General features: G+C 40.6%; 1 protein-coding gene across 1 annotated transcript; it reads left to right on the forward strand.

Moving 5' to 3' along the window:
- Positions 1-24,701: 24,701 nt before the first annotated feature.
- On the forward strand, positions 24,702-49,929 carry LOC106598988 (uncharacterized). Its single transcript, XM_082966647.1, has 9 exons — positions 24,702-24,781; positions 28,352-28,429; positions 28,687-29,034; positions 44,293-44,511; positions 47,663-47,750; positions 48,067-48,106; positions 48,212-48,292; positions 48,775-48,855; positions 48,937-49,929. Exons 2-9 carry the CDS (start codon positions 28,375-28,377, stop codon positions 49,000-49,002), a joined length of 978 nt encoding a protein of 325 aa, XP_082822773.1. The 5' UTR covers positions 24,702-24,781; positions 28,352-28,374; the 3' UTR covers positions 49,003-49,929.
- Positions 49,930-72,089: the final 22,160 nt, after the last annotated feature.

Consider the following 72,089-nt stretch of genomic DNA (forward strand, 5'->3'; position numbering starts at 1 on the left):
TATACTCCACCATCCAGCTGCCTCAGCCCCAGATTCAGGAGGAGGATGTCCAGTACGCTGCTGTGAAATTCAGCTGCCCCAGTGCTGCCACCCAGTGAGCGTATTCTGCCATTACAACAACAGTGTCAATACTAGAACATTGAACACACAGACAGCATCAGGGTCATTCATATGCTGCTGCTTATTGGAAGAGTAGACAATGTCATCAATAAGCAAAACGGTTGACCCCCTAGTGACAACTCATTGTTCCCTGAAAAGTCCCTCCATCAATAGGTGAAGCACAGGAGGATGGTGCTTCATTGGGGAGGATGGGCTTGTGGTAATGGCTGGAGCGGAATAGTATAAAATACAAACATATGTTTTCATTCCATTTGCGCCGTTCCGGCCATTATTATGACCCGTTCTCACCTCAGCAACCTCCTGTGATCTAAAGAGTTGTAGGACCATCCTTCAGGCCAAAGTGCATTTCCTTGAACTCATAATATGGCGTAACAAGGGACATTTTGAAATGTTGCACTCAGGGTTGGGGTCAATTCCATTTCAATTTAGGACATTTCCAGTTGTTCCTCATTGAAAAGCATTGAGAAAAGATGGAATTTCAGTTTAGTTCCTGAATTGAAATGGTATTGACCCCTAGCCTGGTTGCAGTTTCAAGAAGACCTTGTATACCTGGACCTGTATTTTAAAAATAAGTGATATAATGATATATTACAATACAATAATGTATGCCATTTAGCAGATTTGTTTCCCTAATGGTTGGTTTGGGCCAATTTCTAGTCGTGTCTTTAGACTAAAGTGTAGCAAAAACAATTCTGCACAAGACTATAGAGCTACACTGTTACTGGAGGAATGACATTAACTTGGCGTTGATATTGAAACTGTAAAGCATGATATTATAATACTTTTTTCATCACTTATCTAAATGCGTTTCTTACTTCTTGTCAAATGTGATGTGATGAGTGGCATGTGTTTATTAACATTTGCTCATGGATAAACAAACGCTTTCATCTTCTTCCATTGGTTCTCACGTTCTTCCATTTTTTCAAACAGTGAATGTGGCCTCCAATAAGGCACTGATATTTTAACAAAGTAAAACGATGACAGAGGTAATGCTTTTAGGGTTTAACTTCTTGGGGCTATGTGGGACGCTAGCGTGCCACCCGTGGTGCACCCTATCAACAGCAGGTGCATTTCAAGAGCGGCAAATTTGAAACCAAATAAATGTCAAAATTCACATTTTTCAAACATACAACTATCTTACACCCTTTGAAAGATAAACATCTCCTTAATCTAACCACGTTGTCCGATTTCAAAAAGGTTTTACGGCGAAAGCATAAAGTTAGATTATGTTAGGAGAGTACATTGACAATAGCTGTGTGTAATGTTTTGTCAATTCAAAGACGGGCGTCACCAAACCATAAAACCAGCTAAAATGATGCACTAACCTTTTACAATCTCCATCAGATGACACTCCTAGGACATTATGTTAGACAATGCATGCATTTTTAGTTCTATCAAGTTCATATTTATATCCAAAAACAGCGTTTTACTATGGCATTGATGTTGAGGAAATCGTTTCCCTCCAATAACCGGCAGTCAAGTCAGCACCACAAATTAAATAATTGAAATTAGAAAACATTGGTAAAATATTATATTGTCATTTAAAGAATTATAGATTTACATCTCTTGAACGCAATTAACTTGCCAGATTTAAAAATAACCTTACTGGGAAATCACACTTTGCAATAATCTGAGCACTGCGCCCAGAAAAATATGCTTTGCTATACAGACAAACGGCCATGTTGGAGAGATCTAAAATCGAAAATACTATGTAAATAATCCATTACCTTTGATTCTCTTCATCAGATGTCACTTCCAGGAATCCCAGGTCCATAACGAATGTAGTTTTGTTCAAAAAAGCTCATCATTTATATCCAAAAAGCTCCGTGTTGTTAGCACATGATCTAAGCCAGCCGGACTTCTCGTCATGAATGAGGGGAAAAAATATATTTACGTTCGTTCAAACATGTCAAACGTTGTATAGCATAAATCATTAGTGCCTTTTTTAACCAGAACATGAATAATATTCAAGGTGGACGAATGCATTCTCTTTTATAACGTATTGGAACGAGGGTACCCAACATGAACTCGCGCGCCAGGTGTCTAATGGGCCATCATCGTTCCATGGCTCTTGTTCGGTCAGATCTCCCTCCAGAAGACTCAAAACACTTTGTAAAGGCTCGTGACATCTAGTGGAAGCAATAGGAAGTGCCAAAACAATCAACCCCTGTGTGTTTCAATGGCATAGGCTTAAAGGTAATTCAACACATCAGGTATCCACTTCCTGTCAGAAAATGTCTCAGGGTTTTGCCTGCCAAATGAGTTCTGTTATACTCACAGACACCATTCAAACAGTTTTAGAAACTTTAGGGTGTTTTCTATCCATATATAATAAGTATATGCATATTCTAGTTACTGGGTAGGATTAGTAACCAGATTAAATCGGGTACATTTTTTTTATCCAGACGTGCAAATGCTGCCCCCTAGCCCTAACAGGTTAAGTTAAAGAAGAAGAAATAGCAGTTTGTTGATTTGAGAGTGCATATGATGATAGAACATAGATATAATTTATTTCATGCAAATGAGCAAGCATTTAAATTCTAACATGATGTCACTGGTCCTCTTCAATACACATGTGAAATAATATTATGTACGGTGTACATTTTAGGACATCCCTACTCATCATGAGAAAAGTCTACTATGGGTCTCCTTCCAATGTTTTCACTTTGAGATCAGTGTTCTTATGTTTCCTGCATTACAAGCACAACTACACAAAAATGACATGGGAATTTCTTTTATTACATCATTTGAAACTACTTTCTGGAATTCGATAACAACAATACAGTCACTTCACCAACCTGTTTGAATAAACAGCTGAGAAATGTGGCTGGAGAAATGTAACCACTCTGGAATTCTATCCATGAGATCTAAATGATTGGTTTAAAGGTTTCTGATGGGGTAGTTCAGTTGAACTAAGATTGAAAGGCATTTAAGTTATATTCTTCAAGAATGAATGGATATACAGTGACGGAAAAAAGTATTTGATCCCCTGCTGATTTTGTACGTTTGCCCACTGACAAAGAAATGATCAGTCCATAACTTTAATGGTAGGTTTATTTGAACAGTGAGAGAGAATAACAACAAAAGAATCCAGAAAAACGCATGTCAAAAATGTTATAAATTGATTTGCAATTTAACCTGTTATGGCTAAGGGGCAGTATTTTCACGGCTGGATAAAAAACGTAACCGATTTAATCTGGTTACTACTCCTGCCCAGTAACTAGAATATGCATATAATTATTGGCTTTGGATAGAAAACACTCCAAAGTTTCTAAAACTGTTTGAATGGTGTCTGTGAGTATAACAGAACTCAAATGGCAGGTCAAAACCTGAGAGATTCCTTTACAGGAAGTGGCCTGTCTGACCATTTCTTGAACTTCTTTGCCATCTCTATCTTTTACAAAGGATCTCTGCTCTAACGTGACACTTCCTACGTCTTCCATGGGCGCTCAGAGCCCGGGAAAAACCTGAATGTCGTCATCCCAGCCCCAGGCTGAAACACATTATCGCCTTTCTCAAGTGGCCGCTCAAGTGACTGTGGGCTTAGGCGCGTGCCCTGGCCGCCCCCGTCTTTGTGATTTTTCCTCTGTTTGCCGAAAAGGAGATTCCCGGTCGGAATACTATCGCTTTTTTATGAGATAAATTGCATAAAAATTGATTTTAAACAGCGGTTGACATGCTTCGAAGTACGGTAATGGAATATTTAGACATTTTTTGTCACGAATTGCGCCATGCGCACGACCCTGATTTACCATTTCGGATAGTGTCTGGGACGCACGAACAAAACGCCGCTATTCGGACATAACGATGGATTATTTTGGACCAAACCAACATTTGTTATTGAAGTAGCAGTCCTGGGAGTGCATTCTGACGAAGACAACAAAAGGTAATCAAACTTTTATAATAGTAAATCTGATTTTGGTGAAGGCTAAACTTGCCGGGTGTCTAAATAGCTAGCCCGTGATGGCTGGGCAATGTACTTAGAATATTGCAAAATGTGCTTTCACCAAAAAGCTATTTTAAAATCGGACATATCGAGTGCATAGAGGAGTTCTGTATCTATAATTCTTAAAATAATTGTTATGCTTTTTGTGAACGTTTATCGTGAGTAATTTAGTAAATTGTTAGTAAATTCCCCGGAAGTTTGCGGGGGGTATGCTAGTTCTGAACGTCACATGCTAATGTAAAAAGCTGTTTTTTGATATAAATATGAACTTGATTGAACAAAACATGCATGTATTGTATAACATAATGTCCTAGGTGTGTCATCTGATGAAGATCATCAAAGGTTAGTGCTGCATTTAGCTGTCTTCTGGGTTTTTGTGACATTATATGCTAGCTTCAAAAATGGGTGTCTAATTATTTCTGGCTGGGTACTCTGCTGACATAATCTAATGTTTTACTTTCGCTGTAAAGCCTTTTTGAAAATCGGACAGTGTGGTTAGATAAAGGAGAGTCTTGTCTTTAAAATGCTGTGAAATAGTCATATGTTTGAAAAATTGACGTTTTTGTATTTGAGGAATTTGTAATTTGCGCCACGCCTATCATTGGATATTGGAGCAGGTGTTCCGCTAGCGGAACGTCTAGATGTAAGAGGTTAATGAGGGAAATAAGTATTTGACCCCTCTTCAAAACATGACTTATTACTTGGTGACAAAACCCTTGTTGTCAATCACAGAGGTCAGATGTTTCTTGTAGTTGGCCACCAGGTTTGCACACATCTCAGGAGGGATTTTGTCCCACTCCTCTTTGCAGATCTTCTCCAAGTCATTAAGGTTTCGAGGCTGACGTTTGGCAACTCGATCCTTCAGCTCCCTCCACAGATTTCTATGGGATTAAGGTCTGGAGACTGGCTACGCCATTCCAGGAACTTAATGTGCTTCTTCTTGAGCCACTCCTTTGTTGCCTTTGCCGTGTGTTTTGGGTCATTGTCATGCTGGAATACCCATCCACGACCCATTTTCAATGCCCTGGCTGAGGGAAGGAGGTTCTCACCCAAGATTTGACGGTACATGGCCCCGTCCATCGTCCCTTTGATGCGGTGAAGTTGTCCTGTCCCCACCCCCAAAGCATAATGTTTCCACCTCCATGTTTGATGGTGGGGATGGTGTTCTTGGGGTCATAGGCAGCATTCCTCCTCCTCCAAACACGGCGAGTTGAGTTGATGCCAAAGAGCTCCATTTTTGTCTCATCTGACCACAACACTTTCACCCAGTTGTCCTCTGAATCATTCAGATGTTCATTGGCAAACTTCAGACGGCATGTATATGTGCTTTCTTGAGCAGGGGGACCTTGCGGGCGCTGCAGGATTTCAGTCCTTCACGGCGTAGTGTGTTAACAATTTATTTCTTGGTGACTATGGTCCCAGCTGCCTTGAGATCATTGACCAGATCCTCCCGTGTAGTTCTGGGCTGATTCCTCACCGTTCTCATGATCATTGCAACTCCACGAGGTGAGATCTTGCATGGAGCCCCAGGCCGAGGGAGATTGACAGTTCTTTTGTGATTCTTCCATTTGCGAATAATCGCGCCAACTGTTCTCACCTTCTCACCAAGCTGCTTGGCGATGGTCTTGTAGCCCATTCCAGCCTTGTGTAGGTCTACAATCTTGTCCCTGACATCCTTGGAGAGCTCTTTGGTCTTGGCCATGGTGGAGCGTTCGGAATCTGATTGATTGATTGCTTCTGTGGACAGGTGTCTTTTATACAGGTAACAAACTGAGATTAGGAGCACTCCCTTTAAGAGTGTGCTCCTAATCTCAGCTCGTTACCTGTATAAAAGACACCTAGGAAAAATAAATCTTTCTGATTGAGAGGGGGTCAAATACTTATTTCCCTCTTTAAAATGCAAATCAATTTATAACATTTTTGACATGCGTTTTTCTGGATTTTTTGTTGTTCTGTCTCTCACTGTTCAAATAAACCTATCATTAAAATTATAGACTGATAATTTCTTTATCAGTGGGCAACCGGAACAAAATCAGCAGGGGATCAAATACTTTTTTCCCCTCACTGTGTGTGATATATATATACTGCTCAAAAAAATTAAGGGAACACTAAAGTAACACATCCTAGTTCTGAATGAATGAAATAATCTTATTAAATACTTTTTTCTTTACATAGTTGAATGTGCTGACAACAAAATCACACAAAAACAATCAATGGAAATCCAATTTATCAACCCATGGATGTCTGGAATTGGAGTCACACTCAAAATTAAAGTGGAAAACCACACTACAGGCTGATCCAACTTTGATGTATTGTCCTTAAAACAAGTCAAAATGAGGCTCAGTAGTGTGTGTGGCCTCCACGTGCCTGTATGACCTCCCTACAATGCCTGGGCATGCTCCTGATGAGGTGGCGGATGGTCTCCTGAGGGATCTCCTCCCAGACCTGGACTAAAGCATCCGCCAACTCCTGGACAGTCTGTGGTGCAATGTGGCGTTGGTGGATGGAGCGAGACATGATGTCCCAGATGTGCTGAATTGGATTCAGGTCTGGGGAACGGGTGGGCCAGTCCATAGCATCAATGCCTTCCTCTTGCAGGAACTGCTGACACACTCCAGCCACGAGGTCTAGCATTGTCTTGCATTAGGAGGAACCCAGGGCCAACCGCACCAGCATATGGTCTCACAAGGGGTCTGAGGATCTCATCTCGGTACCTAATGGTACCTAATGTGCGGCCCCCAAAGAAATGCCACCCCACACCATGACTGACCCACCGCCAAACCGGTCATGCTGGAGGATGTTGCAGGCAGCAGAACGTTCTCCACGGCGTCTCCAGACTCTGTCACATCTGTCACATGTGCTCAGTGTGAACCTGCTTCCATCTGTGAAGAGCACAGGGCGCCAGTGGCGAATTTGCCAATCTTGGTGTTCTCTGGCAAATGCCAAACATCGTGCACGGTGTTGGGCTGTAAGCACAACCCCAACCTGTGGACGTCGGGCCCTCATACCACCCTCATGGAGTCTGTTTCTGACCGTTTGAGCAAACACATACACATTTGTGGCCTGCTGGAGGTCATTTTGCAGGGCTCTGGCAGTGCTCCTCCTGCTCCTCCTTGCACAAAGGCGGAGGTAGTGGTCCTGCTGCTGGGTTGTTGCCCTCCTATGGCCTCCTCCACGTCTTCTGATTTTTTTTAAAGTCATTTAGCTGACGCTCTTATCCAGAGCGACTTACAGTAGTGAATGCATACATTTCATTTCATGCATTTTTTTCTTTCTTTTTTAGGTAGGCCTGTCTCCTGGTAGCGCCTCCATGCTCTGGACACTACGCTGACAGACACAGCAAACCTTCTTGCCACAGCTCGCATTGATGTGCCATCCTGGATGAGCTGCACTACCTGAGCCACTTATGTGGGTTGTAGACTCCATCTCATGCTACCACTAGAGTGAAAGCACCGCCAGCATTCAAAAGTGACCAAAACATCAGCCAGGAAGCATAGGAACTGAGAAGTGGTCTGTGGTCACCACCTGCAGAACCAGTCCTTTATTGGGGGTGTCTTGCTAGTTACCTATAATTTCCACCTGTTGTCTATTCCATATCAGTGTTGCTTCCTAAGTGGACAGTTTGATTTCACAGAAGTGTGATTGACTTGGAGTTACATTGTGTTGTTTAAGTGTTCCCTTTATTTTTTTGAGCAGTGTATATATATATACACAATGTCTTAAAATGGATGTACCAATCGCAGACTGTAGGTTTAAGCTGACTTAAATACATGTTGTATAGAATTCACTGTTCCTTTACACCTTGGTAGCACACAGGACATAAGAAAAAAATAGCAGTTTGTTGATTTGAGAGTACATGATGTAACATCAACATAAATCAGCATTATGAAAATGCTTTCCAATTCTGACATGTCACTGATCCTCTTCAATAGACATGAAATTATCTTAATGTATGGTGTACATTTTAGGACATCCCTACGACAAAGTCTACCATGTAATTTCATGGGTCTACTTCCAATGTTTCACTATAAAATCAGGGGTTTTGTGTTTGCGTGACACACACGGTAATGTTAAGTTATTCAGTCCCTCCAGGATTCCGCGATTGCATAATTCAATGCAAAAATCAACCAATCAGCGCATATTATGCGAGAGCTTGCAATGTTTTCCAATCCCCGCACTTTTAGCGTATAAAAGGGTCCAATTGAAAGCGGGTTCGTAATTTTGACCAATTACTGCACTGTTACCGTGGATAATGGCCCAATCCAACCACACATCAACAAAGTTTTCCCCCCTGGCCTGTCAGAGTATTCACGTGCGAAGATGGGTGATTGTTGATGGCTGACAGGCAGTACAATGAATAGAAATCAATCTCAATTGCCAACAAAAATAACGTGTGAAACAATTTCCAAATGTTTTTGGAAACAAGAGAAAGTCAACAATAAACAGTACCTTCGAATCACCAAAGCATACGAGTATGTCAGAACAGTTCCCACCAGCGGCAGATCACCATGTCTGAAGTGGTAGCAGGGAAGACTGTGGTAAGCGCTGAAAGAATCAAGGTGAGTGGCGTTTTACTCAATTTTTACTCCGCTAACCTTGGGTTTAGTAGGGTGTTCGGCACTCTGCTCTCCCCAGTCTGTCTATGGAGAACGCTGCTCAAAGCACTGAGTTCAAATGGTCAGCTTTGCCATTTTAAACTCTGTAAAACTTAATATGGATCACGAAAGCACAATCTTTCTGGATTAAAAAAAAATGGTAGTACTGTTTTAAAAGTACATATCAACCACAATACACTACTTTTACGTTCTGTTTTTTTTCTCCCTTACGACCCTTTAAGAAAAAAAATCACAATCAAGTATTTTTGAAGACAAGTTATGCGAAAGAAATATCGATCCTCAAATGGAAAGCGATTGAACAGCTTTGAATATTCGTTTTTTTTAGAGAGAGAGTGGGAATGGGAGGTGCATCTCGTGTTGATAGCAAGCCCCAAGGCTGATGGAGAGGTGTGTGTGAGTGAATGTGTGTGTGGATTATGACAGATCTGTTTGTTCAGGAAAATAAACAAAATAGAGCACTTTAGATGTTAACTGTTTTTGTATTATGTATTCTGCCTAAAATCGTCCTGAAACTGGGCACATATGACTATGAAATTAACGTGAAAAATACATTGCAAAATGTATCGCAGAATTTCAGAAACTGTCGCAAAATCAAGCAATTTTGGCCGCAGAAATCACAAATTGGTGCGCAATCTTGGAGGGACTGGTTATTGTGGTATTGTGGATTTTGTATTGTAAATGTATAATATTAGATTAACGATGTATTGTATGGCGTATTGTTTTATTTATGATGAAGGGTGTTGTGATGAAACTGCTTTGGACCCCAGGAAGAATAGCAGCTAATGGGGATCCTAATAAACACTAAATATGAGGAAAAGCACAACTACAGAAAAATTACATGAAAAAAACTAGAGGTGTTATAGTGTATGTGAAATATTTAGTCAATCGGGTGGATTGTATTGGAAATTATATGATTAAAGGTTTGACTAAATGATTTCACTCAGAAACCTTATAACCTGTTGAAATGTATTTGAAATAAGGCTATAATAATGGGTTAAAAACTATATTGCCATACTGTGTGTGAGTAAGACACTGGTACCACTTCAAAACGAGGGAGGCAGAGTTGATAAGACGACCTTGGGAAAGGAACAGGAGAAGAGGCCTCCTTAAGTTAGGGAGAGAAACAACGGCCTGGGAACAGTTAGGCTGGCAAAAGAAAAGGAGACAGGTGGTCTGGGTACTGTGGAAAAATACAGCCGCCTAAAGCTCGGTGGAGTTCTCTACTGATGTAAGTTAGTGTGTGTGTTAATATAAAAGGCTTTGTACATTGTAAGGATTTTCAGAGCTCTCATAAATAAACGTTTTGACCCTTTTAGGCTGGCTAAACGTCTGCTTCAATCAACCAGAATCGTACACCCTCTGGGGGGGCAGACTGAGTAGTTTAATTGAAGTTCGGTTTAAGAACATTGATAACTTCATTCACGTAACAATAATATTAGATTAGTGAAGTATTGTATGGCGTATTGTTTTATTTATGATGAAGGGTGTTGTGATGTAACTGCTTTTACACTGTTTGGACCCCAGGAAGAGTAGCAGCTAATGGGGATCCTAATAAACACTAAATATGAGGAAAAGCACAATTACAGAAAATTTACATAAAAAAAACGACTTCCATCATCCATTAAGCTGACTAAGAATGTAGAAGTCACCAGTCCTGTCTCCCTTCTCGTAAATGTATGCAATGTTACACATCAGGCCATATTGAGTTAGAAACAGGTTCCCATGATTTCGCTCAGAGTCACTAGAGGACAGAAAAACACGCACGACTTGTAAAAAAACTCACCTGCACACATGCATCAGTACACCTGGAAAACGGTTTGAATATCCAATCTGCACAGATTCACTGATTGATCCTTTCCAGACCCATTCCACTCCTCTATTGCCACCACAGTGGTCCACAAGAACCTGCAGAGACAGACACCTGCTCATGAAATAAGTTTGGTACTCAGGGGCTAGCATGGAACTCAATTTGAAGTTACTGTAGCTAAAATTAATGTTCGGGAGGAAAGATTTCACTTCAACTTTTCCCCTCTACCCGAAAATTGTAGAAAATATATTGGAAAATTCTTTACATAATTTGGGAATTGCTTGATAGAAGACTTGCATTGCAACTGGGTAATGTTCAATGTGTTACCTGCTAGTATTTAATAAAGTGCACTGTCCAATCGTATTCACACATATATTAATGTCGACAATGTCTCCTCTCTGATAGCTGGGGTTCTAGCCATACAAACAGCTGCTCCTTCTGGGGATGTGACAGCATTATTTAGTTGCCATGTTTTAAAACTATTTTATAAATGGGTTAAGCTTTTCAAATGAGTGGAAACCTAAGGCTTACCACTTGAGGGGGTTTGTGCCTATATGGCTGGTCCTAGATGAAAGTCATTTTAGAAAGGAGCCATGAAGAATCCCATGTGATCCTGTGTGGATCAGTTGGTAGAGAACGTTGTTTGCAACACCAGGGTTGTGGGTTCAATTTGGTGTGAACATGTATCCACTCAGTACTGTAAGTCGCTCTGGATAAGAGCATCTGATAAGTTAATAGATTTGTAAAATCTTATATCCACAGAAAGCTAAGAGAGAGATTGCGATGGACTGTTCCGTATTTATGTGAGACTGATGAGATGAGCAGGCAGGCCCCAGGAACAGAAAATAAACATTAGATTGAAAACAAAGCTGACACCTCAGCCTCTTGGTGTCTTCATGTTGTCAACCTGGTCCTATTATTATTACTATTAGAATGGACAATGTAGTTTTTATTCTAGGAGATTGCCTGTGATTTCTTTAAATATTAACTTATTTTCTAACTCATGTAGAATAAGACTTGTTCACATACTGTTCACATATTGTCCTCCTCTAGAGGTCTCCCAACGTAGAGGTTGGTCGCGGCAGTCCCAGTTCGGATCCCGATCCAAGGACTCACACACTCAGATTTGGCAGCGTGACTGGTGGTGATGCATTCCGTGTTGATTATCCCACAGTAACGGAGACTGCATCCATCCTTACGTTTACCTTTGCTACAGACTTCGTTATCCCTACAATAGCTGTCTGTAATGAATACTCAGGGAGGAAAATGTGTAGATTCACACACAGAGCGCGGCAGATGTTTATTAAGCCTTCTATTAGACAGGCAATGATCAAACACAGGTAGGCAGTCAAAAAAAATATCTCACAACCATACAAACAGAAAGAACTGAACTAAATAGGGAGCTGATGAGACCAGGTGAGAAACGAACACAGGTGAAATTTAATGAACAAAAATGAAAGACAGGGCTACGTTCCAGAACAGAAAGAAACAGGGCTACGTTCCAGAACACAAAGAAACAGGGCTACGTTCCAGAACACAAAGAAACAGGGCTACGTTCCAGAACACACAGAAACAGGGCTACGTTCCAGAACACAAAGAAACAGGGCTACGTTCCAGAACACACAGAAACAGGGCTACGTTCCAGAACACAAAGAAACAGGGCTACGTTCCAGAACACAAAGAAACAGGGCTACGTTCCAGAACACACAGAAACAGGGCTACGTTCCAGAACACAAAGAAACAGGGCTACGTTCCAGAATACAAAGAAACAGCGCTACGTTCCAGAACACACAGAAACAGGGCTACGTTCCAGAACACACAGAAACAGGGCTACGTTCCAGAACACAAAGAAACAGCGCTACGTTCCAGAACACAAAGAAACAGGGCTACGTTCCAGAACACAAAGAAACAGGGCTACGTTCCAGAACACAAAGAAACAGGGCTACGTTCCAGAACACACAGAAACAGGGCTACGTTCCAGAACACACAGAAACAGGGCTACGTTCCAGAACACAAACAGCGCTACGTTCCAGAACACAAAGAAACAGGGCTACGTTCCAGAACACAAAGAAACAGGGCTACTTCCAGAACACAAAGAAACAGGGCTACGTTCCAGAACAAAGAAACAGGGCTACGTTCAAGAATACAAAGAAACAGGGCTATGTTCCAGAACACAAAGAAACAGGGCTATGTTCCAGAACACAAAGAAAAAGAACACAAGGTTGTCTAAGAAAAGAAAAGCAGAACCTTACACTGGCAGTCATGCCCATGTCTGTCATAGCGGCTGGGTAGAGTGGAAACACTACAAGGCTGCTCGGTCCTGCCATCTTGGAAGGTCCGTCCATTTGGACATGATGCTATGCAGATTGTTGCTGTTCCTTCAGTCTTGCATTTTATTGTTCCAGCCCCAATACTCAGGTCAGTGTGACACACAGGAAAGTGTCTCCACTTTCATTCAGAGCAGGTGATGTTGTTTGGGGGAAGGTTTGTAGCCATCTGGACATTTATTTTAACCTGCTGCTGGTCAGTACTGTGGTAAGGCTTCTGCCAGTAATTAGACAGTTTCTTAGTCTGGAGTGGGCCACAACCATTTTTGTTGTACAACATCCACTGTTCAGTGACGTAGTTTTTGAATGTTTCACTGACGACGTCTATGTTCTTTGTATCACCAGTGATTGGCAATTTCTTCAACCATGGTGAGATGGCTTCCTTCTCAAGGGTGAACATGTAGCATACAAAATAATCTAATCCATCAATGTATGCTCTATATTTCCTCAATTGTTCCTTTAGAGCATTCAGTCGGTCCATCTTCTTGTTCCTGCAATAGCAGTGTCTTCCAAACAATGTCCAGGATGTTAGCTTTATCACAGAACCTTTCATCATGAGATCGAATTTGTAGAGGTTGGAATAGAAGGTTTTGCCCTGTTCAAACTCGGATCCAACCTCGGCTAAATAATGGCTTTGGGTTTTTGTTCCATTTTCAACTTTAAAGTGCAAGTCTGTTAAGTAGCTGAATTTCACTATGACATCAATGTACTTGACATATTATACAGTCTTGCCAATATCATTCCAGAGGCTGTCAAATTGTGCACTTGTGTAGTCATGTAGGTCCTTGATACTGTAATAGATAGTACTCACATTTGGTACAGGCATAGTTGTGACTCTACTAGATAACAGGCCTGAAAGTTATTTAACAATCTTCAATATCCTATATTCTATTATCAGCGTGTCAACAAAATTCTTCTGTCTTGATTACTTCCTCTATCCACAAAGGCAAAGAAGAGACATTCAATTTTTATAGAATAAATTAAAAGCTTTGGATACATTGTGTTGTATAACTGTAATTTACAAATAATTCCGTAATGAGTTCGAAAATCTGTTTGACAACTTCTGTTCTGAAGGGAGAACTTTACGCAACAATTGGCGAACATGCTATAAATGTTTTTAAAAACATTCAAATAACCTATTCATTCTTTTGTCAGTTTGCAAAATAATACCGGTCATGGAGCTGATGCCAAAAACCAGATGGACTCAGAACATCCGGGGACCTAATTTGTTAGCTGGGAACCTGTCTTTGAACAAGGAGAGACAATAATCCATGCTTTGGTTTTGTTTACCTGGTTGCTGTCACCAAATGCTAACTTTTGCATTTTTGTTCCAAACATAGGCAAGTCAATATCCCCGATATTAACATGTTTTAAATGTCATGCCTTAACCATCCCAAAGTGTCTGAAATTGATTGTGTAGCTCTATTAGCTATTGGAACGCAGTGGCTCTACAGTAACATGCTGTAAGTGACGTCAGAGCACAGGGTCTCCATTCTACAGTGATATACTGTATTCGATTCAACTGACAGACGTTTTACGTGGGATTAGCACCCGCAACAAGAAGATGCCATCCTTCCTGCAAATTGGCTTACCACATGTTGGTGTTGACTGAGTGAGGGGGATGCTGTAAACAAAGAGCACTCAAAATGTTCTGAAAGGTGAGAAGTTGAGGATAATAATAAATACTGCTTTGACGTCATACAAGCAAACTAAATGTTCATGTATCCTTATAACAAAACTCATGCCCACCTGACCCAGATTGCAATTTGTAATGCACTGTTTTTGGATTGCGTAAACAACAGTAATTGTGTGATGGTGGGGATAAGGGCTGTGTTCCAAACCAAAAACTACAAGTGAGCTTGTTTCAGTTCCCCCATGGAGCAGCTAGGAGGAAAAACACCTTATAGTTCAAGGCTCTTTCCTTAAGTCATAAAAGTGCATTGACATTACATAGGAACTGTGAACACTTTTGAGAAGTGTGTAACCATAACCTTTGTTCTGATAATTTCCCCTTTATCTCCAAAGTTCTCCTTTTCAATTGCTACCATGGTTATCCATATGCTTTTCATATTTCTTCTGTTAGAAACATTTCAATTTCCCCTGTCCATAAAGGACAATTCCCCCAAGTGTAAAGGGGGAAAGGACAGAGAGGGGTACAGACAGGAAAGGCTGAGATGGAGATCAAACCACCGCCAACAAAAGGTTTGGAGTTTTATTTACATTTTACATTTAAGTCATTTAGCAGACGCTCTTATCCAGAGCGACTTACAAATTGGTGCATTCACCTTATGATATCTGCTATAGCAGACTCTAGCACACTCCAAAATGATTTATGCAGACATTTTTTTCATGTAGATGAAAAATGCTTCAATTAGTGGTCGTCGATGACTAGGTAACCAAATCCAAAGCACTTCCTAGTCTATACATTTTTTACAGGGTAAGGAAACCAATACGTAATTTTGTCAGCTATCTAAGGGCTTGATTCAATCCGTACCACAGAAGATACGACATTTAAAGGCAATGTTAACATGTACGTTCGTACTGTATTCATGGTAAACGCTGCGTATGTCGGCTCAATCGGAAATTACCTTTAAATATTCAACTTCTGTGTTTGGAGACATTGGATCAGCATTCTTGTCGGGTCTCCTGTTAGTACATTTTATGTAGGGAAGCTAATGATCCGTAATGTTTGACATTCCTGGGAGTGTGCAAACTTGTATTTTTTATTAGCATTTTGTATGTTTTCTATAGTTATGTTCTTGAAAATGTATGAATTTACCAATTCGGCCACTTGGGTATATTTGGGCAAATCGTGAAGGACACCTGGGTGACTTCATACTAAGTATCATGTAGGTTGCTCATTCTTGAAGTTATCAGTCTGAAACTTTGCACATACCACTGCCCTTTTGTGGACACCATCTAAATTACCTCCAGCTTCCTAGCTCAATGTGTGACCTTTCTCTTCAATTTCATAGATGATGGTATAAAAATAAATGGTAGGTTTCTTTCTTTGTATTATCTTTTACCAGATCTATTGTGTTATATTCTCCTACATTCATCACATTTCCACAAACTTCAAAGTGTTTCCTTTCAAATGGTACCAAGAATATTCATGTCCTTACTTCAGGGCCTGAGCTACAGGCAGTTCGATTTTGGTATGACATTTTAGGCGGAAATTGAAACAAAGGGGCGGATCCTTAACTTGTTAACTAGTTAGACGGGGCACCACGGGAAAATGTTGTTTAACCTCTTACATCTAGACGTTCCGCTAGCGGAACACCTGCTCCAATATCCAATGATAGGTGTGGCGCGAATTACAAATTCCTCAAAAATACAAAAACTTCCATTTTTCAAACATATGACTATTTCACAGCATTTTAAAGACAAGACTCTCCTTTATCTAACCACACTGTCCGATTTCAAAAAGGCTTTACAGCGAAAGCAAAACATTAGATTATGTAAGCAGAGTACCAAGCCAGAAATAATCAGACACCCATTTTTCAAGCTAGCATATAATGTCACAAAAACCCAGAAGACAGCTAAATGCAGCACTAACCTTTGATGATCTTCATCAGATGACACACCTAGGACATTATGTTATACAATAAATGCATGTTTTGTTCAATCAAGTTCATATTTATATCAAAAAACAGCTTTTTACATTAGCATGTGACGTTCAGAACTAGCATACCCCCCGCAAACTTCCGGGGAATTTACTAACAATTTACTAAATTACTCACGATAAACGTTCACAAAAAGCATAACAATTATTTTAAGAATTATAGATACAGAACTCCTCTATGCACTCGATATGTCCGATTTTCAAATAGCTTTTTGGTGAAAGCACATTTTACAATATTCTAAGTACATAGCCCAGCCATCACGGGCTAGCTATTTAGACACCCGGCAAGTTTAGCCTTCACCAAAATCAGATTTACTATTATAAAAGTTTAATTACCTTTTGTTGTCTTCGTCAGAATGCAGTCCCAGGACTGCTACTTCAATAACAAATGTTGGTTTGGTCCAAAATAATCCATCGTTATATCCGAATAGCGGCATTTTGTTCGTGCGTCCCAGACACTATCCGAAATGGTATATCAGGGTCGCGCGCATGGTGCAATTCGTGACAAAAAAATTCTAAATATTCCAATACCGTACCTCGAAGCATGTCAACCGCTGTTTAAAATCAATTTTTATGCAATTTATCTCGTAAAAAAGCGATAGTATTCCGACCGGGAATCTCCTTTTCGGCAAACAGAGGAAAAATCACAAAGACGGGGGCGGCCAGGGCACGCGCCTAAGCCCACTGTCCCTTGATCGGCCACTTGAGAAAGGCGATAATGTGTTTCAGCCTGGGGCTGGGATGACGACATTCAGGTTTTTCCCGGGCTCTGAGCGCCCATGGAAGACGTAGGAAGTGTCACGTTAGAGCAGAGATCCTTTGTAAAAGATAGAGATGGCAAAGAAGTTCAAGAAATGGTCAGACAGGCCACTTCCTGTAAAGGAATCTCTCAGGTTTTGACCTGCCATTTGAGTTCTGTTATACTCACAGACACCATTCAAACAGTTTTAGAAACGTTGGAGTGTTTTCTATCCAAAGCCAATAATTATATGCATATTCTAGTTACTGGGCAGGAGTAGTAACCAGATTAAATTGGGTACGTTTTTTATCCAGCCGTGTCAATACTGCCCCCTAGCCCTAACAGGTTAATGACGTCAGACCGAGGCTCTGCATCTGTCCTCGTGCTCCTAGATCTTAGTGCCGCTTTTGATACCATCGATCACCACATTCTTTTGGAGAGATTGGAAACCCAAATTTGTCTACATGGACAAGTTCTGGCCTGGTTTAGATCTTATCTGTCGGAAAGATATCAGTTTGTCTCTGTGAATGGTTTGTCCTCTGACAAATCAATTGTAAATTTCGGTGTTCCTCAAGGTTCCGTTTTAGGACCACTATTGTTTTCACTATATATTTTACCTCTTGGGGATGTCATTCGAAAACATAATGTTAAATTTCACTGCTATGCGGACGACACACAGCTGTACATTTCAATGAAACATGGTGAAGCCCCAAAATTGCCCTCGCTAGAAGCCTGTGTTTCAGACATAAAGAAGTGGATGGCTGCAAACTTTCTACTTTTAACCTCTATGGGCTAGGTGGGACGCTAGCGTCCCCCCCGTGGTGCACTCCATCAACAGCAGGTGCATTTCAAGAGCGGCAAATTTGAATCCAAATAAATGTCAAAATTCAAATTTTTCAAACATACAACTATTTTACACCCTTTGAAAGATAAACATCTCCTTAATCTAACCACGTTTTACGATTTCAAAAAGGTTTTACGGCGAAAGCATAAATTTAGAGTATGTTAGGACAGTACATTTACAAGAGTTGTGTGTAATGTTTTGTCAATTCAAAGACAGGGTCACCAAAACCATAAAACCAGCTAAAATGATGCACTAACCTTTTACAATCTCCATCAGATGACACTCCTAGGACATTATGTTAGACAATGCATGCATTTTTAGTTCTATCAAGTTCATATTTATATCCAAAAACAGCGTTTTACTATGGCATTGATGTTGAGGAAATCGTTTCCCTCCAATAACCGGCAGTCAAGTCAACACCACAAATTAAATCATTAAAATTAGAAAACATTGGTAAAATATTATATTGTCATTTAAAGAATTATAGATTTACATCTCTTGAACGCAATCAACTTGCCAGATTTAAAAATAACCTTACTGGGAAATCACACTTTGCAATAATCTGAGCACTGCGCCCAGAAAAATACGCGTTGCGATACAGACTAGACGTCATGTTGGGGAGATCTAAAATCGAAAATACTATGTAAATAATCCATTACCTTTGATTCTCTTCATCAGATGTCACTTCCAGGTATCACAGGTCCATAACGAATGTAGTTTTGTTCAAAAAAGCTCATCATTTATGTCCAAAAATCTCCGTCTTGTTAGCACATGATCTAAGCCAGCCGGACTTCTCGTCATGAACGAGGGGAAAAAATATATTTACGTTCGTTCAAACATGTCAAACGTTGTATAGCATAAATCATTAGGGCCTTTTTTAACCAGAACATGAATAATATTCAAGGTGGACGAATGCATACTCTTTTATAACGTATTGGAACGAGGGTACCCAACATGAACTCGCGCGCCAGGTGTCTAATGGGACATCATCGTTCCATGGCTCTTGTTCGGTCAGATCTCCCTCCAGAAGACTCAAAACACTTTGTAAAGGCTGGTGACATCTAGTGGAAGCAATAGGAAGTGCCAAAATATTCCTCAGCCCCTGTGTTTTTCAATGGGATAGGTTTAAAGGTAATACAACACATCAGGTATCCACTTCCTGTCAGAAAATGTCTCAGGGTTTTGCCTGCCAAATGAGTTCTGTTATACTCACAGACACCATTCAAACAGTTTTAGAAACTTTAGAGTGTTTTCTATCCATATATAATAAGTATATGCATATTCTAGTTACTGGGTAGGATTAGTAACCAGATTAAATCGGGTACATTTTTTTTATCCAGCCGTGCAAATACTGCCCCCTAGCCCTAACAGGTTAAACTCGGACAAAACAGAGATGCTTGTTCTAGGTCCCAAGAAACAAAGAGATCTTCTGTTGAATCTGACAATTAATCTGGATGGTTGTACAGTCGTCTCAAATAAAACTGTGAAAGACCTCGGCGTTACTCTGGACCCTGATCTCTCTTTTGAAGAACATATCAAGACTGTTTCAAGGACAGCTTTTTTCCATCTACGTAACATTGCAAAAATCAGAAATTTTCTGTCCAAAAATGACGCAGAAAAATTAATCCATACTTTTGTTACTTCTAGGCTGGACTACTGCAATGCTCTACTTTCCGGCTACCCGGATAAAGCACTAAACAAACTTCAGTTAGTGCTAAATACGGCTGCTAGAATCCTGACTAGAACCAAAAAATTTCATCATATTTCTCCAGTGTTATCCTCCCTACACTGGCTTCCTGTTAAGGCAAGGGCTGATTTCAAGGTTTTACTGCTAACCTACAAAGCATTACATGGGCTTGCTCCTACCCATCTTTCCGATTTGGTCCTGCCATACATACCTACACGTACGCTACGGTCACAAGACGCAGGCCTCCTAATTGTCCCTAGAATTTCTAAGCAAACGGCTGGAGGTAGGGCTTTCTCCTATAGAGCTCAATTTTTATGGAATCGTCTGCCTACCAATGTGAGAGACGCAGACTCAGTCTCAACCTTTAAGTCTTTACTGAAGACTTATCTCTTCAGTAGGTCCTATGATTAAGTATAGTCTGGCCCAGGAGTGTGAAGGTGAACGGAAAGGCTGGAGCAACGAACCGCCCTTGCTGTCTCTGCCTTGCCGGTTCCCCTCTTTCCACTGGGATTCTCTGCCTCTAACCCTTTTACAGGGGCTGAGTCACTGGCTTACTGGTGTTCTTCCATGCCGTCCATGGGAGGGGTGCGTCACTTGAGTGGGTTGAGTCACTGACGTGGTCTTCCTGTCTGGGTTGGCGCCCCCCCTTGGGTTGTGCCATGGCGGAGATCGTTGTGGGCTATACTCGGCCTTGTCTTAGGACGGTAAGTTGGTGGTTGTAGACATCCCTCTAGTGGTGTGGGGGCTGTGCTTTGGCAAAGTGGGTGGGGTTATATCCTGCCTGTTTGGCCCTGTCCGGGGGTATCATCGGATGGGGCCACAATGTCTTCTGATCCCTCCTGTCTCAGCCTCCAGTATTTATGCTGCAGTAGTTTATGTGTCGGAAGGCTAGGGTCAGTCTGTTACATCTGGAGTATTTCTCTTGTCTTATCCGGTGTCCTGTGTGAATTTTAAATATGCTCTCTCTAATTCTCTCTTTCTCTCTTTCTGTCTTTCTCTCGGAGGACCTGAGCCCTAGGACCATGCCTCAGGACTACCTGGTATGATGACTCCTTGCTGTCCCCAGTCCACCTGGCCGTGCTGCTGCTCCAGTTTCAACTGTTCTGCCTGCGGCTATGGAACCCTGACCTGTTCACCGGACGTGCTTGTTGCACCCTCGACAACTACTATGATTATTATTTTTGACCATGCTGGTCATTTATGAACATTTTAACATCTTCACCATGTTCTGTTATAATATCCACCCTGCACAGCAAGAAGAGGACTGGCCACCCCTCATAGCCTGGTTCCTCTCTAGGTTTCTTCCTAGGTTTTTGGCCTTTCTAGGGAGTTTTTCCTAGGGAGTTTTTCCTAGCCACCGTGCTTCTTTCACATGCATTGCTTGCTGTTTGGGGTTTTAGGCTGGGTTTCTGTACAGCACTTTGAGATATCAGCTGATGTACGAAGGGCTATATAAATACATTTGATTTGATTTGATTTGATTCAGTACCAGCTGATGAAGAGTGATGGGAATGGGTCACATTTTGTCTCTTGTAAAACATGTAGGCACACTCCTCAAATAAAGAAATGCAACTACAGTATGCTGACTTTAGACCATTTTCTATTTAGATACAGTGACATCCCTTATGTGACATGCTGTTTCTGCATGTTAATGCCCTGACTAGGCTACTTTAAAATGTATCAACCACAGAACTCACACTTAGGCTATGCCTGCTTCTACTTCTACTTACAGGAGACAACTTCTTGTTTTCGCACACTGACAGTAAGTTGACTCACTGTACAAGACCTCTCTCCTTCTCACCACTCTGTAAGTACGCTTGACCATATCTTGACATATTGAGTTTATTTCTACAGGGACAGTGCATATCAAATATCGTTTCAATAAAAGTGCTGGTTTTAGCCAGCCGGCTAATTTTCAAGCATAGTCCCTGGGCAGGTTCTTATAAACAATTACAATAACCATACAGACAATCAAGGAGCAGTGAGCACATGCAGAGCAACATAGGACAAGCAACACGTAGTGTGCAGACAGAACAACATAGGACAAGCAACACATAGCACACAGACAGAGCAACATAGGACAAGCAACATGTAGCGTGCAGACAGAGCAATAGCACAAAAAGTAACAAAACAAAATACATAAAAGCAACAAAGTGTTTCCTAACCTCACAAGCTATAGATATCATGGAAAGCGGCAATACACAGCGAAGGATTTTGTTCACAAGTCTGATTGGCCTTTAGCCATGTTTTCTGTGAAGTGTGATAGGTGGTGCAGTTATGTGTGTCTGATGGCAGTGTATTCCAGACATGGGAAGCTCTCACAGAGAATGCAGATTGACTAAAGGTGTTTTTCCTTAACCTCTTACATCTAGACGTTCCGCTAGCGGAACACCTGCTCCAATATCCAATGATAGGCGTGGCGCGAATTACAAATTCCTCAAAAATACAAAAACTTCAATTTTTCAAACATATGACTATTTCACAGCATTTTAAAGATAAGACACTCCTTTATCTAACCACACTGTCCGATTTCAAAAAGGCTTTACAACGAAAACAAAACATTAAATTATGTCAGCAGAGTACCAAGCCAGAAATAATCAGACACCCATTTTTCAAGCTAGCATATAATGTCACAAAAACCCAGAAGACAGCTAAATGCAGCACTAACCTTTGATGATCTTCATCAGATGACAACCCTAGGACATTATGTTATACAATACATGCATGTTTTGTTCAATCAAGTTAATATTTATATCAAAAACCAGCTTTTTACATTAGCATGTGATGTTCAGAACTAGCATACTTCCGGCGAATTCACTAAGAATTTACTAAATTACTCACGATAAACGTTCACAAAAAGCATAACAATTATTTTAAGAATTATAGATAGAGAACTCCTCTATGCACTCGATATGTCCGATTTTAAAATAGCTTTTTATATCCAAATAGCGGCGTTTTGTTCGTGCGTCCCAGACACTATCTGAAATGGTAAATCAGGGTCGTGCGCATGGCGCAATTCGTGACAAAAAAAATCTAAATATTCCATTACCGTACTTCGAAGCATGTCAACCGCTGTGTAAAATCCATTTTTATGCCATTTTTCTCGTAAAAAAGCAATAATATTCCGACCGGGAATCTCCTTTTAGCTAAACTGAGGAAAGTAAACAAAGCTTTCGGTCGACGCGGGCACGAGCCTGAGTCTCACAGTACTGTAACCAGCCACCACCCAAACGCGCTACTTTTTTTCAGCCAGAGCCTGCAAAGCCACGATTCAGCTTTTTACCGCCTTCTGAGACCCTATGGCAGCCGTAGGAAGTGTCACGGGACAGCTAAGATCCTCACTCTTCAATAAACAGAGACAAGAAGAACGACACCTTGTCAGACAGGCCACTTCCTGCCTGAAACCTTGTCAGGGTTTTGCCTGCCAAATGAGTTCTGTTATACTCACAGACACCATTCAAACATTTTTAGAAACTTTAGGGTGTTTTCTATCCATATGTAATAAGTATATGCATATTCTAGTTACTGGGTAGGAGTGGTAACAAGATTAAATCGGGTACGTTTTTTATCCAGCCGTGAAAATACTGCCCCCTAGCCATAACAGGTTAAGGAAACCATACAGTCACCTCTCATGGCAGACCTTGTGGATATGCTGCGATGGGTTTGGGTTTTCTGTTTAACAAAAGTACTAAGTGGATCTTGAATAAATGACGTGTTGGTGTATTGCACAAGATTATCCTAACTCAGGAGCTCATGCTTTCTGAGGATGTAACAGTAATGATGGCTATTGGGCTTTCTATCAAGCGCTTTGAGAGCCTGTTTGTAGACAGACTGAATGGGTTTTAATGTTGTACAAGAAGTTTGGGCCCAACTAGTCAAGCAGTATGTTAAGTTGGTGAGTATCAGAGCATTGAAGTACAGTTTTGCTACCTCTGTAGTCAAAATATGTTGTATGAATCGGAAATTAGCTAGATTAAATTTGGTTATTTCAGTTACCTTTTTCACCTGCTTTTTAAAAGAGAAGTTGGAATCAAGTAAGATAAGAATATTGTTTTTGGTTGTAGCATTCAAAAGTGACCAAAACATCAGCCAGGAAGCATAGGAACTGAGAAGTGGTCTGTGGTCCCCACCTGCAGAACCACTCCTTTTTTGGGGGTGTCTTGCTAATTGCCTATAATTTCCACCTGTTGTCTATTCCATTTGCACAACAGCATGTGAAATGTATTGTCAATCAGTGTTGCTTCCTAAGTGGACAGTTTGATTTCACAGAAGTGTGATTGACTTTGAGTTACATTGTGTTGTTTAAGTGTTCCCTTTATTTTTTTGAGCAGTGTATATAGTGAAACTATAGTGGTCCAAAAATGGAACCTTGAGGAACACCAAAATTTACAGTCGATTTGTCAGAGGACAAACCATCCACAGTGTGGACTTTGTTAATTAAACAGTTTAGTTTTTCCACTAGTTTATCTAATGTATTTCCAGTTTGTTATGTTGTTATTAACCCAACATTATTGAGGACATTATTATTAGGATGGTGCAGTAATGTTGAGATGCCAGTAGGGAGAGCTCTACTCTAGAACACTGGAACCTTCAGTACTACTTTTGATACAGCTGATGAGTAGTGATAGTCATGGGTTTTAAATGGAATGGGTTCTAATGGAATGACATCATGGAACGTTGACCTGTAAACAGAACTCAGAAGGGCAAGGCAGTGAAGAGGGCTTGCCGTTGCGTCAGAAATCACTTAGAAACCACACCAAGCCCTCTGTAGTCGACACATTGTTTAAATGGCCCTCTGTGTAGTCAAAATATCACATTGGAAATATGAAACATTTAACTAATTTAAAAAATGTAGTCCCAGTCCTCAAATGAAGAAAGGCAAGTAAATATGCAGTCTGTTGCGCAATTTCTATTGAAATACAGGAACATCCCTTTTCTGACATGCTGGTCTGGTCATCATGCATGTTAATGACTTAAAGAGGAAGTATAAGGACAGTTAAATGTGTCAACAAAAGAACTCACGCTAACTGACAGCAAATTGACTCACTGTACAAGACCTCCCCCCTTCACTCTGTAAGTACTCTTATCGATATCTTAAAATATAATTTTTGGTTATTTGTTTGTAGCTATAAGTCATAGACCTGAAGGTAATGTATCATTTACTTCTTGTTATGTTTTGAGCTGTGTTTTGGTTGTTCCATCAGGGCCAGTATTCATTAAGTGTCTCAGTGTAGGAGTGTTGATCTACATAGGGATGAGATGAGTAACCAGGGTAAAAACTGCAGTGTGTGTGTGCACATGTGGGCATGTGTGTGACAGTGGATTTATCTGAGAGCCCTTCAGGACCAGACTGATAGGGAGTAGGGTGGACATCTATACTATCAAGGATGTGTGTTTTAACTTTTCTACATCATAACAACCAGCTCTCTAGACTTTGATACAGACTCCATGGGCCTTATGGGCCTTCCCTACAGATGCAGGGTACCTGCACTACATTACCAAAAGTATGTGGACACCTGCTCATCGAACTTCTAATAAAAAAATCATGGGCATTAATATGGAGTTGGTCCCTGCAATAACAGCCTACACAATTTGGGAAGGCTTTCCACTAGATGTTGGAACATTGCTGCTTGGACTTGCTTCCAGTCAGCCACAAGAGCATTGGTGAGGTTGGACGATTAGGCTTGGCTTGTAGTCGGCGTTCCAATTCATCCCAAAGGTGTTCATTGTGGTTGAGGTCAGGGCTCGGTCAGTTCTTCCACACCGATCTCGACAAACCATTTCTGTATGGACCTCGCTTTATCCACGGGGGCATTGTCATGCTGAAACAGGAAAGGTCCTTCCTCAAACTGTTGCCTCAAACTTGGAAGTACAGAATTGTCTAGAATGTCATTGTATGCTGTAGCGTTAAGAATTCCTTTCACTGGAACTAAGGGGTCTAGCCGAACCATGAAACAGCCCCAGAACATTATTCATCCTCCACCAAACTTTACAGTTGGCACTACGATTTGGGGCTGTTAGTGTTCTATCATCCACCGAACCCAGAATCGTCCATCGAACTGCCAGATGGTAAATCACTCCAGAGAACACGTTTCCACTGCTTCAGAGTCCAATGGCGACGAGATTTACACCACTCCAGCTGACGATTGACATTACGCATGGTGATCTTAGGCTTGTGTACGGCTGATCCGCCATGTAAACCATGTTCTAGCAGGGCAGAAATTTGTCAAACTGGGAAGGGGGCATGCTTTGACAGTGCCACGTTGAAAGTCACTGAAGTCTTCAGTAAGTCCATTCTACTGACATTGTTTGTCTATGGAGATGGCATGGCTGTGTGCTTGATGTTATACACCAGTCAGCAACGGCTGTAGCTTAAACAGCTGAATCCACTCATTTGAGGAGGTGTCCACATTATTTTGAATATATATTTCCCCACAGGAATATTAAACCAACAAAAATTTGACCAACTGGGGACATTTTGTTGGTCCCCACAAGGTCAAATGCTTTTTCTAGGGGGTTTAGGGTTAAGGTTAGAATCAGTGTCAGGTTTAAGAGGGTTTCTGTTTATGCTGGTATCAACCCTTGGGTTGAACGGTGTCACGTCCTGGCCAGTAAAAGGGTTAATTGTTATTGTAGTTTGGTCAGGACGTCGGCAGAGGGTATTTGTTTTATGTGGTTCAGGGTGGTGTGTTAGTTAGGAGGGCGTTTGATTTATTATTTCCGGGTTTTGAGTTATGGTCTATGTTTATGTATTTCTATGTGTAGTCTAGTGAGTGTGTTTCTATGTTGAGTTGATTGGAAGTCCTATATTAGTTGGGTGTGTTTGTCTTGTATTTGTGGGAGATTGTTCTTGGATTGCTGTGTTGCCTTCAAGACTGTTATTTTGTCGTTCATCGTTTTGTTATTTTTGTATACGTGTTTGTTTGGTTTTTTCCTTCTTTTCCGTAAATAAAGAAGATGAGTATACACATACCTGCTGCGTTTTGGTCCGCCATTTCTAACGACGAGCGTGACAAACGGGCCTATTGCAACTTTCTGCCCCGTTTCTATATTGTACAGCCGACCGGTCTAGAGAGGGTGGGAGAACATGAATGATCGAAGTTCAACAACAGGAGGAAGACAACTATTGATTAAGTGCTGAGGTTAAAAAGGTTTAACTTTAAAACAAATGTAATATAATAAAATCATAATAAAACATGCAAACTGGATCAATAAAATAACCCTCAAGAGATGAAGGGATTAAGTCCTCCAAAGATAAGTGCTAGGTTAAAGTACTTGATATAACAAAAATCAATATTAAATATAAGACTAGTTAGAATCAGGTTTAGGATCTAGGGTTAGGTTTAGTAGTTAAGGAAAATATGATTTGAATGGGACTGAATTGTATGTCCCCACAAGGTTAGGTGCGCAAGACTGTGTGCATTATAACTATGCTTGTGGGGACCTCTGGTCCCCACAAGGAATAGTAAATGGACAAAAATGTTGTTAGTCCCCACAAGATCAAATACTATTTCTAGGGGGTTTACGATGAAGTTTTGATTTAGTGTTAGAATTAGGAGCTAGGGTTCGAGTTAATACGTTTTGGGGTTAAGGTTAGGGTAAGGGAAAATAGGATTCTGAATGGGACTGAATTTTGTGTCCCCACAAGGTTAATTGTACAAGACTGTGTGAGTCACTTGCTGTTTATCCTCACAGCTTGGGGATAGGAGATATCATTGAACCTGGTGGTCAGTCTTTAGGCTGCTGTACAGCTTGACGGACCGTAGAGGATGAAATATTTAACCTCCTATTTTTGGGGTTCTTAGAATACAACAGCTTCAGAACAATCAATGTAGAAATATGTTCACAATAGTACTGTTGATCCATAGTGCAAGAGACAGTATTCACAACCATATACAGAGGTAGGAGCTTAATATTCCTGCAGCAACAGGAAAATTGAATTATACTTAATGTGGTGGTTGACACCATTTGTTAGGGAAAATCAATTCTGACATTTTAAATTGAAAAATACAAACTTGTGTCACGTTGTATGAGTGGTAGGAGACAGGCGCAGGAATACGTAATGTATACAAAACACAGGGATGAAACCCAAACAAAACAGCGAGGTTAAACCTCTAATAAATACACGGGACGAGACCCGTAATAACAAGTGCACAATACACATAGCACGAAAGCCGAAAACAACAACGCACAGGTACTCACAAGACCAACAGACATGGGAACAATAACTGACCAAGACAATGGTGAACAGAGGGCAGATTTATACAATTACTAATCAGGGGAAATGGAAACCAGGTGTGCGTAATTAGACAGTTCAGCGATGCCTAGAAAGCCGGTGATGTAGACTTCCAGAACTGGTGCACGGAATGAGCAGCAGTACCGGAGGGATCCCTGACAGTTAGAAGCCTTTTTTAACCTTGAATACACTACAAGTTTGCATTTCCTGCTGAGCGGGAAAATTCTCTACAACAAAAGAGTGATCAAATTAAGATCCAACGTCTGTAGCACAATACAGCACAACACAATATGAGCCTGGTTCATTTTCAGTAATGAGGCCCTTTACCCCATTTACAGTTTCTACTTCAATGTATCAGGTGGAGTTATTCACCAGCTATAGAGTGAGTTGTTGTTTATGTTTCTAAGACTGCAGGGTGGGAGATGCAACAATGGCCTTGAGAACAGCAGGAAGTGTGTTGGTGGTCTGTCTCTGGTCTGTGACAGGTATGTTATCATTCATAATTGTATTATAGTATCCTTAGCCATTTCTAAAAGCATACAGATCTTAATGGTATTCTAGTGGGTTCAGTGGTGTCGTCTGTTAGGAATCTCCAATTCACTTTCATAGCTGCATTTCACACCTCAATAAGTGTAGTTGTGGTTACCATTTACAGTAAACTCAGAAACTAGAGACACAAAGTGTGGACAAACCCTACTGTTAGTGTAAGCCAATAGGTAATACCCTTGTATGAATGTTTCAGTGGAACTGGGTCAGTTTGGCTGGGGAGTGACTTACACCAAGAAGAGTATCTGTGTATTGAAGGGGTCAACAGTGGACCTGGCCTGCACGTACAAGTATCCATGGTATAATACAGTCAAAGCAACCTTCTGGTTCACTAAAAATGATGCTGAAGGGAATCCTGTGAGTCTGAGAGATGACCCAGATTACAAAGGTCGTGTGGAGTACAGTGTGGATAAGAGGAAAAGCCACACCCTGACAATCACAGACCTGAGAGAGAGTGACTCAGCTGAGTACTGGTTCACATTTACAACAGATCAGACCAGAGGGAGATATACTGACATTCCTGGAGTCACTCTGTCTGTCACAGGTACAGTTACATTCAATATACTGCTTTTCTTTTCAAATCTTTATTTATTTATTTAGTTGAGGTTTTGCAGGATGAAATCTCTTGAAGAATCTCTCCAGGAATTGTGTACATGGATTATCATGCTGAAACAGGTGTCACGCCCTGACCATAGAGAGCCATTGTTTCTCTATGGTGTTGTAGGTCAGGACGTGACTAGGGGGTGATCTAGTATATCTATGTCTATGTTGTGTTTTAGTTTTGTTTCTATGTTGGTGTTTTGTATGATTCCCAATTAGAGGCAGCTGGTAATTGTTGTCTCTAATTGGGTATCATATTTAAGTAGTTATTTTTCCCACCTGTGTTTTGTGGGATCTTGTTTTTGTGTAGTTGCCTGTGAGCACTGCATTTGCGTCACGGTTCGTTTGAGTCGTTTATTGATTTTGTATTTTGTTGAAGTTTCATGTTATAATAAAGATGTGGAATGCTACTCACGCTGCGCCTTGGTCCAATCATTATGACGAACGTGACAACAAGAGTTGATGGCAGTGGCGGAATGGCACGACAATGGGCCTCAGGATGTCATCACGGTATCTCTGTGCATTCAAATTGCCATCGATAAAATGCAATTGTGTTCGGTGTCCATTGCTTATGCCTGCCAATACCATAAACCCACCGCCACCATGGGGGTGCTCTGTTCACAACGTTGACATCAGCAAACTGCTCCTCCACAAGACACCATACAGGCTGTCTGCCCAGTACAGCTGAAACCGAGATTTATTAGTGAAGAGCGCACATCTCCAGCGTGCCAGTGATCATCAAAGGTGAGCATTTGCCCACTGAAGTCGGTTACAATGCCAAACTGCAGTCAGGTCAAGACCCTGGTCAGGACGACCAGTTTGTTTCCCTGAGACGTTTTTTTAGTTTGTGCAGAAAATCTTCAGTTATACAAATGCAGTTTCATCAGCTGTCCGAATGGCTGGTCTCAGACGATCCCGCAGGTGAAGAAGCTGGATGTGGAGGTCTTGGGATGGCGTGGTTACGTGTGGTCTGCTGTTGTGAGGCCGGTTGGACGTACTGATAAATCAATATGAAATTCTCTGGCAACAGCTCTGGTGGACATTCCTGCAGTCAGTATTCCAATTACACGCTCCCTCAAAACTTGGGGCATCTGTGGCATTGTGTTGTGTGACAAAACTGCACATTTTAGAGTGGCCTTTTATTGTCCCCAGCACAGGGTGCAACTGTGTAATGATGTAATGATCATGCTGTTTAAAGGGGGCAGTATTGACACGGCTGGATAAAAAACGTACCCGATTTAATCTGGTTACTACTCCTGCCCAGTAACTAGAATATGCATATAATTATTGGCTTTGGATAGAAAACACTCCAAAGTTTCTAAAACTGTTTGAATGGTGTCTGTGAGTATAACAGAACTCATTTGGCAGGCCAAAACCTGAGAAGATTCCATACAGGAAGCGCCCTGTCTGACAATTTGTTGTCCTTCTGTTGCATCTCTATCAAAAATACAGCATCTGTGCTGTAACGTGACATTTTCTAAGGCTTCCATTGGCTCTCAGAAGCCGCCAGAAAGTGGAATGACGTCTTTCCTGTCTCTGGGCGAAAAACAGCAGGAGATTTTGTGAGTGGTCAGGCTGAGAACAGTGACACTGGAGATGCGCGTTCATGAGAATTCTCTTTTTTTTTCTTTCAGCCTTTGAATGAATACAACGTCGCCCGGTTGGAATATTATCACTATTTTACGAGAAAAATACCGTTAAAAATTGATTTTAAACAGCGTTTGACATGCTTCAAAGTACGGTATTGGAACATTTTTATTTTTTTGTCTCGAAATGCGCTCGCGCGTTACCTTTTGTATAGTGACCTGAACGCACGAACAAAACGGAGGTATTTGCACATAACTATGGATTATTTGGAAAAAAAAATAACATTTTGTTGTGGAAGTAGCAGTCCTGGGAGTGCATTCTGACGAAGAACAGCAAAGGTAATCCAATTTTTCTAATAGTAATTCTGAGTTTAGTGACCACTGAACTTGGCGGGTGTCAAATTAGCTAGCTGTGATGGCTGAGCTATGTACTCAGAATATTGCAAAATGTGCTTTCGCCGAAAAGCTATTTTAAAATCTGACATAGCGATTGCATAAAGGAGTTCTGTATCTATAATTCTTAAAATAATTGTTATGTATTTTGTCAACGTTTATCATGAGTAATTTAGTAAATTCACCGGAAGTTTGCGGTGGGTATTGTTAAAGTTGCGACAGTTCGTTTCTGGTATCAGAACAAAATAGTCAGCACATAGTAACTTCTGATTTATTTGTACTTTAATTAATGCAAACACGTGTGTGGTAAATGGGTGGTTCGTATATATACGGTCTCGCTTTTTTACCTCGCAAGGCAAACAGAGAAGAGAGTGTCACATTCTATTGTTCTCTCTTTTATACTGACAGAGATAGTTCCCGCTCAATGCTGGCCTGTCAGAGGGAGGAGGAGCGTGGTTTAAACTTGCTCCTCCTATCGTCGGTGTGCAGGCTGGTCCCAGCGTCGTGACGCACTTCCTGTTGCCGGTTGTAGTTCTTCTGGTCTTCAGCAGTTGATTTATCCATAGTTTATATACTTAACATTGTAGCATAGCTTCCCCAGTATATTATATAAGTTATGCATACAAATAGCCAGTTCAACCCTAACAATCCCCCTTTTCACACCCCTTGGGGTGTGAACATACTCCAATAAGAAATTTCAGGGAAATTTAAGAGTCCCCCTTTTGACACCCCCTAGGGTGTCACTCAACACAATTTGTATATCTCCATTTCAATGATTAGATGATTAGTAAAAAACCCTCACATCCTTCCGGCTACACCTCACTTGTACTAGGCTGACTACCAGTCACCCAGAAACCTTCTTGCGGCAGGGGCTACACCTAACATGTGTGGGACAGACACTTTGTCCCAGAACTTAAAACCTTCACATCTACCTGCCACTACATTCAATACATATTAATTTATTGTGCATACGCCCTATTCAACCACTTCAACAGCAAAACAAGGATCGTCCTCTGACAGATCCATCTTTTGCCCAGACCTGGATTTAGTGTTCTCCGGGGTCAATTCCATCAAAGGCATCATTCCGTTTGCTCTGACAACTTCTAAAAGAGACTTTCTTAAGCAAGGGATTATACAGGCAGCACAACATAACAATAATAGGAACACCAGTACTAGGGTTGAATTCCTGTAACCACCATAGATGTGTACTTGCCAAAAAAGAAATTCATCCAATTCCCCTCGCCTACCCCTGCTACACCCTTCATCTCAGCAGATAGCTTGTCATGTCTCAATAGGACTTAAAATCATATCATTACAATCCATCCGTTTTGCTAGATATTTCACATACATTATAACCCCTCTATTTTTATTGGATTCAATAATTTCCCATAAATTCAAACTAATTCATGAATCCCAATAGTTGGTCTCATCTAACATGTGCTCCTCATATTTGAATGAATCCTCCACCAGGCTCGGCGGTAGGTACTTGTCGTCTCATTGGTCTGAACTTTGACTCGGTCCGTAGCTCACCATCTGCTCCGTTATCCATCTCTCTAGAGTTCTGGTGATTAAACCTCTCGCACACGGGACCAAACAACAACCACACAACCCAAACACACTCATACAGGTGAAAGCAGCCCATAATACAGTTCCTACAACACTTTTCCATTTCTCAAACATGAGCTGTGTTATCAGAAATGTAGGTACAGCAATGAACCTAATCATTCTACCTACACCATCCTCTTTGCCCGTATTATTTCAAGAGTCAGTCTATTTTACCAGGTCATGAGGGAGGTGGCGGATAATTGGTCAGAGAACCTCTTTACTGCATCCTCGGATTCATTTATGAATCTCTGTTGATTATAAAATATGTCATTAATTCAATCCACATTTTTATGTATTGTCAACTACCAAAGTAATGTAGTGTTAAAGCCTTCACATATTTGATTCAAAACTTTGTATTCATCTGGAACCTCCCTGAGGATGCCAATAGCATCCATCTATTCAAAGCTATTTCCATCCTGGTCAAAACTCCTCCTGTGCCTACTTTAGCCTCCTATAACTGGTCTCTGATCACTAATTCGAACTGGTTGGACCAATAACCCCAGGGCGCAAGTTCCTAACCACCCTTTGTGGTCATTTCTGTCGTATGCGTCCTTTGCTGGTACTAGCCCACCCTTCATCAGTTATAGGTGCTCTGGGGTTAAACATTTTCTCCTGTGCTTTCAAACCTAAGTCAGTCACATTAACAATTATCTTTCCAGCCATTAAAATCATCTTAGTTCTCGGTGCCTTTCTTGTATCTGTAACACTGGTGCTCATCAGGAGTTAAGGTGAACCTAGTTGGTTTGGCTAAGTACTTCAATCTGGCCAACCCCAATTCCTGTACAGTTGTCTGCTTCCCCAGGAAATTGTTTAATGTTTACCTTAAATTCTACATCTTGATCTTCTTTGATTCCTTATTCTGTAAGTCACTCATCAGTGTATTATATAGTTTATCTTCTACTTCTTCTCAATGACAACGGTAACCTATGATTAGTACCAGTAGGTGGTGGATCTGAATGTATCAGAAAGATTAGACTATGATGCAGCTCAGAGTTTCTACTCTTCCCAAAAACCATCAACCCTCTCGTGCCCTTAGTCTCTCTGCTTGGTACCACCCCATACTCACACCTCTAGGAGCACACACAGTGATGAACGGTCGGGATAGGAAATCTTCGTTAAGGAGGTAACCCCTGGACCTTGTTGGTTCTCGGTTCTTCTCTTAACTCTGTGTGTGATCAGCAGGGTTCATATGTGTACATACCTTCTTGCAGTGGATAATGTGGACCCAAGTGACTCTCTCAGCTTTCCTAATGGCAAAGGCAGTGGTTTAACAGAACCTGGTATGGGCCTTCCCAACGGGACTGCTTCCAGTTTTTTCTCCTCAGGGACTGGATCCACACCCAGTCTCCTGGTTGGATTGAGTGAATCACCTTCTCCTGTAATTCACCTGTTGGACACAAAATCTTGGACATACGGGTTTGGTTAACAGTCTTCTAATGTGCTCTGCTAGATTTCTTCAATTTCTATGTCTACCTGTTCTGGTATCTCTATTCTCCCTAACTCTGACATTCTATAGGCTCTACCTGCTTAGCTAGAATGTCATCCATCATTTAAAGAGATAGATGCTAGTAAACCAACATTAGGGATAATATCTTGACCTCATTTTTTAGTTACCATAATCATGTCCACCCGGAAGTTGGGAACGCTTCTACCCATTTGCTATGCTTATCTGTTATTTTTAAACACCCCTTCTTCCCCTCCATTCGGAATAGTTCAATAAGTCTATTTCCAAATGTTGGAATGGACATTCTACAAAAAATGTTTTTGTTCTAGTAGCATTCTATCCTGTTCTATCGCCTGCTCTACCATACTCCCCCTTTTTATACCTGGCTCAAGCCATGTATCAATTTTACTGCATATCTAAACAATGTCTTTGGTAAGATCAGTAAATTATCCTTATTTCAGCCCTTCTCTTGTAGGATTGCCCCCTTTCATTTTCCACATGTCCAATTCTACCTGGGGCATTCATCCTTAGCTACCCTGTAACAATTCTCTGTCAAGTGTCTTAAGATTTATCTGTGCTGCTTTGTGTGGTTTTAAATGCCTATGTGCTTGTCTGTGTATATAGTAATATCTCTCCTTATAGAATTTCCCAAACACAACCTTAAAATCAAAACTAAAATACATGCCAATGGAGCTGATAGTCCCTCCATGTATTAATATCCTAACTAAACGAACCTAACTAAATTATCCTTCTATCTTCTATTCTTATGTCTTTTCTGTCTCTCCCAGTGTTATTTCTGTCCTCACCTGTTTATAATTTAACTATGCTGGTCGTCACTCACTAACCGTTATCTAATTCTTCTATGTCACTTTTATCTTCTCTTCCTTGCTTATGCTCTCCTCCTTCTATTTCCAACCCATCAAGGTCTCAGCAGTGCAGGGGAGTACTAGATGTCTCATTGTCTTATTACATAACTACTTAAATTTATCTCGATACCCTCAATGATCCTGGATTACCTACAGATGTCATATATTCCTGGCTTAGAATATATCCTAATGCTTGACATTAGTCTACCATTATTAAACTTATTTAACAACAAAATATAATATTACTATTATATTAATTCCACAGTCTTGTTGTGTTAAATCTCTTCCACTGAATACAACCACAGCTGACTTCCTAAGGGAAAATAAACTTATCTAGATAATGTAAAAAGTACCCCTGCTTATTAATCTGAACTACTCCACAAAGAAAATGTATTATACCCTTTTTGTCATTCTGTCTTTTCATTGGTTAAAATTATCACTTGTGTCTAAGAACTTTAACTCCATCATAATTATCAGTTCTCCAAATTTCCTTAAAATCAGTATCACAAATGACCCTAAATTCACCATCCAAATGGCTTTTCATTGCGGCTGATCAGACCACAAAAGGAAAAGTCACCAGTGGGGTCAAAAGTCATACCCCCTTTTCAGAACCGTTTTTCTTACTACATTAGACAAATGAAGCTAGTAACTTTATCTACATTTTGTATCTCAATTTCCCAGAACATTCCCTATCAAAATAATTTCACGTGTTTAATTAAAACTCAGAAAACAAAACTTCAAAATGCCATGTGTGTATACCCCTTTAAGATATCCTGTCCCTAGGTATTTTTCTCAAAAGAGCGAAGCGCTCCTTTTTCCATAAAATAACCACTTTGTCAGCATTTCCTCATACTACACCGATTCAGAAACCCAAAAGTTAACTACAAACAAAACCTAAAAATGATTATAATTCCATTATACTCCCCCCAATCATTAGTTTTAAACTTAATTGAAAATGTGCTACCCTTGGATGCAATACTGTACTTCCAATCTATGAAACCCCATATTTTAACGTACTATTAGACTAATTTGACCCAAGATTGCTTAAAACCTTAAAACCCCTTCAGTTTGTCTGCAAACCGGCCCATTCTGTTTGCTAGGAATACCCTGCCATTATACACAACTGAGTTTAATGTGCACCGTCCCTGTAAATATAAAATTAACTCCACCTGTAATTCACTTTAATGACTTGATATTTTTCAATGTATTGTTCAATTCACTGGTATTACTAAACAATCAATACCACGAATCAACAGCCAGAATTTATCACAAAACAAAATGCTTCTTTCCCGCCAAACATAGCCCAGCGATTACCTCTTCTCAAACAGCGTTCTGCCTTACCTTTATCGTAAGATTAAAACCAATATTACAACTATATCTCTCTTTCGGCTTCACACTTATGAAATGTCTATGACCTTATATGTACCATGTAAATCGCCAAATTTATATAATACTTAATGCTACTCCCTTTGAACCTATCCGCTCATTATAATTCATTAGATTTCGGTAACTGTCTCTTCATTTTAAACTAAACAAGCCATCAAAACATTCGGTTTATATCTTAAACAACCACATGGTTCCATTCAAAACATAACAATTACATTTCAGTCCCATTGTGCATGGGCTGGGATCCGAACCCGGGCCTCCCGCGTGGCAGGTGAGAATTCTACCACTGAACCACCAAGGCTATTGCTTAGTGATGCAATTTCGGTGGTTATGTCCTACTCGGTCACAATGTTTACAGGGTGTTTTACAGTTTCTGGCGAGATGTCCCGTTCTATCGCAGTCAAAACACCGCTTCACTCCGTCTTTGTCAGCGTGTCTCCCTGTTTTTCCCCTTCTGTCTACGGAGTCTCTGCTCCTCCCCGCTATTTCTCCTAGGTTTGCTATCAGGTACTCTGTTACCCCGACAGTTACTGTTAGTTGCTCTATCTCAACCGATTCACTCTTTTTGCAGTTTCGACCTATTTTATTGCAGTGTTTACACAGAACCTCACATTCTCTAGCAAAATGACCCGGTTTGTTACAGTTAAAGCATCCATCTCCCCCTTTCTTTTGTCTATTCCTATCCGGACTTTGGTTATGGTAAACGAGTCTACTGGGGGCTCTGGGTGGTGCAGCACCACTAACACGCTCTCGACCCCACATTCTCATCATTATATCTCCCTTTGATTCTATCCACTTTTTTAATAAAGTGGCTAAATCCTGTCCTCCTCCCTGTGTCTCTTCCTCTCTACCTCCCTCGGCTCCCTGAGGACTAGCATATGGGGGAGGGGGTAACGTTACGGACGGCACTTGATATGGTTGCCTCCGTCCTACTACCACCACCTCGCTATCTGGGTTCTCCCGCCACCCCTGGTCACCCAGGGAGGGGTATAATATCGGTTTAGATGTTGTCTCTGTGTGAGCCATGGGAGTCCTCTCTGTCTTTTCCTGTTCCTCCTCGTTACTGTTTTTCTTTCCCCATTTTCTTAAGTTTCTCTATCATTATCAGTCCTATTCTCTCCTTCTGTCTAGCTTTCTCCATCGCTTCCATAATTTGACCTTCTCTGGGTTCTCCCGTTTTCTTCCATTTCCCCTCTGCTTTCTGAATTTTCCGCTTCAATGCTCCCAGTATTCTACCTGGCTCACCTTCTGTGGGAACTCCATCAGGGGACAATACCCAACCATCCTCTATCCATTCCATATAGAGTTTCTCTCCTCGTCTCTTCCATTCCTTCCCTCCATTGATTTTGAGCGTGGATTTTAGAGCCTTTAATACTCTCTCCGCTTCTTCACTGGTAGTCATATTTTTGTTTTACTGTATTATTTTTGTTTTATTTCTAACCAATTTGATAATTAGTCCCTTATTTAAAGCACGTTAACTATTTATTTAAATCAACTTATTTCAACCTATTTAGTTAAACTATGTTCTTATTTTAACCTAATTATATGGAACCGGAGTTATTCAATACTATTCAAATATCACTCCATAACATTTCAACCCAATTATTTAAACCCGTGTTTTACAGTGTCAAGCTTCAAACATCAACCAATTTGATAACTCTCCAGTCAAGTCAACAATATCTCTCATTTAAACCATATATTCTTCAGACCCAACCACTCCCGCAGTATGGGCCTTGCCAATAGCCACAATTATCGTCCTAACTTTAATATTCCTCCAATCCCTTTGATTTCTTTTTGTTTGTAAATTCTATCAGCTATATATCTCCTTTTATTCTACAACTAAATGTATCATATTATTTTATTTCCAATCCTTTTATGATACCATTATTCTCTTATCTTTAAATCCTTAATTAATACAGTATTCCTCTTTTACCTCGCCTTATAACCTCACCTCCTTTCCCAAGAATTACTTTGCCGAACCCAACCGCACCTTTATATTTACGAATCTTGCCGGTCACCCAGTATTCTTATCTAAAATTTCCCGATCCTTGTCGAGGTAATTCCTCGAACCCAACCGCAATTATATATGTACGAGTCTTGCCGATATCAATTACTAACCCAATTATTCCCTATATCTTCGAACCTAATCGTACCCTTCGTTACGAATCTTGCCGAATGATTTCAGTATTCTCCCTGAACCTAACCGCACCTTTTATATTTTACGGATCTTGCCAGGTGATCAATACTCTATGGCACCATGGTAATAACAACACATTTACCACAGGTTTGCATGTCACAATAGTGACTCTATCAAATTTCTTATCTACTCATAATAATTCATAATTTTGTTCACTTACATCGAACAGGTGCTTCACAAAATAAATTTGGTTAAAGCCAATATGCAGATCTTTAGTTATTATAACAATAGGTGTCTGCTTACCTGTTTTTAGTTGTCCGGACTCGTTGTAAAGCACACCGTTCCCCGAAAGCAAAGTCCAATTGGCTGATCAATGCTCAGCGAAGACGTTCTATATACCAGACCGTCGGGGTTACCATGTTAAAGTTGCGACAGTTCGTTTCTGTTATCAGAACAAAATAGTCAGCACATAGTAACTTCTGATTTATTTGTACTTTAATTAACCTCTATGGGCTAGGCGGGACGTAATCGTCCCACCTACGTAACAGCCAGTGTAATCCAGTGGCGCGATTTTCAAATGCCTTAAAAATCCTATTACTTCAATTTCTCAAACATTTGACTATTTTACAGCTATTTAAAGACAAGACTCTCGTTAATCTAACCACACTGTCCGATTTCAAAAAGGCTTTACAACGAAAGCAAAACATTAGATTATGTCAGCAGAGTACCCAGCCAGATATAATCAGACACCCATTTTTCAAGCTAGCATATAATGTCACAAAAACCCAGAAGACAGCTAAATGCAGCACTAACCTTTGATGATCTTCATCAGATGACAACCCTAGGACATTATGTTATACAATGCATGCATGTTTTGTTCAATCAAGTTCATATTTATATCAAAAAACAACTTTTTACATTAGCATGTGACGTTCAGAACTAGCATACCCCCCGCAATTTCCGGGGAATTTACTAACAATTTACTAAATTACTCACGATAAACGTTCACAAAAAGCATAACAATTATTTTAAGAATTATAGATAGAGAACTCCTCTATGCACTCGATATGTCCGATTTTAAAATAGCTTTTTGGTGAAAGCACATTTTGCAATATTCTAAGTACATAGCCCAGCCATCACGGGCTAGCTATTTAGACACCCGGCAAGTTTAGCCTTCACCAAAATCAGATTTACTATAACAAAAATGTTATTACCTTTGTTGTCTTCGTCAGAATGCACTCCCAGGACTTCTACTTCAATAACAAATGTTGGTTTGGTCCAAAATAATCCATCATTATATCCGAATAGCGGCGTTTTGTTCGTGCGTCCCAGACACTATCCGAAATGGTAAATCAGGGTCGCGTGCATGGCGCAATTCGTGACAAAAAAATTCTAAATATTCCATTACCGTACTTCGAAGCATGTCAACCGCTGTTTAAAATCAATTTTTATGCAATTTATCTCGTAAAAAAGCGATAATAATTCGACCGGGAATCTCCTTTTCGGTAAACGGAGGAAAAAACACAAAGACGGGGGCGGCCAGGGCACGCGCCTAAGCCCACAGTCCCTTGATCGGCCACTTGAGAATAGCGATAATGTGTTTCACCCTGGGGCTGGAATGACGACATTCAGGTTTTTCCCGGGCTCTGAGAGCCTATTGGAGCCGTGGGAAGTGTCACGTTACCGCAGAGATCCTTTGTAATGGAATGAGATGTCAAAGAAATACAATAAATGGTCAGACAGGCCACTTCCTGTAAAGGAATCTCTCAGGTTTTGACCTGCCATTTGAGTTCTGTTATACTCACAGACACCATTCAAACAGTTTTAGAAACTTTGGAGTGTTTTCTATCCAAAGCCAATAATTATATGCATATTCTAGTTACTGGGCAGGAGTAGTAACCAGATTAAATCGGGTACGTGCTTTATCCAGCCGTGTCAATACTGCCCCCTAGCCCTAACAGGTTAATGCAAACACGTGTGTGGTAAATGGGTGGTTCGTATATATACGGTCTCGCTGTTTTACCTCGCAGGGCAAACAGAGAAGAGAGCGTCACATTCTATTGTTCTCTCTTTTATACTCTGACAGAGATAGTTCCCGCTCAATGCTGGCCTGTCAGAGGGAGGAGGAGCGTGGTTTAAACTTGCTCCTCCTATCGTCGGCGTGCAGGCTGGTCCCAGCGTCGTGACGCACTACCTGTTGCTGGTTGTAGTTCTTCTGGTCTTCAGCAGTTGATTTATCCATAGTTTATATACTTAACATTGTAGCATAGCTTCCCCAGTATATTATATAAGTTATGCATACAAATAGCCAGTTCAACCCTAACAGTATGCTAGTTCTGAACATCACATGCTAATGTAAAAAGCTGGTTTTTGATGTAAATATGAACTTGATTGAACAAAACATGCATGTATTGTATAACATAATGTCCTAGGAGTGTCATCTGATGAAGATCAAAGGTTAGTGCTGCATTTAGCTGTGTTTTGGGTTTTTGTGACATATGCTTGCTTGAAAAATGGCTGTGTGGTTATTTGTGTCTACGTACTCTCCTGACATAATCTAATGTTTTGCTTTCGCTGTAAAGCCTTCTTGAAATCGGACAATGTGATTAGATTAACCTCTTGGGGCTAGGTGGGACGCTAGCGTGCCACCCGTGGTGCACTCCATCAACAGCAGGTGCATTTCAAGAGCGGCAAATTTGAATCCAAATAAATGTCAAAATTCAAATTTTTCAAAAATACAACTATTTTACACCATTTGAAAGATAAACATCTCCTTAATCTAACCACGTTTTACGATTTCAAAAAGGTTTTACGGCGAAAGCATAAATTTAGAGTATGTTAGGACAGTACATTTACAAGAGTTGTGTGTAATGTTTTGTCAAGTCAAAGACAGGGTCACCAAAACCATAAAACCAGCTAAAATGATGCACTAACCTTTTACAATCTCCATCAGATGACACTCCTAGGACATTATGTTAGACAATGTATGCATTTTTAGTTCTATCAAGTTCATATTTATATCCAAAAACAGCGTTTTACTATGGCATTGATGTTGAGGAAATCGTTTCCCTCCAATAACCGGCAGTCAAGTCAGCGTCACAAATTAAATAATTAAAATTAGAAAACATTGGTAAAATATTATATTGTCATTTAAAGAATTATAGATTTACATCTCTTGAACTCAATCAACTTGCCAGATTTAAAAATAACCTTACTGGGAAATCACACTTTGCAATAATCTGAGCACTGCGCCCAGAAAAATACGCGTTGCGATACAGACTAGACGTCATGTTGGGGAGATCTAAAATCGAAAATACTATGTAAATAATCCATTACCTTTGATTCTCTTCATGAGATGTCACTTCCAGGTATCACAGGTCCATAACGAATGTAGTTTTGTTCAAAAAAGCTCATCATTTATGTCCAAAAATCTCCGTCTCGTTAGCACATGATGTAAGCCAGCCGGACTTCTCGTCATGAACGAGGGGAAAAAATATATTTCCGTTCGTTCAAACATGTCAAACGTTGTATAGCATAAATCATTAGGGCCTTTTTTAACCAGAACATGAATAATATTCAAGGTGGACGAATGCATACTCTTTTATAACGTATTGGAACGAGGGTACCCAACATGAACTCGCGCGCCAGGTGTCTAATGGGACATCATCGTTCCATGGCTCTTGTTCGGTCAGATCTCCCTCCAGAAGACTCAAAACACTTTGTAAAGGCTGGTGACATCTAGTGGAAGCAATAGGAAGTGCCAAAATATTCCTAAGCCCCTGTGTTTTTCAATGTGATAGGTTTAAAGTCAATACAACACATCAGGTATCCACTTCCTGTCAGAAAATGTCTCAGGGTTTTGCCTGCCAAATGAGTTCTGTTATACTCACAGACACCATTCAAACAGTTTTAGAAACTTTAGAGTGTTTTCTATCCATATATAATAAGTATATGCATATTCTAGTTACTGGGTAGGATTAGTAACCAGATTAAATCGGGTACATTTTTTTTATCCAGACGTGCAAATGCTGCCCCCTAGACCCAACAGGTTAACGAGAGTCATATCTTTCAAATGGTGTGAAATAGTCGTATGTTTGAAATACTGAAATTGTAGCATTTGAGGTTTTCGCATTTCGCGCCACGCTCTTCCACTGGCTGTTGATGCTAACGTCCCACCTAGCCCAGACAGGTGAAATGGGGTCATAGTTTCAGAGGAACAACGCAGACTGTTACAGGTACAACTGTATATAATATTCAATGATTAACTGAGGTGTATGTGTTTAACCTGTTAGGGCTAGGGGGCAGTATTGACACGGCTGGATAAAAAACGTACCCGATTTAATCTGGTTACTACTCCTGCCCAGTAACTAGAATATGCATATAATTATTGGCTTTGGATAGAAAACATTCCAAAGTTTCTAAAACTGTTTGAATGGTGTCTGTGAGTATAACAGAACTCAAATGGCAGGTCAAAACCTGAGAGATTCCTTTACAGGAAGTGGCCTGTCTGACCATTTCTTGAACTTCTTTGCCATCTCTATCTTTTACAAAGGATCTCTGCTCTAACGTGACACTTCCTACGTCTTCCATGAGCGCTCAGAGCCCGGGAAAAACCTGAATGTCGTCATCCCAGCCCCAGGCTGAAACACATTATCGCCTTTCTCAAGTGGCCGATCAAGGGACTGTGGGCTTAGGCGCGTGCCCTGGCCGCCCCCGTCTTTGTGATTTTTTCCTCTGTTTGCCCGAAAAGGAGATTCCCGGTCGGAATATTATCGCTTTTTAACGAAATAAATTGCATAAAAATTGATTTTAAACAGCGGTTGACATGCGTCGAAGTACGGTATTGGAATATTTAGAATTTTTTTGTCACGAATTGCGCCATGCGCGCGACCCTGATTTACCATTTCGGATAGTGTCTGGGACGCACGAACAAAACGCCGCTATTCGGATATAACGATGGATTATTTTGGACCAAACCAACATTTGTTATTGAAGTAGCAGTCCTGGGAGTGCATTCTGACGAAGACAACAAAAGGTAATCAAACTTTTATAATAGTAAATCTGATTTTGGAGAAGGCTAAACTTGCCGGGTGTCTAAATAGCTAGCCCGTGATGGCTGGGCTATGTACTTAGAATATTGCAAAATGTGCTTTCACCAAAAAGCTATTTTAAAATCGGACATATCGAGTGCATAGAGGAGTTCTGTACCTATAATTCTTAAAATAATTGTTATGCTTTTTGTGAACGTTTATCGTGAGTAATTTAGTAAATTGTTAGTAAATTCCCCGGAAATTGCGGGGGGTATGCTAGTTCTGAACGTCACATGCTAATGTAAAAAGCTGTTTTTTGATATAAATATGAACTTGATTGAACAAAACATGCATTTATTGTATAACATAATGTCCTAGGTGTGTCATCTGATGAAGATCATCAAAGGTTAGTGCTGCATTTAGCTGTCTTCTGGGTTTTTGTGACATTATATGCTAGCTTGAAAAATGGGTGTCTGATTATTTCTGGCTTGGTACTCTGCTGACATAATCTAATGTTTTGTTTTCGTTGTAAAGCCTTTTTGAAATCGGACAGTGTGGTTAGATAAATGAGAGTCTTGTCTTTAAATAGCTGTAAAATAGTCATATGTTTGAGAAATTGAAGTAATAGGATTTTTAAGGTATTTGAAAATCGCGCCACAGGATTCAACTGGCTGTTACGTTGGTGGGACGAATTCGTCCCGCCTGCCCTAGAGAGGTTAACAGAGGTGTATGTGGTACTATACATCTCATTTCAGGTTTGCAGGTGAAGGTGACTCTTTCAGAGGGACAGAGGACACTAACCTGTAGCACCACCTGTATTCTGACTGACAACCTCAACCCCATCTACATCTGGTACAAGAATGGACAGAATGTAAAAGAGGACTCCTCCTCCATGTACTCCATCAGCAGTGAGGATGCAGACAGCTATTACTGTGCTGTAAAAGGCCATGATGGTCTCAGCTCTCCTGCAGTGCGTGAGTACAATACAATAGTACCGTATTCTACTCAGCAAGTATCATGCATTCAGGCAAAAGAGACAGGTCTTACTTTATCAATCATTACAAAACAAAAATATTTTTTTTACTCATTGTCTATGTTACTTTCAATTATTATAATTATTATGAAAGTATTGTGACATTACCACTTTGGGACATTTATCTTTTACATCAGATGTCCCAAAGAACACCTCAGTGTCAGTCAGTCCCTCTGGTGAATTAGTGGAGGGCAGTTCAGTGACTCTCACCTGCAGCAGTGATGCCAACCCACCTGTGCACAAATACTCCTGGTACAAGAAGAATGTAACCTCACCAAAAGCATCAGGACAGAGTTACAGCATCACTAACATCAGCTCTGAGGACAGAGGAGAATATTACTGTGAGGCTGAGAATACAATATTGTCTAAGAACTCTAGAGCTCTGATGATAATAAAATAAAATTATATTTGATATAAAGTGACTATGCATAGATAAAAAAGACAGAGTAGCAGCAACATAGAAGAAGGGAGGGAGTCAATGCAAATAGTCTGGGTAGCCATTTGATTAGATGTTCAGGAGTCTTATGACTTATAAACTTGGACCTAGACTTCGCAGAGAACAGTCTATGACTAGGGTGTCTGGAGTCTGTTACAATATTTAGGGCCTTCCTCTGACACCGCCTGGTATAGAGGTCCTGGATGGCAGGAAGCTTGCCCCAAAAGATGTACTGGGCTGTACAGACTACCCTCTGTAGTGCCTTGTGGTTGGAGGCCGAGCAGTTGCCATACCAGGCAGTGATGCAACAAATCAGGATGCTCTCTATGGTGCAGCTGTAGAACTTTTTGAGGATCTGAGGACCCATGTCAACTCTTTTCAGTCTCCTGAGGGCGAATAGGTTTTGTCGTGCCCTCTTCACGAATGTCTTGTTGTACTTGGACCATGTTAGTTTGTTGGTGATGTGGACACCAAGAAACATGAATCTCTCAACCTGCTCCACTACAGCCCCATCGGTGAGAATAGGGGCGTGCTCAGTCCTCCTTTTCCTGTAGTCCACAATCTCCTTTGTCTTGATCACGTTGAGGGAGAGGTTATTGTCCTGGCACCACACAGCCAGGTCTCTGACCTCCTCCCTACAGGCTGTCTCATCATTGTGTCATTGGCAAACTTAACCTGTTAGGGCTAGGGGGCAGTATTTGCACGGCTGGATAAAAAAATGTACCCGATTTAATCTGGTTACTAATCCTACCCAGTAACTAGAATATGCATATACTTATTATATATGGATAGAAAACACCCTAAAGTTTCTAAAACTGTTTGAATGGTGTCTGTGAGTATAACAGAACTCATTTGACACGGCTGGATAAAAAACGTACCCGATTTAATCTGGTTACTACTCCTGCCCAGTAACTAGAATACGCATATAATTATTGGCTTTGGATAGAAAACACCCTAAAGTTTCTAAAACTGTTTGAATGGTGTCTGTGAGTATAACAGAACTCATAGGGCAGGCAAAAACCTGAGAAGATTTCATGCAGGAAGTGGCCTGTCTGACAAGGTGTCGTTCTTCTTGTCTCTGTTTATTGAAGAGTGAGGATCTTAGCTGTCCCGTGACACTTCCTACGGCTGCCATAGGTTCTCAGAAGGCGGCAAAACGCTGAATTGTGGCTTTGCAGGCTCTGGCTGAAACAAAGTAGCGCGTTTGGGTAGTGGCTGGTTACAGTACTGTGAGACTCAGGCTCGTGCCCGCGTCGACCGAAAGCTTTGTTTTCTTTCCTCTGTTTAGCTAAGTGGACATTCCCGGTCGGAATATTATCGCTTTTTTACAAGAAAAATGGCATAAAAATGGATTTTAAACAGCGGTTGACATGCTTTGAAGTTTAGCAAGTTTAGCACTCACCATAATCATATTTACTATTATAAAAGTTTGATTACCTTTTGTTGTCTTCGTCAGAATGCACTCCCAGGTCTGCTACTTCAATAACAAATGTTGGTTTGGTCCAAAATAATCCATCGTTATATCCGAATAGCGGCGTTTTGGTCGTGCGTTCCAGACACTATCCGAAATGGTAAAGAAGTGTCGCGCGCATGGCGCAATTCGTGACAATAAAATTCTAAATATTCCATTACCGTACTTCGAAGCATGTCAACCACTGTTTAATATCAATTTTTACGCCATTTTTCTCGTAGAAAAGCGATAATATTCCGACAGGGAATCTCCTTTTCGGCAAACAGAGGAAAAAATCACAAAGGCGGGGGCGGTCGGGTCACGCGCATAAGCCCAGAGTCCCTTGATCGGCCACTTGAGAAAGGCGATAATGTGTTTCAGCCTGGGGCTGGAATGACGACATTCTGTTTTTTCCCGGGCTCTGAGCGCCTATGGAAGACGTGGGAAGTGTCACGTTAGAGCAGAGATCCTTAGTAAAAGATAGAGATGGAAAAGAAGTTCAAGAAATGGTCAGACAGGCCACTTCCTGTAAAGGAATCTCTCAGGTTTTGACCTGCCATTTGAGTTCTGTTATACTCACAGACACCATTCAAACAGTTTTAGAAACTTTAGGGTGTTTTCTATCCATATGTAATAAGTATATGCATATTCTAGTTACTGGGTAGGACTGGTAACCAGATTAAATCGGGTATGTTTTTTATCCAGCCGTGTCAATACTGCCCCCTAGCCCTAACAGGTTAATTAAAGTCCCCAAAACATACATGTATTGTATAACATAGGAGTGTCATCTGATGAAGATCGTCAAAGGTTAGTGCATAATTTAGCTGTGTTTTTCGGTTTTTGTGACATATACCCTTGCTTGGAAAATGGCTGTGTGATTATTTGTATCTATGTACTCTCCTAACATAATCTAATGTTTTGCTTTCGCTGTAAAGCCTTTTTGAAAACGGACAATGTGGTTAGATTAACGAGAGTCTTGTCTTTAAAATGATGTAAAATAGTTCATTGTTTGAGAAAAATGAATTGTGGTATTTTAGCTGTTTTTGTATTTCGTGCCATGCCATCCCGTTGGCTAGGTGTCCCGCTGGCGGATCGGGGTTCCGCTAGCGGAACGCCTAGATGTAAGAAGTTAATGTGCCATATTAAAGTTTATATTTAGTTTATTATATCATGCTATGTACTCATAATATCCATATTTCATTATAGGGAAACAAACCTCAGTTATGACTGAAGCTGTAGGAATCACAGTTGTTCTGGTTGTCATAATCTGTCTCATTGGCTTCTTGTGGTTCAGGTGAGTTCAAATGCATATTATTATGATTATTACATCTTAGTACTCTGATTTGTTTTTAAATTCATTCAGTCAATCTACATTTACATTTGAGTCATTTAGCGATGCTCTTATCTATAGCAACTTACAGGAGCAATTAAGGTTAAGTGCCTTGTACAAGGGCACATCGAGAGCTTTTGTTACCAAGTCGGCTGGGGATTCGAACCAGTGACATTTTGGTTACTGGCCCAACGCTCTTAAATGCAAAATTGTGTTTTTAACATATAAACTTCCACTAGAGATCAGTAGAGAGCAGAACTCACTCTCTCCCTCTTTACAGGAGAGCCACAGGAGGAAGTGATGACACAGCGGTCACACAGGTGATACATGAGTTACTTCTCAACCTCCAGCATTAATTTACTGTGTTAAGACCGTCTCTTTCATACTATTTTAACTGTTACCTTGTCACCACTCTCTCTCTACAGAGTGTGCATCCTGACCATAACATTGACACATACACAGGTCTGAACATAAAGACCATGTCCCCTGACTACGACACTCTGGCAGTAAGTCTCATAATGAATTAATGTGAGTGTGTTTGTGTTTTATACAGTACCTGCATGTGTTTAGAGAACATTATAGAGTGAGTGGTGTCTCAAAGAGCCCATACATGTAATGATGGGGCGGAAGCAGGTGCAGATTAAACGTTTTAATAAAACAACAAAACCAAGGACACAACACTAACATAAGGCAGTACGCCGATACACAACAATACCAACTAGTGAGTGAACATGGTAGAGTGACATATTAAGGGGAGGAAATGAAGGTAATGGAGTCCAGGTGTGAATCATAATGATTCACAGGTGCGTGTAATAATGAGTGCCAGGTGTGCGTAATGATGAATCCCAGGACCGGTGGTTAGTACTCTGGTGATGTCGTACGCCGGAGGGGAGGAGCAGACGTGACAATACATTCCCTTAACCTCCCTCCCTGCCTCCTTCCCTCCGTCCCGCTCTGTCTCCCTCTCTCTCTCTCTTTCTCTCCACAGAGTGTCCATCCTGATCCTAACAGTGAGACGTACACACCTCTGAACATGAAGACCAGGTCACCAGAGTATGACACCCTGGCAGTGAGTTTGTGTGTGTATTTGTGTGTGGCAGGGTGTCCATAAAAATTATGCAAAGTGCTCATTCAGTGTGTCTTCTTTCAGAATGGGAGGGGCTCCCCCAGTGACACAGCCCCTCAGATTGGGCTCCCGAGTGGCGCAGCAGTCTAAGGCACTGCATCTCTTAGTCACAACCGGCAGTGATTGGGAGTTCCATAGGGCGGTGCACAATTGGCCGAGCATCGTTCGAGTTTGGCCGGTGTAGGCCGTCATTGTAAATAAGAGTTTGACTTGCCTAGTTAAAAAAATAAATAAACAGAATTATAGATGCTGAGCCCTCTGATTATGAGAACTGAAAAGAACCACCATGGAATCTGGACTGCAGAGAACCACCACGGAATCTGGACTGCAGAGAACCACCACGGAATCTGGACTGCAGAGAACCACCACGGAATCTGGACTGCAGAGAACCACCACTGAACATGGACTACAGAAAACCACCAAGGAAAATGTCCTGAAGAGAACCACCACAGAACATGGACTGAAGAGATCCACCAAAGAACATGGACTGTAGATCTTCTGCACCAAACCAAAGCTAGGCCTTACACCTCTATTCTCCTGCTGTCATATTGCTATCATATCTAGAAGGTTTTCCAGAGCATTAGTAATTAAGTAAATGCTGGAGATGAATTCTCATTCCTTGAAAATATTATTATGTAGATTGCTAAAATTTTTTATAGATTATGATTCTGCTCTTTTATATGGGATTTTGCCATTTCCAGATTTTTTGATTAGCTAATGTACTTCTCTTAGTGACTAATATGGATAATCTTGATAACAGCTTTTTAATGTGTATTGCTCTTGGACCAATGTGCTCTTGATATGTACAAATGATCTACTTTGTATTGCTGTTAGACATTATTGCGCAAAGACATTCATGAAAAGGAATGCTAATACCATAATCAAGCTTGTTTTATTGTCAAATTATTCATTATCTATATTATATTGAGTGTGATTCAGTGTCATTCATGCATCATGTTGTAAATAATCTCACAGTTTATGACAATAAATACAAATATTTTGGGCGTGGAAATATTACAGTTTAGCCTGTCATTCTTAATTATCTGTTATCTTGAAAATCTTAAAGATGAATTCATACAGGTATTCCTCAGTACAGTAGACAGTTATTTTAATAATGAATGTAAACATTGGTTGTCAAGCATATACATTTAGGCGTGTTAGGCATTGCAGCAAACTTTAAAGGCGAGTCGAGAAAGGAAGCATCTCTCCATCAGCTTCTTGGTCTCTGACATAGAGTTGAATTGAGTTTAATGACAGTCTGTAAAACTGAAAGGGTGCATATTATCGCTCTAGCCATGCTTATACAAACTCTGTCAAATGTGCCCTCTATTTAACTCTATGGTCCCTGACAACTTCAGTCAACCACAGACCTCAAACTTCACACTTAGTGTTTATTCTGGGGATGTGTATAATGGCGCCGGAGAGATGGCTGCCGTTTTACGGGCTCCTAAACCAATTGTGCTATTTTATTAGTTTTATCGCATTTTTTTTGTACTTATTTTGTACATAATGTTGCTGCTACCGTCTCTTACTACTGAAAATAGCTTCTGGACATCAGAACAGCAATTATTCACCTCGAACTGTAAAAAACGATTTATGAGTCCAACGCAAAGGATATACTGCTTTCTCGAGAACAAGCCCGAATCCCTGTCATTTTCGTGAGGAAAAGAGGGAGAAAAAGGGGGCGGAGGTCGGGCTGCCATCTGAGAATTTGTAGGCGAGTGAGTAAACCTCCACTACCATTCGTTCTATTGGCCAATGTGCAATGATTGGAAAATAAAATGGATGATCTACGATTAAGAATATTTTACCAACGGGACATTAAAGACTGTAATATATTACGTTTCACTGTGTTGTGGCTGAACGACGATACGGATAATATAGAGCTGGTTGGGTTTACTGTGCATCGACAGGAAAGAGAAGCTCCGTCTGTGTCAGGGATTTCTTCGTCGTCAGACGATATAGCGAAATCATCGTCGGAAAATGAGGACCAATATGCAGCAGAGTCGAGATAGTTCATTTTGAACATTTAACCTGTTATGGCTAGGGGGCAGTATTTTCACGGACGGATAAAAAACGTACCCGATTTAATCTGATTAGTACTCCTGCCCAGAAACTAGAATATGCATATAATTATTAGCTTTGGATAGAAAACACTCCAAAGATTCTAAAACTGTTTGAATGGTGTCTGTGAGTATAACAGAACTCATTTGGCAGGCCAAAACCTGAGATGATTCTGTACAGGAAGTACCCTGTCTGACCATTTCTTGGCCTTGTTGATTATCTCTATCAATTACAGGGGATCTCTGCTCTCACGTGACACTTTCTACGGCTCACATGGACTCTCAGAAGGCGGCAAAATGCTGAATCGTGGCTTTGCAGGCTCTGGTTGAAACAAAGTAGCGCGTTTGGGTAGTGGCTGGTTACAGTACTGTGAGACTCAGGCTCGTGCCCGCGTCGACCGAAAGCTTTGTTTACTTTCCTCTGTTTAGCTAAACGGAGATTCCCGGTCGGAATATTATCGCTTTTTTACGAGAAAAATGGCATAAAAATGGATTTTAAACAGCGGTTGACATGCTTCGAAGTACGGTAATGGAATATTTAGAAATCTTTTGTCACGAATTGCGCCATGCTCGCGACCCTGATTTACCATTTCGGATAGTGTCTGGAACGCACGAACAAAACGCCGCAATTCGGATATAACGATGGATTATTTTGGACCAAACCAACATTTGTTATTGAAGTAGCAGTCCTGGGAGTGCATTCTGACGAAGACAACAAAGGTAATGAAACTTTTGTAATAGTAAATCGGAGTTTGATCAGGGCTAAACTTGGTCGGTGTCTAAATGGCTAGCCGTGATGGCTGGGCGATCTACTGAGAATATTGCAAAATGTCCTTTCACCGAAAAGCTAACCTTTGATGATCTTCATCAGATGACAACCCTAGGACATTATGTTATCCTCTCTAGGCTAGGCGGGACGAATTCGTCCCACCTACGTAACAGCCACTTGCAGCCTGTGGCGCGATTTTCAAAACATTAAAAATCCTATTACTTCAATTTCTCAAACATATGACTATTTTACAGCTATTTAAAGACAAGACTCTCGTTAATCTAACCACACTGTCCGATTTCAAAAAGGCTTTACAACAAAAGCAAAACATTAGATTATGTCAGCAGAGTACCAAGCCAGAAATAATCAGACACCCATTTTTCAAGCCAGCATATAATGTCACCAAAACCCCGAAGACAGCTAAATGCAGCACTCACCTTTGATGATCTTCATCAGATGACAACCCTAGGACATTATGTTATACAATACATGCATGTTTTGTTCAATCAAGTTCATATTTATATCAAAAACCAGCTTTTTACATTAGCATGTGACGTTCAGAACTAGCATACCCCCCGCAAACTTCCGGGGAATTCGCTAACATTTTACTAAATTACTCACGATAAACGTTCACAAAAAGCATAACAATTATTTTAAGAATTATAGATACAGACCTCCTCTATGCACTCGATATGTCCGATTTTAAAATAGCTTTTTGGTGAAAGCACATTTTGCAATATTCTAAGTACATAGCCCAGGCATCACGGGCTCGCTATTTAGACACCCGGCAAGTTTAGCACTCACCATAATCATATTTACTATTATAAAAGTTTGATTACCTTTTGTTGTCTTCGTCAGAATGCACACCCAGGACTGCTACTTCAATAACAAATGTTGGTTTGGTCCAAAATAATCCATCGTTATATCCGAATAGCGGCGTTTTGTTCGTGCGTTCCAGACACTATCCGAAATAGTAAAGAAGTGTCGCGCGCATGGCGCAATTCGTGACAATAAAATTCTAAATATTCCATTACCGTACTTCGAAGCATGTCAACCGCTGTTTAAAATCAATTTTTATGCAATTTATCTCGTAAAAAAGCGATAATATTCCGACTGGGAATCTCCTTTTCGGCAAACAGAGGAAAAATCACAAAGACGGGGGCGTCCAGGGCACGCGCCTAAGCCCACAGTCCCTTGATCGGCCACTTGAGAAAGGCGATAATGTGTTTCAGCCTGGGGCTGGGATGACGACATTCTGTTTTTTCCAGGGCTCTGAGAGCCTATGGAAGACGTAGGAAGTGTCACGTTAGAGCAGAGATCCTTTGTAATTGAATGAGATGGCAAAGAAGTTCAAGAAATGGTCAGACAGGCCACTTCCTGTAAAGGAATCTCTCAGGTTTTGACCTGCCATTTGAGTTCTGTTATACTCACAGACACCATACAAACAGTTTTAGAAACTTTGGAGTGTTTTCTATCCAAAGACAATAATTATATGCATATTCTAGTTACTGGGCAGGAGTACTAATCAGATTAAATCGGGTACGTTTTTTATCCGTCCGTGAAAATACTGCCCCCTAGCCATAACAGGTTAACAAGAAATTTGTGGAGTGGTTGATTAATGAGTTTTAATAATGACTCCAACCTAAGTGTATATAAACTTCCAACTTCAACTGTAGATAACTTTAATTACCTTATTAATTAAGTTGGAAAAATAGGATGATCGAGCAGCAGTGAGGGCTCTTCGATACTGCACGGTACTGTCTTTCCAAGCTAGTCGGAAGACTTCCATTTCCGTTCCAATTTTCTGGAAGCTTGCTTCAGAGCTCGTGTATTTTCTCTATACCAGGGAGCTAGTTTCTTATGACAGATGTTTTTAGTTTTTAGGGGTGCAACTGCATCTAGGGTATTGCACAAGGTTAAATTGAGTTCCTCGGTTAGGTGGTTAACTGATTTTTGTCCTCTGACGTCCTTGGGTAGGCAGAGGCAGTCTGGAAGGGCATCAAGGAATCTTTGGGTTGTCTGAGAATTTATAGCACGACTTTTAATGCTCCTTGGTTGGGGTCTGAGCAGATTATTTGTTGCGATTGCAAACGTAATAAAATGGTGGTCCGATAGTCCAGGATTATGAGGAAAAACATTAAGATCCACAACATTTATTCCATGGGACAAAACTAGGTCCAGAGTATGACTGTGGCAGTGAGTAGGTCCAGAGACATGTTGGACAAAACCCACTGAGTCGATGATGGCTCGGAAAGCCTTTTGGAGTTGGTCTGTGGACTTTTCCATGTGAATGTTAAAGTCACCAAAAATTAGAATATTATCTGCTATGACTACAAGATCCGATAGGAATTCAGGGAACTCAGTGAGAAACACTGCATATTGCCCAGGAGGCCTGTAAACAGTAGCTATAAAAAGTGAGTGAGTAGGCTGCATAGATTTCATGACAAGAAGCTCAAAAGACGAAAACGTCATTGTTTTTTTTTGTAAATTGAAATTTGCTATCGTAAATGTTAGCAACACCTCCGCCTTTGCCGGATGCACGGGGGGTATGGTCACTAGTGTAACCAGGGGGTGAGGCCTCATTTAACACAGTAAATTCATCAGGCTTAAGCCATGTTTCAGTCAGGCCAATCACATCAAGATTATGATCAGTGATTAGTTCATTGACTATAACTGCCTTGGAAGTGAGGGATCTAACATTAAGTAACCCAATTTTGAGATGTGAGGTATCACAATCTCTTTCAATAATGGCAGGAATGGAGGAGGTCTTTATACTAGTGAGATTGCTAAAGCGAACACCGCCATTTTTAATTTTGCCCAACCTAGATCGAGGCACAGACACGGTCTCAATGGGGAAAGCTGATGCAGCTTTTCACTGTCTCTGGTCCCTTTTCGCCACTCCTGGCAAGCTCGCCATTTATGTAGTGGAAATATTTGGTCAATCATATTTCACAAATACCGGAGCATGTGAGTTCAAATAGACTTTTTATTACTTCATAATAAAAGCCGAGCTGGTTCATGAATACAACTGCCTTCCAGTCTTGGCACACACGTTTTATACATTTGTCCTCCTTACGTCATACTCATAGTAACTCCTCTTAATGGCTCATCACCTCTGGCATTTAGCCACCGTTATCATATTGCCTTCATATTAGGACATGCAATCTGTAGAGTCACATAAATAGTTTCAAACATGTAGGACCATAGCAACAGACCTTGGCACTCTACAGGATTAACCAATACATGACATCCTGCTGACTCCACTGAAAGGGGAACCCCTGTTCTGGAAAAAACCCAAGAGGTGTAACCATAGTTTACATAACAGTTACAAGAATAACCATGTGCATGTCTAATGGTGTCCAATGACCTAGAGCATATACACGTACACTAGTTTTGCTGGCTCCTTCTGAAATAAATAATTGCCACATATGTATTGAAAAATTCACAATACAACTTAGTTCAGTCTACTGCTAAATATGGAATAACAGCACTTTGTAAGTCCAAAACCAAAGGTCAGTCACATAGACAAAGAGGAAGTGTTCTAGCAGAGGGTGCAAGTCTCATAAGTACATCATATGACTTTAGTTAAAGGGGAATGTAAACACCAGGATTTAGAACGCCAGGTATCTGGAACTGTAAATCTCCATATTGATATTGTTGAGTCACTGGCAGGAGAGAACATGTTGGAACTCCCAAAAATGGCTGAATTTACAGAGTAGCTCCGAGTCTGAGAATGAGTTTATTACAGAGAAGGAAATAATGTTAGTTAAACCTACTGGAGTCATTCATGATTTAGCCGACCGTTGCCCCCGATCAAAGAGTTCATTGTAGTAACAGTAACAACACAGATATACCGCCTGAAATACCTCAGCTAGAGGGTCGGCGTAGCGGTGACCCAAACTGGTGTGAGTGGGGATGCTGCCAGATAATGGCTAGAGTATAAGTGTGTGTGTTGTAGAGAGATGGTGGTGTTGCAGCACAAAATCCCAGTGGATGGTGGCTGTATTACATCCAGTCAGAGGTTCCTGTCAGTCTGTCTGATGGTGATGTATTTATTGGACGTGCCACTAATCTTATGAAGGACTTCCTGGTTACTCGACCAGTCTGCAGCCGATATGCCAGTTAAATAATTGGTGAAATGTTGCTTCAAGGTTCATATCAGTAGTGGGTAGGTGCTCAATATATATAATCAGTATTCTATAACAATGGTTATCACCAGCGCTGTTTGGCGCAGTGGTAAGACCTTTTGATTAGACGACCGGAGCTGGAATCGCAGACGGCATCATGATTCATAAAATCTCATTCTGACCAATAATGGGGCGTGCTCATTATAATACATTGTGATTTAGTTTCGGTATCAAACTAACTTTTCTTATGATTTTGTTTGCAGAGCATACAGGCTGGCAGTTTATCGCCTGTTCAACCTATGGGCACAAGGGAGAATTGGACGAGGTGTACGGTGTCTCATCCCTGCGTGTGTCGTTTCTTCCATAAAGCGCACATGCCCAGAAGCAAAGGCAAAGTTAATTTCATATTTATTCTATTTTATTTAACCTTTATTTAACTAGTCAAGTCAGTTAAGAACAAATTCTTATTTACAATGACGGCCTACCAAAAGGCAAAAGCCCTCCTACGGGGACTGTGGCAGGGATTAAAAATACAAAACATAAAATTAATATATAGGACAGAACACACATCACAACAAGAGAGACAACACAACACTACATAAAGAGAGACCTAAGACAACAACATAGCATGGCAGCAACACAACATGACAACCACATGGTCATTTCTTTCAAGTCATAGACCCAATGCCTGTGTCTTATCTAAAAATAGTACTAGTTAGTTTGTCCACTATAACAACAGGTTAACCAGATAAACTTGCTTTGAAGATAAAACTACTTTCAATCCCATGTCCCTGTTGCTAGATTAGTGACTTTAACTTGTTTTGGCTGCTATCTATTGGAAAGGAATGGTAACTACACTGGGCAGCAAGTTGGCAAAGTCAAAGTAGACATTAATATACTATTTAGCAGACGCCTGTATCCAAAGCGAACTGGGTACATTGTAGTGGAAACAGATCACAGAAACAGGATTACAATTTTGATATCATGGATGTTCAGTCCTTGCATCTATAGCTCTGTCTATGAATTTGAGATTGGTTACATTTCTCCAGCCCCTTCCCTCATATTTTTACCAAAAGAGGAGCAGGGAGACACTGTGTTATTGTTTATACTGCTGATTGCCACTTTAAAGAAGTTAAGATGCAGATTAAATACACACCAAAATATGTTACAGATACTATAAAAATGTCCCATCACTCAGACAGTTAGTAAATACACAGCATCCAGCATAGCAAACAATCAATCAAATATATTTTTCAAAAGCCCTTTTTACATCAAAATAATAACCACAGTGGTTGTAGAGGGTGCAACAGTTCAACACCTCAGGAAATGTCAGTTGGCTTTTCATAGCTGAGCATTAATAGGTTGAGAGAGAGAGAGTCGAAACAGTAGAACCGGGACAAGGTAGCATATCCATTGAAACGGGTCCAAAAAATCTGTGGAAAAACAATTCCACTCTGATTCCCTTTATGGATGGGGGTATATTTGAATTCGCTGTTGAATGGCCTGATACTTCTCCATTTTCGGAACACCATCCCGCTCCCCCAAAGTGATCGATAGTATATCTTGGCTCGAACTGTGATGATTGTGATTCTGAGCTCTCAGGTTCATTGCTTAGCAACCATTAGCTATGTCAACTTCGGTCTAGCAAAATGAGGTGGAGCTAACAAAACATTACAAAAAAGAAATCAGTCAACAATATCAAATCAAATGTTATTTATCACAAGCGCCGAATACAACAGGTGACCTTACAGTCAAATGCTTACTTACAAGCCCTTAACCAACAATGCAGTTTTAAGAATAATACCTAAAGAAAAATAAGAAATAAAAGTAACAAATAATTAATGAGCAGCAGCAAAATAACAATAGCGAGGCTATATACAGGGGGTACCAGTACCAAGTCAATGTGCGGGGCACCGGTTAGTCGATGTAATTGAGGTAATATGCACATGTAGGTAGAGTTATTAAAGTGACTATGCATAGATAATAAACAGAGAGTAGCAGCAGTGTAAAAGAGGGGGTGGGGGGGGCAATGCAAGTAGTCTGGGTAGCCATATCATTAGATGTTCAGTAGTCTTATGGCTTGGGGGCAGAAGCTGTTTAGAAGCCTCTTGGACCTAGACTTGGCGCTCCGGTACCGCTTGCCGACAATTTTTAGGACCTTCCTCTGACACCGCCTGGTATAGAGGTCCTGGATGGCAGGAAGCTTGGCCCCAGTAATGTATTACAGTACTTGACTATCTCAGGTGAAAGCTAGTTACAGTAATTACCTAAAGTAATAACCGGGGTACACGGAGAAACTGTGTTGCAATTTTAGTTGCAGTTGAGTTGCTTGTTAACGTTATTTTCTGGGGGGGTTACACAAAACACTTGTCTACGATCAAAATACCAAATATAGAGATGTTTTTATGTTAAATGTACATGTTTATTATTAGTGGATTGAATACACCTCTGCTTAGATTCACTTCCTAAAGTGTTTCCATTCCCCTTTAACCCTCCTGCTGTGTTCCGGTCGAATTGGACCGATTTACAAGTGTCACGTCCTGACCAGCAGAGGGTGGTGTTGTGTAGTTTTGGTCAGGACGTGGCAGAGTATGTCTGTGTATGTGTGTTCTGGGTGTTGTATTTCTATGTGGGTCTGTGTGGCTCCCTGGTGATCGTTGTTCCTGATTGGGAGTCATATAATTAGGAGTATGTTTGTCACTTGGGGTTGTGGGTGGTTGAGTTAACACTGCTATTCGGTTTGTTCGTAAGTAGCCTGTCGTGAGTGTTTATTGTTCTCTGTGTATACTTTACTTAATTATATTGAAAGATGAGTATCCACATTTATGACAACAAGTTCTCTCTGAAAAATGTATTAAATTCAATATGATTGTCATAAGGTTCCATGACTTTGTCCACACAGGGCATCTGAACACACAAAATACATTTTGATGATTTTCATTACATTTTGGGTGTTTTATTTAACTTTTGTACACCTGTGGTGTTCCCGGTCAAAAATGACCAGACATTAGAAATGAGTGGGTGAGACTATAATTAGTGTATAAAATTGAGTTCAGGCACATAACCATTGATCAGATGGACACACTTCCTCTCCCAGACCCCCAAATGTGTTTGTTTGAACACACACACACACACACACACACACACACACACACCTCACTCCCCTTCTTGGCTTCCATGGCAACCCCCACGGGAACCTTTCCTCAATAGAATCTTTCCCCACGCGAACCACACCTGTTGGCATTCTCACAAACAGTCGCAACATTGTTTCAATAATATATAGAACTTTTCACGCAGCTCTGGTATAAAAGATTTTTTGTGGGCCTTACTCACAATTAATTCTGTGGCAGCACAATGACCAAACGATATACTGTGTGTGAGGCTCTTGATCATATCTTTGATCATGACACTGGTGAGGAGGCGAGAGTCCTTGTTAAACTTTGACACAAAGTAGTCTGTGATAAATAGCACAATATGTTTCATCTGAGTATTTGTTATAGTCAAAATAATCCAAACATTATGTTTTTTTACTCAAAAACAAGTTGTATGAGCTCAGGTCAATGATTCCTACAGGCCATAAATAGCAAATAGAAGTTCAAAACTTGTAATGTTCACAAGAACTTAAGTTGATAAAAAGATCTAATACAACATTAGGTGATAATATATGCATTATTATGGATTTATAATCAGCTATAATGGGTCGGTCATTTTGGACCGGGAACACAGAATGAATGAACATGCAATGAACACAACTGGAGGGTTAAATGCATAGATACAATGGGTAAACATAACAGACTTGATTTAAATGCATAGATACACAAGATACACATTATTACAGCAATTCTTGCCATCATTTTATTTATTTTATTTCACCTTTATTTAACCAGGTAAATTACTTGAGAACAAGTTCTCATTTACAACTGCGACCTGGCCAAGATAAAGCAAAGCAGTGCGACACAAACAACAACACAGAGTTACACATGGAATAAACAAGCGTATAGTCAATAGCACAATGTAAAAAAAGAAAGTCTATATACAGTGTGTGCAAATGGCAAGAGGATGTAGGTAATAAATAGGCCATAGTAGTGAAGCAATTACAATTTAGCAGATTAACACTGGAGTGATACATGAGCAGATGATGATGTGCAAGTAGAGATACTGGTGTGCAAAAGAGCAGAAAAGTAAATAAAAACAATATGGGGATATGTCAGTTAACTTCTATGGGCTTGGTGGGACGCTTTATGTCAGGAGAGTACCCTGCCAATAATAATCACACAGCCATTTTCAAAGCAAGCATATGTGTCACAAAAACCAAAACCACAGCTAAATGCAGCACTAACCTTTGATGATCTTCATCAGATGACACTCCTAGGACATTATGTTATACAATACATGCATGTTTTGTTCAATCAAGTTCATATTTATATCAAAAAACAGTTTTTTACATTAGCATGTGATGTTCAGAACTAGCATACCCACCGAAAACTTCCGGTGAATTTACTAAATTACTCATGATAAACGTTGACAAATTACATAACAATTATTTTAAGAAATATAGATACAGAACTCCTTTATGCAATCGTGGTGTCAGATTTGAAAATAGCTTTTCGGCGAAAGCACATTTTGCAATATTCTGAGTACATAGCTCGGCCATCACGGATAGCTATTTTGACACACACCAAGTTTGGGGCTCACTAAACTCAGAATTACTATTAGAAAAATTGGATTACCTTTGCTGTTCTTCATCAGAATGCACTCCCAGGACTTCTACTTCAACAACAAATGTTGTTTTGGTTCCAAATAATCCATAGTTATATTCAAATAGCTCTGTTTTGTTCGTGCGTTCAGGTCACTATCCGAAGGGTGATGCGCGAGCGCATTTCGTGAGAAAAAATGTCAAAATATTCCATTACCGTACTTAGAAGCATGTCAAACGCTGTTTAAAATCAATTTGATGCTATTTTTCTCGTAAAATGGTGATAATATTCCAACCGGGCAACGTTATATTCATTCAAAGGCTGAAAGAAAAAAATTGAGTAGTCTCGTGAATGCGCATCTCAGTCTCACTGTCCCCAGGCTGACCACTTACAAATTCTGCTGCTGTTCTTTGCCCAGAGACAGCAGACACCCCATTCCACTTTCTGGCGGCTTTAGATAGCCAATGGAAGCCTTAAAAAATGTCACGTTACAGCACAGATGCTGTATTTTCGATAGAGATGCAATTAAAAGACAACAAATTGTCAGACAGGGCTCTTCCTGTATGGAATCTTCTCAGGTTTTGGCCTGCCATATTAGTTATGTTATACTCACAGACACCATTCAAACAGTTTTAGAAACTTTAGAGTGTTTTCTATCCAAAACTACTAATTATATGCATATTCTCGTTTCTGGGCAAGAGTAGTAACCAGTTTAAATCGGGTACGTATTTTATCCTGCCGTGCAAATACTGCCCCCTAGCCCCAACAGGTTTTAAGAACAAATTCTTATTTTAAAATGACAGCCTACCCTGCCAAACCCGGATGAAGCTGGACTAATTTTGCGCTGCCCTATGGGACTCCCAATCACGGTCGGTTGTGATACAGCCCGGGATTGAACCAGGGTCTGTAGTGACGCCTCTGGCACTGAGATGCAGTGCCTTAGACAGCTGTGTCATTCGGGAGCTTGATGTGTTAAAATTATTTACTTTGTATTGCTGCCAGACAATATTGAACAATGGCATTCATTGTCTTGACATCTGGCAATCTCTATGGGGGTGCCACAGGGTTCAAATCTTGGGCCGACTCTCTTCTCTCTATACATCAATGATGTCGCTCTTGCTGCTGGTGATTCTCTGATCCACCTCTACACAGACAGCACCATTCTGTATACTTCTGGCCCCTCTTTGGACACTGTGTTAACTAACCTCCAGACAAGCTTCAATGCCATACAACTCTCCTTCCGTGGCCTCCAACTGCTCATAAATGCAAGTAAAACTAAATGCATGCTATTCAATCGATCACTGCCCGCACCTGCCTGCCCGTCCAGCATCACTACTCTGGACGGCGCTGACTTAGAATACATGGACAACTACAAATACCTAGGTGTCTGGTTGGACTCTAAACTCTCCTTCCAGACTCACATTAAATATCTCCAATCCAAAATTAAATCTAGAATCAGCTTCCTATATTGCAACAAAGCATCCTTCACTCACGCTGCCAAACATACCCTCGTAAAACTGACCATCCTACCGATCCTTGACTTCGGCGATGTTATCTATAAGATAGCCTCCAACACTCTACTCAACAAATTGGATGCAGTCTATCACAGTGCCATCTGTTTTGTCACCAAAGCCCCATACACTACCCACCACTGCGACCTGTACGCTCTCGTTGGTTGGCCCTCGCTTCATACTCGTCGCCAAACCCACTGGCTACAGGTTATCTACAAGTCTCTGCTTGGTAAAGCCCTGCCTTATCTCAGCTCACTAGTCACCATAGCAGCAACCACTCGTAGCACGCGCTCCAGCAGGTATATCTCACTGGTCACCCCCAAAGCCAATTCCTCCTTCGGTCGCCTTTCCTTCCAGTTCTCTGCTGCCAATGACTGGAACGAACTGCAAAAATCACTGAAGCTGGAGACTCATATATCCCTCACTAGGTTTAAGCACCAGCTGTCAGAGCAGCTCACAGATCACTGTACCTGTACATAGCCCATCTGTAAATAGCCATGTAAAATACCATCCAACTGCCACATCCCCATACTGTATTTATTTATTTATCTTGCTCCTTTGCACCCCAGTATCTCTACTTGCATATTCATCTTATGCTCATTCTACCATTCCAGTGTTTAATTGCTATATTGTAATTACTTCCCCACCATGGCCTATTTATTGCCTTACCTCCCTTATCCTACCTCATTTGCACGTGCTGTATATATATATTTTTTCTTTTTTTCTACTGTATTATTGATTGTATGTTTGTTTATTCCATGTGTGTCACGCCCTGGCCATAGAGAGGTTTTTTATTCTCTATTTTGGGTAGGCCAGGGTGTGACTAGGGTGGGCATTCTATGTTCCTTTTTCTATGTTCGTTGTTTTCTATGTTTTGGCCGGGTATGGTTCTCAATCAGAGACAGCTGTCTATCGTTGTCTCTGATTGGGAACCATACTTAGGTAGCCCTTTTTCCCTCCTTGTGTTTTGGGAAGTTGACTTTGTTTATGGCACATAGCCTTTAGCTTCACGGTTTGTTGGGTAGTGTTTATTGTTTTGTTCGGCATCTTTTCTAATAAAAATAATATGTACGCTCACCACGCTGCACCTTGGTCCTCTCCTTTCAACCGACGTGACAATGTGATACTCTGTGTTGTCGTATGTGTCGAACTGCTTTGCTTTATCTTGGCCAGGTCGCAGTCGCAAATAAGAACTTGCTCTCAACTAGCCTACCTGGTTAATTAAAGGTGAAATAAATAAAATTAAAATAAGTATACAGAATGGTGTCGTCTGCATAGAGGTGGATCAGAGAATCACCAGCAGCAAGAGTGATATCATTGATGTATACAGAGAAAAGAGTCAGCCCGAGAATTGAACCTTGTGGCACCCCCATAGAGACTGCCAGAGGTCCGGACAACAGGCCCTCTGATTTGACTCACTAAACTCTGTCTGAGAAGTAGTTGGTGAACCAGGCGAGGCAGTCATTTGAGAATCCAAGGCTGTTGAGTCTGCCGACCTTAGAAAGGCAGGGTAGGATAGATATAGGTCTGTAGCAGTTTGGGTCTAGAGTGTCTCCCCCTTTGAAGAGGATGATGACCGCGGCAGCTTTCCAATCTTTGGGGATTTCAGACGATACAAAAGAGAGGTTGAACAGGCTAGTAATAGGGGTTGCTACAATTTCAGATGATAATTTTAGAAAGAGAGGGTCCAGATTGTCTAGCCCTGCTGATTTGTAGGGGTCCAGATGTTGCAGCTCTTTCAGAATATCAGCTACCTGGATTTGGGTGAAGGAGAAATGGGGAAGCTTGGGCAAGTAGCTGTGGGGGGTGCAGGGCTGTTGTCCGGGGTAGGGGTGGCCAGGTGGAAAGCATGGCCAGCCGTAGAAAAATGCTTATTGAAATTCTCAATTATAGTGTATTTATCGGTGGTGACAGTGTTTCCTAGCCTCAGTGCAGTGGGCAGCTGGGAAGAGGTGCTCTTATTCTCCATGGACTTTACAGTGTCCCAGAACTTTTTGGAGTTTGTGCTGCCGGATGCAAATTTCTGTTTGAAAAAGCTAGCCTTTGCTTTCCTCACTGCCTGTGTATATTGGTTCCTAACTTCCCTGAAAAGTTGCATATCGCGGTGCTTTTTGATGCTAATGCCGTATGCCACAGGATGTTTTTGTGCTGGTCAAGGGCAGTCAGGTCTGGAGTGAACCACGGGCTATATCTGTTCAATGTTCAATTTTTTTTTAATGGGATATGCTTATTTAAGATTGTGTGGAAAGCACTTTTAAAGAATAACCAGGCATCTTTTACTGATAGAATGAGGTCAATATCCTTCCAAGATACCCGGGCCAGGTCGATTAGAAAGGCCTGCTCGCTGAAGTGTTTTAGGGAGCGTTTGACAGTGATGAGGAGTGGTCGTTTGACCGCAGACCCATTACGGACGCAAGCAATGAGGCAGTGATCACTGAGATCCTGGTTGAAGACAGCAGAGTTGTATTTGGAGGGCAAGTTGGTTAGGATGATATCTATGAGGGTGCCTGGATTTGGGGTTGTACCTGGTAGGTTCATTGATAATTTTTGTGAGATTGAGCGCATCAAGCTTAGATTGTAGGATGGTCGGGGCGTTAAGCATGTCCCAGTTCAGGTCACCTAACCGCACGAGCACTGAAGATAGATGGGGGGCAATCAATTCACATATGGTGTCCAGGGCACAGCTGGGGGCAGAAGGTGGTCTATAGCAAACGGCAACTGTGAGAGACTTGTTTCTGGAAAGGTGGATTTTTAAAAGTAGAAGATCAAATTGTTTGGGCCCAGACCTGGATAGTAAGACAGAACTCTGCAGGCTAACTCCACACCCTTTGGCAGTTCTATCTTGTCGGGAAATGTTATAGTTAGGGATGGAATTTTCTGTGCTTTTGGTGGCATTCCTAAGCCAGGATTCAAATTCAGCTAGGACATCCTGGTTGGCAGAGTGTGCTAAAGCAGTGAATAAAACAAACTTAGGGAGGATGCTTCTAATGTTAACATGCATAAAACCAAGGATTTTACGGTTACAGAAGGCAACAAATGAGAGGGCCTGGGGAATAGGAGTGAAGCTAGGCACTGCAGGGCCTGGATTAACCTCTACATAACCAGAGGAGCAAAGGAGGAGTAGGATAAGGGTACGGCTAAGTGCTATAAGAACTGGTCATCTAGTACGTTCGGGACAGAGAGTAAAAGGAGAAGGTTTCTGGGAGTGGTAGAATAGATTCAATGCATAATGTACAGACAAAGGTATGTTACAATGTGAATACAGTTGAGGTAAATTTGGGCATTGAGTGACGATGAGAGAGGTATTGTCTCTATGTTAACAATGTGCTAGCTGTTTCACTAGCTCTTGTATAGAACATTGGAACCTTCCACAGCACATTGATGCAGCTGATCAGGAGTGATGGGAATTGGTTACATTTTACCTCTTTTAAGCACCGGCTGTCAGAGCAGCTCACAGATCACTGCAGCTGTACATAGCACATCTGTAAATAGCCCGTCCAACTACCTCATCCCCATACTGTTATTTTGTTTTGTTTTTTGTTTTGCTCCTTTGCACCCCAGTATCTCTACTTGCACATTCATCTTCTGCACATCTATCACTACAGTGTTTATTTGATAAATTGTAATTACTTCGCCACTATGGCCTATTTATTTCCTTACCTCCCTTATCTTACCTCATTTGCACACACTGTATATAGACTTTTTCTATTGTGTTATTGACTGTATGTTCGTTTATTCCATGTGTAACTCTGTGTTGTTGTTTGAGTTGCACTGCTTTGCTTATTCTTGGCCAGGTCACAGTTGTAAATGAAAACTTGTTCTCAACTGGCCTACCTTGTTAAATATAAGTGAAATAAAAAATAAAAAAACATTGATAACAGGCTACATTAGACTATATATTGATATCAGGCTACATTAGACTATATATGGATAACAGTCTACATTAGACTATATATGGATAACAGGCTACATTAGACTATATATGGATAGCATGCTACATTAGACTATATCTGGATAACATGCTGCATTAGACTATACAGTGGGGCAAAAAAGTAGCTAGTCAACCACCAATTGTGCAATTTCTCCCACTTAAAAAGATGAGAGAGGCCTGTAATTTTCATCATAGGTACACTTCAACTATGACAGACAAAATGAGAAAAGAAAAATCCTGAAAATCACATTGTAGGATTTTTAACCTGTTATGGCTAGGGGGCAGTATTTTCACAGCCGGATAAAAAAACGTACCCGATTTAATCTGATTATTACTCCTGCCCGGAAACTAGAATATGCATATAATTTTTAGCTTTGGATAGAAAACACTCCAAAGTTTCTAAAACTGTTTGAATGGTGTCTGTGAGTATAACAGAACTCATTTGGCAGGCCAAAACCTGAGAAGATTCCATGCAGGGAGTAGCCTGTCTGACAATTCCTTGCCCTTCTTGATTGTCTCTATCCATTACAGAGGATCTCTGCTGTTACGTGACACTTCCTACGGCTCCCATGGGCTCTCAGAAGGCGGCAAAAAGCTGAATCGTGGCTTTGCAGGCTCTGGTTGAAAAAAAGTAGCGCGTTTGGATAGTGGCTGGTTACAGTACTGTGAGACTCAGGCTCGTGCCCGCGTCGACAGAATGCTTTGTTTTCTTTCGTCTGTTTACCTAGAAGCAGATTCCCGGTCGGAATATTATCGCTTTTTTGCGCGAAAAATGGCATAAAAATTGATTTTAAACAGCGGTTGACATGCTTTGAAGTACAGTAATGGAATATTTAGAAATCTTTTGTCACGAATTGCGCCATGCTCGTGACCCTTATTTACACTTCGGATAGTGTCTTGAACGCACGAACAAAACGCCGCTATTTGGATATAACGATGGATTATTTTGGACCAAACCAACATTTGTTATTGAAGTAGCAGTCCTGGGAGTGCATTCTGACGAAGACCTCAAAGGTAATCAAACTTTTGTAATAGTAAATCGGAGTTTGGTCAGGGCTAAACTTGGTCGGTGTCTAAATGGCTAGCCGTGATGGCTAGGCTATCTACTGAGAATATTGCAAAATGTGCTTTCACCGAAAAGCTATTTTAAAATCGGACATATCGAGTGCATAGAGGAGTTCTGTATCTATAATTCTTAAAATAATTGTTATGCTTTTTGTGAACGTTTATCGTGAGTAATTTAGTAAATTCACCGGATGTTTACGGGGGGTATGCTAGTTCTGAACATCACATGCTAATGTAAAAAAGCTGGTTTTTGATATAAATATGAACTTGATTGAACAAAACATGCATTGTATAACATAATGTCCTAGGGTTGTCATCTGATGATGATCATCAAAGGTTAGTGCTGCATTTAGCTGTGGTTTTGTTTTTTGTGACATTATATGCTAGCTTGAAAAATGGGTGTCTGATTATTTCTGGCTGGGTACTCTGCTGACATAATCTAATGTTTTGCTTTCGCTGTAAAGCCTTTTTGAAATCGGACAGTGTGGTTAGATTAACGAGAGTCTTGTCTTTAAAATGCAGTAAAATAGTCATATGTTTGAAAAATGGAAGTTTTTGGATTTTAGAGGAGTTTGTATTTCGCGCCACGCCCATCATTGGATATTGGAGCAGGTGTTCCGCTAGCGGAACGTCTAGATGTAAGAGGTTAACCTCTATGGGCTATGTGGGATGCAAGCGTCCCACCCCTGGTACACCCAATCAACAACAGGTGAAATATCAAGAGCGCCAAATTTGAAAACAATTAAATGTCATAATTCAAATTTGTCAAACATACAACTATCTTACACCCATTGAAAGATAAACATCTCCTTAACCTGTTGGGTCTAGGGGGCAGCATTTGCACGTCTGGATAAAAAAAATGTACCCGATTTAATCTGGTTACTAATCCTACCCAGTAACTAGAATATGCATATACTTATTATATATGGATAGAAAACACTCTAAAGTTTCCAAAACTGTTTGAATGGTGTCTGTGAGCATAACAGAACTCATTTGGCAGGCAAAACCCTGAGACATTTTCTGACAGGAAGTGGATACCTGATGTGTTGTATTGACTTTAAACCTATCCCATTGAAAACACAGGGGTTTAGGAATATTTTGGCACTTCCTATTGCTTCCACTAGATGTCACCAGCCTTTACAAAGTGTTTTGAGTCTTCTGGAGGGAGATCTGACCGAACAAGAGCCATGGAACGATGATGTCCCATTAGACACCTGGCGCGCGAGTTCATGTTGGGTACCCTCGTTCCAATACGTTATAAAAGAGTATGCATTCGTCCACCTTGAATATTATTCATGTTCTGGTTAAAAAAGGCCCTAATGATTTATGCTATACAACGTTTGACATGTTTGAACGAACGGAAATATATTTTTTCCCCTCGTTCATGACGAGAAGTCCGGCTGGCTTACATCATGTGCTAACGAGACGGAGATTTTTGGACATAAATGATGAGCTTTTTTGAACAAAACTACATTCGTTATGGACCTGTGATACCTGGAAGTGACATCTGATGAAGAGAATCAAAGGTAATGGATTATTTACATAGTATTTTCGATTTTAGATCTCCCCAACATGACGACTAGTCTGTATCGCAACGCGTATTTTTCTGGGCGCAGTGCTCAGATTATTGCAAAGTGTGATTTCCCAGTAAGGTTATTTTTAAATCTGGCAAGTTGATTGAGTTCAAGAGATGTAAATCTATAATTCTTTAAATGACAATATAATATTTTACCAATGTTTTCTAATTTTAATTATTTAATTTGTGACGCTGACTTGACTGCCGGTTATTGGAGGGAAACGATTTCCTCAACATCAATGCCATAGTAAAACGCTGTTTTTGGATATAAATATGAACTTGATAGAACTAAAAATGCATGCATTGTCTAACATAATGTCCTAGGAGTGTCATCTGATGGAGATTGTAAAAGGTTAGTGCATCATTTTAGCTGGTTTTATGGTTTTGGTGACCCTGTCTTTGACTTGACAAAACATTACACACAACTCTTGTAAATGTACTGTCCTAACATACTCTAAATTTATGCTTTCGCCGTAAAACCTTTTTGAAATCGTAAAACGTGGTTAGATTAAGGAGATGTTTATCTTTCAAAGGGTGTAAAATAGTTGTATGTTTGAAAAATTTGAATTTTGACATTTATTTGGATTCAAATTTGCCTCTCTTGAAATGCACATGCTGTTGATGGAGTGCACCACGGGTGGGACGCCTGCATCCCACCTAGCCCATAGAGGTTAACCTGTTAAGGCTAGGGGGCAGTATTGACACATAAATTTAGAGTATGTTAGGATTTTAAAATTAGAAAACATTGGTAAAATATTATATTGTCATTTAAAGAATTATAGATTTACATCTCTTGAACTCAATCAACTTGCCAGATTTAAAAATAACCTTACTGGGAAATCACACTTTGCAATAATCTGAGCACTGCGCCCAGAAAAATACGCGTTGCGATACAGACTAGACGTCATGTTGGGGAGATCTAAAATCGAAAATACTATGTAAATAATCCATTACCTTTGATTCTCTTCATCAGATGTCACTTCCAGGTATCACAGGTCCATAACGAATGTAGTTTTGTTCAAAAAAGCTCATCATTTATGTCCAAAAATCTCCGTCTCGTTAGCACATGATGTAAGCCAGCCGGACTTCTCGTCATGAACGAGGGGAAAAAATATATTTCCGTTCGTTCAAACATGTCAAACGTTGTATAGCATAAATCATTAGGGCCTTTTTTAACCAGAACATGAATAATATTCAAGGTGGACGAATGCATACTCTTTTATAACGTATTGGAACGAGGGTACCCAACATGAACTCGCGCGCCAGGTGTCTAATGGGACATCATCGTTCCATGGCTCTTGTTCGGTCAGATCTCCCTCCAGAAGACTCAAAACACTTTGTAAAGGCTGGTGACATCTAGTGGAAGCAATAGGAAGTGCCAAAATATTCCTAAGCCCCTGTGTTTTTCAATGGGATAGGTTTAAATTCAATACAACACATCAGGTATCCACTTCCTGTCAGAAAATGTCTCAGGGTTTTGCCTGCCAAATGAGTTCTGTTATACTCACAGACACCATTCAAACAGTTTTAGAAACTTTAGAGTGTTTTCTATCCATATATAATAAGTATATGCATATTCTAGTTACTGGGTAGGATTAGTAACCAGATTAAATCGGGTAAAAATTTTTTATCCAGACGTGCAAATGCTGCCACCTAGACCCAACAGGTTAATCTAACCACGTTGTCTGATTTCAAAAAGGCTTTACGGCGAAAGCATAAAGTTAGATTATGTTAGGAGAGCACATTGACAATAGCTGTGTGTAATGTTTTGTCAATTCAAAGACAGGCGTCACCAAAAGCAGAAAACTAGCTAAAATTATGCACTAACCTTTGACAATCTCCATCAGATGACACTCCTAGGACATTATGTTAGACAATACATGCATTTTTTGTTCTATCAAGTTCATATTTTTATCCAAAAACAGCGTTTTACTATGGCGTTGATGTTGAGGAAATCGTTTCCCTCCAATAACCGCCAGTCAATCGGCACAACAAATTAAATAATTACTATTCGAAAACATTGGTAAAATATTATATTGTCATTCAAAGAATTATAGATTTACATCTCTTGAACGCAACCGGATTGCCAGATTTAAAAATAACCTTACTGGGAAATCACACTTTGCAATAATCTGAGCACTGCGCCCAGAAAAATACGCGTTGCGATACAGACTAGACGTCATGTTGGGGAGATCTAAAATCAAAAATACTATGTAAATAATCCATTACCTTTGATTCTTTTCATCAGATGTCACTTCCAGGAATCCCAGGTCCATAACAAATGTAGTTTTGTTCGAAAAAGCTCATAATTTATGTCCAAAAAGCTCCGTGTTGTTAGCACATGATCTATGCCCGCCGGACTTGTCTTCATAAACGAGGGGGAAAAAAATATTTACGTTCGTTCAAACATGTCAAACATTGTATAGCATAAATCATTATGCTTTTTTTAACCAGAACATGAATAATATTCAAGGCGGACGATTGCATTCTCTTTTAAAACGTATTGGAACGAGAGTACCCAACATGAACTCGCGCGCCAGAGTCTAATCGGCCACCACCGTTCCAAGGCTCTTGTTCGTTCAGTTCTCACAGTAGAAGACTCAAAACACTTTGTAAAGACTGGTGACATCTAGTGGAAGCCATAGGAAGTGCTCAAAGATTAATAAGCCCCTGTGTGTTTCAATGGCATAGGCTTAAAGGTAATTCAACACATCAGGTATCCACTTCCTGTCAGAATTTGTCTCAGGGTTTTGACTGCCATATGAGTTCTGTTATACTTACAGACACCATTCAAACAGTTTTAGAAAATTCAGAGTGTTTTCTATCCAAACCTGAACAATAATATGCATATTAGAGCTTCTGAGTTGGTGTAGGAGGCAGTTAAAAATGGGCACATATTTTTTTCAAAATTCTCAATACTGCCCCCTAGCCCCAACAGGTTAATGAATTTATTTGCAAATTATGGTGGAAAATAAGTATTTGGTCAATAACAAAAGTTTATCTCAATACTTTGTTATATACCCTTTTTTGGCAATGACACAGGTCAAACGTTTTCTGTAAGTCTTCACAAGGTTTTCACACACTGTTGCTGGTATTTTGTCCCATTCCTCCATGCAGATCTTTTCTAGAGCAGTGATGTTTTGGGGCTGTCGCTGGGCAACACGGACTTCCAACTCCCTCCAAAGATTTTCTATGGGGTTGAGATCTGGAGACTGGCTAGGCCACTCCAGTGCCTTGAAATGCTTCTTACGAAGCCACTCCTTTGTTGCCCGGGCGGTGTGTTTGGGATCATTGTCATGCTGAAAGACCCAGCCATGTTTCACCTTCAATGCCCTTGCTGATGGAAGGAGGTTTTCACTCAAAATCTCACGATACATGGCCCCATTCATTCTTTCCTTTACACGGATCAGTCGTCCTGGTCCCTTTGCAGAAAAACGG

This window comes from Salmo salar, chromosome 02 (assembly GCF_965601325.2).
Source record: "Salmo salar chromosome 02, fSalSal1, whole genome shotgun sequence".
Lineage (NCBI taxonomy): Eukaryota > Metazoa > Chordata > Actinopteri > Salmoniformes > Salmonidae > Salmo > Salmo salar.

Coding starts and splice junctions, on each gene's coding strand:
- LOC106598988 (XM_082966647.1), top strand. CDS start 28,375: ATGGCCTTGAGAACAGCAGGAAGTGTGTTGGTGGTCTGTCTCTGGTCT. Junction 44,512..47,662: donor TCTCAGCTCTCCTGCAGTGC/GTGAGTACAATA, acceptor ATTTCATTATAG/GGAAACAAACCTCAGTTATG. Junction 48,107..48,211: donor ATGACACAGCGGTCACACAG/GTGATACATGAG, acceptor CTCTCTCTACAG/AGTGTGCATCCTGACCATAA.